The sequence below is a fragment of the Oncorhynchus nerka genome, linkage group LG21 (genome assembly GCF_034236695.1).
Source record: "Oncorhynchus nerka isolate Pitt River linkage group LG21, Oner_Uvic_2.0, whole genome shotgun sequence".
Lineage (NCBI taxonomy): Eukaryota > Metazoa > Chordata > Actinopteri > Salmoniformes > Salmonidae > Oncorhynchus > Oncorhynchus nerka.
The window spans coordinates 30122038-30194126 of NC_088416.1; the positions used below are offsets into that span (position 1 = coordinate 30122038).

At 42.6% G+C, this 72089-nt stretch overlaps 2 protein-coding genes and 1 pseudogene across 6 annotated transcripts; 1 reads left to right on the plus strand and 2 right to left on the minus strand.

Moving 5' to 3' along the window:
* The first annotated feature begins 1171 nt into the window (after positions 1–1171).
* LOC115104279 (RNA binding protein fox-1 homolog 2-like) lies at positions 1172–42274 on the plus strand. 5 transcript variants are annotated; one of them, XM_065006566.1, is made up of 13 exons: positions 1175–2130; positions 7615–7665; positions 22163–22360; positions 22475–22645; positions 23068–23121; positions 23663–23755; positions 35074–35161; positions 35295–35348; positions 35481–35625; positions 36918–36963; positions 38492–38583; positions 38868–38943; positions 39130–42274. In XM_065006566.1, the coding sequence occupies exons 1-13, from the start codon at positions 1885–1887 to the stop codon at positions 39172–39174; spliced, it is 1359 nt and encodes a 452-aa protein (XP_064862638.1). In that variant the 5' UTR covers positions 1175–1884; the 3' UTR covers positions 39175–42274. The 5 variants fall into 5 exon arrangements, with proteins under 5 accessions (XP_064862639.1, XP_064862638.1, XP_064862637.1 ...); XM_065006565.1 differs by having other exon boundaries at positions 1180–2130; positions 35292–35348; XM_065006564.1 differs by having other exon boundaries at positions 1180–2130; positions 38868–39006.
* On the minus strand, positions 41813–48146 carry LOC115104278 (G-protein coupled receptor family C group 5 member D-like). Its single transcript, XM_029625641.2, has 4 exons — positions 47814–48146; positions 45046–46334; positions 44704–44759; positions 41813–43789 (listed from the first exon to the last, which is right to left on the minus strand). The coding sequence occupies exons 2-4, from the start codon at positions 46262–46264 to the stop codon at positions 43691–43693; spliced, it is 1374 nt and encodes a 457-aa protein (XP_029481501.2). The 5' UTR covers positions 46265–46334; positions 47814–48146; the 3' UTR covers positions 41813–43690.
* A 3048-nt stretch (positions 48147–51194) lies between these two features.
* LOC115103637 (retinal cone rhodopsin-sensitive cGMP 3',5'-cyclic phosphodiesterase subunit gamma-like) lies at positions 51195–53967 on the minus strand (annotated as a pseudogene).
* Positions 53968–72089: the final 18122 nt, after the last annotated feature.

The following is a 72089-nucleotide window of genomic DNA, read 5'->3' on the forward strand; positions in this document are numbered from 1 at the left end:
ATGCCATTCCATTTGCACCATTCCAGACATTATTATGAGCTGTCCTCCCTTCAGCAGCTTCCACTGATTTGATTTATTTAACCAGGCAAGTCAGTTAATAACAAATTCCTATTTACAATGACAGCCTACCCAGGCCAAACTCTAACCCGGACAACACAGGGCCAATTGTGTGCCACCTTATGGGACTCCCAATCACGGCAGGTTGTGATACAGCCTGGCATTGAACCAGGATCTGTAGTGACACCTCTAGCACTGAGTGCCTTAGACCGCTGCGCCACTCGGTAGCCCAAAGATCGACCTCTATTACTCCAGTATGCCTGCACATTGTAAATATGGTACTGAAGCTGACTGACCCTGTATATATTATTCTTACTTACTTTCTCATGTTTTTCTTATTTCTCGTGTGTTTTTGTTCTACCTTATGTTATTTGTTATTACATTGTTATTCGTTTTTTATTGGGTTTAGAGCTTTGCAAGAAATGCATTTCCCTGGATTTGTGCATGTGACATTAAAAACTTGAAACGTGTCACTTGCATGTCCATTGATTAAGTTGTTTGATATCCACCAGGCGTCGCACTATCATAAAAAAACATGCTTTCATATCAGTCCTGTAAAATAATTCGCCTTTGAAGTTACCTAGGTTTGAATGGTTTATAATAGATAATATTTAACATGTGTGCAGCCAGACCCATACTACCCTGCGTCTTTTCTCACGCATACGTATTCTACATTGTTATATTGCTAGTTGTGTGTTATTTTAGGCCTACCCCATATATTCCCTCTTTATTTAGAACCCCCTCCCCTCCGCTTCATTAGCTGTATCACCGCCATCTGACTAGTGAAAGTAAATTAAAGCGTCGTGGGGAAACTCTTTCTAGTCTATTCCTTGATTTGAACACTCGCTCAAGCATGGACGCTGCATGCAGAGGGGTGGTGGGGTGTGCGCAGTCGTGAAAAAAAGAAGACAAATACCTCGCCATAAATCGTGGCAAACAATCCCCTAGACATAAACATACCAATTTACACGATAAATGTTTACGAAATTAAATGATTTAAATGTAATCTTTCGGTAATGACAAAAAATTAATTTGAGGTAGGCTACGCTAAATGAAATGCCACTGTGTATGTTATGGTGAAAAAAAGAGAAGGGGGGTGCAGGAGGGAATACGGCAGAGGAAAAGGAGGGGAATATAGAGAGGGCAGATCTAGGACCCGTCTAAATTGTTTACCCCTATCGTAATCTTAGCACATGGAGAAAAAACTGACACCAGATCAGTGCACTCTCTGCGGCCCGTTCCACACCACACCAATCGGGACGTACACGATAGAGAGGAAATCGTGTTCCTCTCCAGTCCGTACACGCCACTAGAATTCACTGAACATACTGCGAGAAAAAGAAGGGTGAGAAAAAAGGCTAGGAGAAAGAGAAGGTGAAAGCAAAGAAGGGCTTAAAAATATATTTGGTTGGGAGCGGAGGACGCATTGGCTTCGCAAGGAGAAGATTAGTGATTCAAATAATTTCCTAACATTTTCGATATTCGGCGAAGATAGAAGTATCGTTAGCTAGCTAGCGGAATGTGTAGCTAGCTAATTATCAAGGAATTAGTGTTTTGTATTTACTTGGTTTACGTGTTCTATTGTGACTATTTTTCTAACGCTAGTAATCGTGTGAAATGTGCACGAGCCACACATGGTCATGGTGTTATGTATTGATTAGACAATAACAATCTTGCTAGCGGTACAATACATTTGGCCAAGAAGACCAGCTACAATCAGCTATTTGCACATTCAAGGAATAGCATTACTTATCCCAGAATAGGGAAGAAGTAAAAGGTTTTTAAAAAAAATAGCTAGACTTGTAAGTGTAGACTATCTGCCGTCCAATGTTAATGTCGACCGACGTCGCATCCATAATGTTACCCGTTTCTCGGGGAATGATGGACCGGGAAAAGGACATTGATACAGCAACTGGACCCCACGGGAACACGACCGGGGGTCCAGCAGCAATCGTCCGGGGAATGAAACGAGGGGATCCTGAGCAAACAGTTGCAGCTTTGACCGAATTAGCAGGAGCAGAGTGCAAACGGCCAAGGATAGACGGGACGGTGGGTGTTGGTGACATTGGACAGGTAAGGAGTAGAACATCAACAAATGAAGCCACATTGCTGTTTGTTTCCGGTCAATGTGTTGTTTTCATTGAATGTGTGCAACATTGTAATCCCTGCATTAAACGATTTCATTTCAATAGCACGCTACGTCTATTGTTTCAAGAACATCAGTGGGTCATGATTCTGCTGACAGGCAGGCCCGCCTATCAATAGCATGCCTCGTCGCATCAACTGCAGTAACGAGCGTGCAGTAGAATTACAATCTAGGTACAAAACGTGTCTTGCACATTGTTCTGTGCTCGTGGCAGCTAGACTAACATGATTATGGCGGAGGCAAGGGTAATATGATAGCCCACAGCTTCTCGGCAATGACAGTTACGCTACAGCATATATCCGACGATACATAAAGGCCTTTCATGCATTTACGTGCACTGCAGATATGTACACACTGATATTCCCGCCTTTACCATTATGGTATGTCTTTGTCGTTGGACATCACATCAAAGCCTCCAACACAGGAGGGTACTCGCATTGGGAACAGTAATGTGTGCCAGTCCCCCTGGTCTGTGATTGGAGCTAGGTGCTAAAAAGAGGAGAGAGACAGGGGGTTGGGGGAGGGGTCACTATGGGAGAGACAAAGAACAGACCCCTATTCGTGAATAAGGGAGTAGGAAGGAAAGGGGCTTTAGGATATCTTGCCTCTAGCTATGGGCCTCTCCATGACTTGACTGCTGATACAGCATAGCAACAGTACTCTGCTCTTCGGCTAAACAGTGATATTACACGCACATACAGTATCTGTAAGCATAATTGAAAATAGCTGACATACTGTTTTTGTTTGAGGCAGCAGTCAAACATGGTTTAGGGTCAGCTGTGGATAATTGAATCCTGGGGATTGGGAAAATGTTTCAATTGGTACTGCTGCATACCTATTGCAATGACAAATGAGCAGGCCATTTACAGTATGAGAGAGAACATTTTAACACGAGAGAAGGAGAAAGTTGTAGAAAAATCCTCGATGCAGCTTAGGTTTGATGATAACTAAGGGTAAACATTAGGAAATTACAATGGTGGTGCTTAATGTAATTAGACTGGATTACATCATCCAGTCCTGTAGGTGATGACATGTTCAGTGCTGAGAAGATGAGTTCACTAAATATTTTTGGTGTGTCGATGGGTAGCTATTTGATGTTCATTGCTACCCAGAGGACGGGATGGGTAACAGCCTAAATCATGGCTGACATATTAAATGGGAGAGGAGTGTCCTCTCATCTCCATCCTCTTCTTTTGTTTCCGTCATCCTCCCCCTAAGGCATATTTCCAGATTGCTAATTAACTCCTGGTCCATAGAATTTGAGTGTGCACTGCCTGTGAGACAAACCTCCCCACCCCTGCTCACTGTCTCTACCGTCCAATCTCTCTCTCTGTTTCCCACTATGCAGTATTGATGTGCCCTAGCCTAGTCCAGCCTGATAGTGTACAGTGTGCTCTATATGCCTCCCTCCGGCTCCCCGGGAGCAGATTTATCCTATCGTTGGCAGTAAAGAGGCTTTGTGTCGCGCTAACGAGATCAAAGCTCATTTAGGAGAGAGCATTAACCAGACTGATCGCTTCAAGGAGAGGAGAGTAAAAGGGGGAGTGTTGAAGGGGAAACTACGATACAAACAAACCATTGAGATGATATAGTTTTGCACAAAGGTGCAATATTCTTTGAAACTATCAGGCTACCAGGGAATGTTGACTAGTAATAGCGGGAACATTGGCTGTCATTAAAACCCCAAAGAAAAAAGTAGGAGTTATAATGTGCAGCACACTAGTGGACACTCACTAATGGTTGTCACTGAACTTTGAGCGCAATGCAACGGTATCACCCTTGACCTTTCATCCCTTGAGATAAGCACACAATTCTCTTCAAGATGTTGCTCAACACAACAGTGCTCCCACCCCCCCCCCTTTTTTTTTTACAGTCCGCCACTCATTTAATCAGATGCAGGGCCTGCCACTTACACTTGCGTGTTAACCCTGGACACTGGTTGTTGTCACCTCCCCTTCTACCCCGCTGCCCCCAAACTGTCATATGTACTTTCATCTCCGCCTGCGAATGTCTCCCTGTCGGTAATGTTGATTCATCCTGTCTTTCTCCTTATTTTTGTCCCCTCTGCTCCTCAGCGTATCACCCTCTGTCCACCCCTCCATCCCTTCTTCCCCACCCCCTCCTCCCTCACCCTCTGTCCATCCCTTCTTCCCCATCCCCTCCTCCCTCACCCTCTGTCCACCCCTCCATCCCTTCTTCCCCATCTCCCTCCTCCTCACCCTCTGTCCACCCCTCCATCCCTTCTTCCCCATCCCCCTCCTCCCTCACCCTCTGTCCATCCCTTCTTCCCCATCCCCTCCTCCCTCACCCTCTGTCCACCCCTCCATCCCTTCTTCCCCATCTCCCTCCTCCCTCACCCTCTGTCCATCCCTTCTTCCCCATCCCCCTCCTCCCTCACCCTCTGTCCACCCCTCCATCCCTTCTTCCCCATCCCCCTCCTCCCTCACCCTCTGTCCACCCCTCCATCCCTTCTTCCCCATCCCCCTCCTCCCTCACCCTCTGTCCACCCCTCCATCCCTTCTTCCCCATCCCCCTCCTCCCTCACCCTCTGTCCACCCCTCCATCCCTTCTTCCCCATCACCATCTGTTGACCTCATGCCATTTTGCCCTCCTCCCTCCACTGCTCTCTTTTTCTGCCCATTTGCTCCAACTCTTAACTTCTTGACTTTTCCTCAAATAGAAAGTGGGGGAGAGAAAAACCCAGCAGAGCGACGCCCTTTACTTGAGCATACAGAGAGAAAGTCGCTGTATGAGGTGTGTCTGTACATTTCTGATCCGTAGAGTCTGGAGCCCTGGCCCTCAGAGCAGCCACACCTCATAACTACCCCTCTACTGTAAATGAGTGTAATTAATACCAAAGTAGTTGGTACCCTGTTAAGTTACTGTCTGTATCTTTATGGAAGAGGGACTGAGTTTCATTGAGCATAATAAAAGCTTGAAAAACTTTACAGACAAAGCAGCCCTGATATGCAGACCAAAGCGCCATATGCAAAAGAAAGTGTGTGTGTGTTTTAACAATGAGTATCAAGTTCAGACCCCCCCCTCCCCCACCCTTTAAGGAAATATAAGTCACATGACATTCTTGGGGTATGAGTCATTGTCTCCATTTCTTGGTCTCTTCTTTTTGCTGTATTTTCCACTTCTTGTCTTTGTCTTTCTTAATCCCCACATTCTTCCACCCCTGTCTTTCTCTCCTAATTTCCATCTCACTCTCTTGTTCTTTCTTTTCCCTCCATCCCCCATTCGTCTCCCTCCCCCTTTCCTCCAGACAGATTGATTCCAGATGTTACCAAATTCTTCTCCTCTCCCTCCCCCTCTTCTAACCTAAACTCCTCCCTCTTCATCCTGCCTTTCTACTGGAAAAAATCATTTTTTTTACTGCAACCTTGTTATGTATCATGTGGAGTAGTTCTGGTTTCCAAGTGATGCGCTACATATTTTTTTCCACTGATGGTGCCTTGTAAACACGAGTGTGTAACTCTGACATTGCCAGAGGCATTGGAGACCTGCCGTCCTTTCAAATGTTCAGTGTGTCGCATCTTCATCAGTCCTCCACGGTCCAGTCTTTGAAGACTACCCGTGTTTTTTACCTCGTGTGTTGCTGAATACAGCACTGTCCGTTCCGCGGCTCTCTCACTTTAATGAGGCGCACTGAGGAGTGTGTTCCCCCAGGGGACTAGGCACGAGGGGGGAATTGGTTCCAGATGAAACAGGAAGTGGAGAGAGGGAGACAAAGAGAGGGCTGTTTTATGTAGGAGAGGTAGACCGGACACTGCTGGACTGAGTAGCATACATCTCACTCCTCTGGCATGGGTCATGTATGCTATAGTCTGTACTGTCCAGACAGCATCAGTCTGTCACTCACTTCTGCTGCTCACGACTTAAACGCTCTCTGTGCCCCGTCAAGTGTTGTCCCTCTCTACTTGTTTGATTGACCTCATCATTCCCCTTTCCTTCCTCTTTCCCCTCCCTGTTTTTGCTCTGCCACTCCCTCCCTCTACCACCACCATGTCTCATTGTGGCGTGGCTGTGGAGCCCCATCCAGGGTTAGTGTAGTAAGCACAGCCAACACAGCTAGCTTTCTGAGAGGGCATCTCTCCCGTGCTGTCGCCATGGCATCCTGAGTCAGGCCTTTCCCATGATTGGTTGAAAAAATTATAGTAGGGAGGGACCAATTCCTCCAGGAAGCAGGTCAGGGCAGAAGCAGGAGGTTACCTCTGTCTGTTTACAATGAAGAGGCCACGACCACCTTTTTACTACATTACACCAGCACTGGCTGCTCACTGAATGGAAGCTAATGCAGATAGTGTATGAATTTAAAATTAGTTGCCGACTCTCGTCTTTTAGCACCAGCACAATGGAAACATATTCACCCTTTTTAACACGCGTAGGATGTTCCACCCTCCTTTCCCTGAGCATGATTGAAAAGGCCTGAGTCTTGTTAATCTGCCTATTTTCCCTGCACAGTGTACTGCTAGCATGTCAGACGGGATCGCTGTAATCCTCTCTCCTTACTGTTGTCAATATCATCGTTTGGTTTAACTTTTCCCCTATTGTTATATCCTGCCCCCTCTACCCCTTTCTTTTCCCTTCCATTGCATTGCAATGAACAATGGCTCTTCTGCCAGGGGGAGAGGGAGGGGTGACAGAAATAATCTAATTAGAAGTAATTCCAGATCAATTAACCACAACACTAGATTCTGGGGCATGGATGGATGGGGGAAGGGTGCTCTTTGTTGTTGTTGCGGAGTGCAATTTGTTTTGTCTGCTGAATAAGGACCTGGCCTGGCTGCAGAATGATTCACCAGCTGCTCTACATGGTTGAGGCAGCGCTCAGGGTCTAAACCAAAAGAGTCATCATGTTAACTTGTATAATCCTTTGTGAAATGTGCCACCTTAAGTTCCCTGCTTCTTTCCTGCACCATACATATTTTCATAAATGTATTGGGCTGTAGGGTATACCGTAACAGATCGGGCTGGGAACTGCCAGGGACCTCACCATACTTAGGTGCCGATATGATATGTATTGCGATTCTCACGATTCTCTATGTGTTGCGATTCCAAACATATTGCTCACCCTACGTGTGCTGCAGAGGGACTAGAGCGAGCCATGAGAAAACGAGTTTTAATGAAAGTGCTGAAAACAAGATGGAGAACAAGCTAAGAAGGAAAAATACTAAACATAATATTGCAATAATATCAAAATGACGGCAAAAATGATATCCTGATATCTTACTGTATACATTGTTCCCCCATCACAAGTAACAGCTAGGCTATTTCTCCTCTGGAGCATATTATGTCGTTAGGGTTGTGAAGATTAGAGCTGAAAAGTGACTTCAAGTGAATCACATCACATTTTCCAAACCCTTACCTCTCTCTCTTTCTTTCTTTCTTCTTTTTTTTATTTTTAGAACAACGACCCTTTAACCCCAGGTTTCCTTGGATACCCACCTCACAGCCAGGTAAGAGTAACATCTTACTGAAGTCTCCTTTAATTTAGGTATAATTGATGGATGTATCATGGAGTTTCATGAAACACGTTATAATACTAGTATAGTACTTCAGAAGGCCCAACACGAACATAGCCTACAGAAACTGACAACATTTTCCACTCGGAATCAATTTGATCTGCTTGGCTGCTGTGCACACTTTTCCACAATCCACATTCCCCTGCTCTCTTTCCCCTTCTCGCTCTAATTTCTTGTGGTCTCCCTCCATATCGAGTGGTGCAGCGGTCTAAGGCACTGCATCTCAGTGCAAGAGGCGTCACTACAGTCCCTGGTTCGAATCCAGGCTGCGTCACATCCGGCCGCGATTGGGAGTCCCGTAAGGCGGCGCACAATTGGCCCAGCGTCGTCCGGGTTTGGACGGGGTTTTAAATATCACTTCCAGTAATGAGTTCCTTATGTGCGCCAGACAGGGCTGTTTCTGAGAGTCTCTTATCTGCCTGGGAGCAGCAGCACTGAGTCTTCTGTCTGTTGTCATGGCTGAGATGTGAGTGCAGGTCTCTGGCAGAGCCACAGGAGGGGGGTGTTGGTCTGCCTGCCCTCCCTCTCCTCTCCTCTCAACATGATGGGTCTCCACAGCTTTATCTTCATTGTGTTTTTTCCTCCAACGTGCGTTCCTCTACCCCTGCCATCTCCTTTCTTGGGAATGCAGCTCGCTCGCTGCTTGTGCTGGAGAGAGGGGGAGGAGGAGGGGTGGATGGATGGAAAGCAGAAGAGGCAGGAGAGAGGGAAAGTGAGAGCATCGGAGGACAGAGACTGAAGCAAGTGAGCCACCATATTGAGGGGGAACTGCAGTCGGGTTGCCAATGTTTTTTTAAATCAAAATTAAGAGGGCATATTATTGTATAGGAAATATACAAATATTTTTAGGAAAGATAATTTAAAAAATACAATTTTATTGAGTAAATGTAATTGTTTTTCTTTTAATTTTGATAAGAGATGAAAATGTAATGAATTAAAGATTATTTGTTGATGTAAAAATCATTTTACCAATGTTAGATTTGGAGAGAAATCCCTGCGAAAAAAATGGGGATGCCAGAAATTCCTGCTGAGGCAATTGGGCTAGAAACGTCTGAAGTAACATGCATTTGGTAAGGTTGTTAAAATAGTTAGGTTCCCATGTGTTTGTTTGGATCATAACTTACTTATTTGATTCAAGACTAGTCAAACATACAACAAATGATTTAATGCTAGCTAGTTCTTAGTGATGTAATCGGGTACACATGGGTGTTGAGCCGGTTGTCATGCAAAGGGTTGGAGGAGTTAGTCTAGCCTACACTAGCTGGAGTTCCTAAGAGCTGTTTTTCGCTGGTTGATTTGCCTGTAGGTTTGGCGGTGTCAATGTTTATAATTTTTTTTAAACTAGGCAAGTCAGTTAAGAACAAATACTTATTTTCAATGACTGCCAAGGAACAGTGGGTTAACTGCCTTGTTCAGGGGCAGAACGGCAGATTTTTTTTTACCTTGTCAGCTCGGGGATTCGATCTTGCAACCTGTCAGTTTCAAGTCCAACGCTCTAACCACTAGACTACCTGCCGCCCCTGCATGGTGGCTTAGCCAAAACCCTACGTAGGTGGGTTTGTCTGGAGGGTTGGTAGGGTCCTGTAGTACGAGTCTAGTGCCTCTCCTCATCATGTTTAGGCTACAGAAGCCATGATGATTATGATGGTCCTAGTCAGTCAGTATATATTTTTTAATTTTTAATTTCACCTTTATTTAACCAGTTAGGCTAGTTGAGAACACGTTCTCATTTACAACTGCGACCTGGCCAAGATAAAGCAAAGCAGTGCGACACAAACCACAACACAGAGTTACACATGGAATAAACAAGTGTACAGTCAATAACACAATAGAAAAAAAAGTCTATATACAGTGTGTGCAAATGGCATGAGGAGGTAAGGCAATAAATAGGCCATAGTAGCAAGTAATTACAATTAACACTAGTGATAGATGTGCAGATGATGATGTGCAAGTAGAAAAACTGGTGTGCAAAAGAGCAGCAAAGTAAATGAAAAATATGGGGATGAGGTAGGTAGATTTGATGGGCTATTTACAGCTGCAGCGATCGGTTAGCTGATGTTTAAAGTTAGTGAGGGAAATTTAAGTCTCCAGCTTCAGCGATTTTTGCAGTTCGTTCCAGTCATTGGCAGCAGAGAACTGGAAGCAAAGGTTGCCAAAGAAGGTGTTGGCTTTGGGGAAGACCAGTGAGCTATACCTGCTGGAGCGCGTGCTACGGGTGGATGTTATCGTGACCAGTGAGCTGCGATAAAGTGGAGCTTTACCTAGCAAAGACTTATAGATGACCTGGAGCCAGTGGGTCTGGCGACTAATATGTAGCGAGGGCCAGCCGACGAGAGCATACAGGTCGCAGTGGTGGGTGGTATATGGGGCTTTGGTGACAAAATGGATGGCACTGTGATTGACTGCATCCAGTTTGCTGAGTAGAGTGTTGGAGGCTATTTTGTAGATGACATCGCCGAAGTGGAGGATCGGTAGGATAGTCAGTTTTACGAGGGTATGATTAGCGGCGTGAGTGAAGGAGGCTTTGTTGCGGAATAGGAAGCCGATTCTAGATTTCATTTTGGTTTCATTTAATGAGTCTGGAAGGAGAGTTTCCAGTCTAGCCAGACACCTAGGTATTTGTAGTTGTCCACATTCTAAGTCAGAACCGTCCAGAGTAGTGATGCTAGTCGGGCGGGTGCGGGCAGCGAAGGGTTGAAAAGCATGCATTTGGTTTTACTAGCGTTTAAGAGCAGTTGTAGGCAACGGAAGGAGTGTTGTATGTCATTGAAGCTCATTTGGAAGTTTAACACAGTGTCCAAAGAAGGGCCAAATGTATACAGAATGGTGTCGTCTTCGTAGAGGTGGATCAGGGAATCACCCGCAGCAAGAGCGACATCGTTGAAATATACAGAGAAAAGAGTCGGTCTGAGAATTGAACCTTGTGGTACCCTTATAGAGACTGCCAGAGGTCCAGACAACAGGCCCTCCGATTTGACACACTGAACTCTATCTGAGAAGTAGTTGGTGAACCAGGCAAGGCAGTCATTTGAGAAACCAAGGCTATTGAGTCTGCCGATAAGAATACAGTGATTGACAGAGTCGAAAGCCTTTGCCAGGTCGATGAAGACGGCTGCACTGTACTGTCTTTTATCGATGGTGGTTATGATATTGTTTAGTACCTTGAGCGTGGCTGAGGTGCACTTGTGACCAGCTCGGAAACCGGATTGCACAGCGGAGAAGGTACGGTGGGATTTGAAATGGTCAGTGATCTGTTTATTACCTTAGCTTTCGAAGACTTTAGTATACAGTGACCACACAGTGCTGTATCTGGCTCTGATTATATAGAAGAGATAACTTCTGACTGTGGGGTCAGTTGTGCAGTATTGTGTTGTGCATTTACTGCAGCAAAATCACATCCATACCTGAGGACCACAATGGAAATAAGCCTCCTGGCTTTGTGTTTTATCCTTTAATCTGTATGTATGTATTTTTGTTTCGTAAACAACAGGTGTGGACTCACAGTGAAATGCTTACTGAGGGGGCCCTTAATTTGTTTTAACATTTTTATTTGAAACTTTATTTAACTAGGCTAGTCAGTTAAGAACAAATTCTTATTTACAATGGGTTAACTGCCTTGTAGTTAGAATGACAGATTTTTACTAGGCTACCTGCCGCCCCAAGATAACATCAACGTTGGCACAGGTGGGATTCGAACCCACACCTCCATAGAGACTGGAGTCTAAATCCAGCGCCTTAGAAAACTCGGTCACGCTACCCAGTTTAATAACAATACAGAGAAAGACATTTTAGAAATAAAAGAAAAGTAAAACACGTAATAATAGATACATAATGAGTAACGATAACTTGGTTCTATACAACGGGTGCCATTACCTAGTCGATGTGCAGGGGTATGAGGTAATTGAGGTAGATATGTAAATATAACTAGGAATAAGGTGACAGTAAACAGTAGCAGCAGTGTATGTGATGAGTCAAAAAGGTTTGTGCAAAAATGGTCAATGCAGATAGTCCGGGTAGCTATTTGGTTAACTATTTAGCAGCCTTATGGCTTGGGAGTGGAAGCTGTTCAGCGTGCTGTTGGTTCCAGACTTGATGCATCGGTACTGCTTGCTGTGCTGTAGCAGAGAGAACAGTCTATGACTTGGGTGGCTGGAATCTTTGACCTTTTTTTAGGGCCTTCCTCTGACACTGCCTGGCATAGAGGTCCTGAATGGCAGGGAGCTTGGACTCGGTGATGCACTGGGCCATACGCACTACCCGCTGTAGCGCCTTGCGGTCGGAGGCCGAGCTGTTGCCATACCAGGCAAAGATGTAGGCAGTTAAGATGCTATCAGTGGTGCATCTGTATAACTTTTTGAGGATTTGAGGGCCCATTCAAAATCTTTTCAGCCTCATGAGAGTGAAGAGGCGTTGGTGTGCCCTCTTCACGACTGTGTTGGTGTGTTTGGACCATGATAGATACTTAGTGATGTGGACACCAAGGAACCGAAAGCTTTCGACCCGCTCCACTACAGCCCAGTCGATGTGAATGGGGGTGTGCTCGGCCCTCCGTTTCCTGTAGTCCACGATCAGCTTCTTTGTCTTACTGACGTTAAGGGAGAGGTTGTTGTCCTGGCATCACACTCATTATAGGCTGTTTCATCGTCGTCTGTGATCAGGCCTACCACCATCGTGTCGCCGTGAAACTTATATTGATTGTATTGGTGTCGGTCGCAGCCACGCAGTTGTGGGTGAATAGGGAATACAGGAGCGAACTAAGCATGCACCCCTGAGTGGCCCTCGTGTTAAAGGTCAGCATGGTGGATGTGTTGCCTACTCTCACCAACTGGGGGTGGTCCGTCAGGATATCCAGGGTCCTTAGCTTAGTGATGAGCTTGGAGGGTACTACGGTGTTGAACGCTGAGTTATAGTCAATAAACAGCATTCTCACGTAGATTTGTCTTTTTGTCCAAATGGAAAAGGGCAGTGTAGTGCAATAGAGATTGCGTCATTTGTGGATCCCATCAGGGTGGTATGTGAATTGGAGTGGGTTCAGGGTGCTTGGGATCATGGTGTTGATGTGAGCCACGACCAGCCTTTCAAACCATTTCATGGCTACAGATGTGAGTGCTACGAGTCATTTAGTAGGGGTTACCTTAGCGTTCTTGGACACAGGGACTATGGAGGTCTGCTTGAAACAAGTTGGTATTACAGACCAGGTCAGGGATAGTTTGAAAATGTCAGTGAAGACACATGCCAGGCACTTTCCTGGTAATCCGTCTAGCCTCGCAGCCTTGTGAATGTTAACCTGTTTAAAGTGCTTACTCACGCGGCTACTGAGAGCGTGATCACACAGTTGTCCGGATGAGCTGGCGCTCTCACGCATGGTTCAGTGCATAGAAGGCATTTAGCTCACCTGGTAGGCTCACTTCATTGAGCAGCTCGCGGCTGGGTTTCCCTTTGTAATCCGTGATAGTTTGCAAGCCCTGCCACATCCGAGCCAGTGTAGTAGGATTTGATCTTAGTCCTGTATTGACGCTTTTGCTTGTTTGATGGTTTGTCGGAGGGCGTAGTGGGATTTCTTATGTGTCTGGGTTAGTGTCACGCTCCTTGAAAGCGTCAGATGTAGCCTTTAGCTCAGTGCGGATGTTGCCTATAATCCATTGTTTCTGGTTGAGATATGTACGTACGGTCACTGTGGGGACGACGTCATCAATACATTTATTAATGAAGCCAGTGACTGATGTGGTATAGTCCTCAATGCATTCGGATGAGTCCAGGAACATATTCCAGTCTGACTTGTAAAACAGTCCTGTAGCTTAGCATCCGCTTCATTGGACTGCTTCCGTATTGAGGGTGTCACTGCTACTTCCTATTTGAGTTTTTGCTTGTAAGCAGGAATCAGGGGAATAGAGTTATGGTCAGATTTTCCAAATGAAGGGGGAGGGAGAGCTTTGTTATGCGTCTCTGTGTGTGGAGTAAAGGTGATATAGAGTTTTTGTTCGCCTCTAGTTGCACAGGTTAAATGCTGGCACAAATTGCGGGAGACTGATTTCAGTGTTCCTGCATTAAAATCACCGGCCGCTAGGAGTGCTGCCTCTGGATGATTATTTGCTTATGGCCTTATACAGTTTGTTGAGTGCAGTCTTAGTGCCAGAATCGGTTTGTGGTATTAAATAAACAGCTAAGAAAAAATAGATGAAATCTGTCTTGGTAAATAGTGTGGTCTACAGCTTATCATGAGGTATTATAACTCTCCGGCTGGACCAGCCTACTACTTTTAATAGTCTAATAAATTCAATCTACCTAATTAGTAGAGCTATGTATTGTTCGTTGGTATGTAGGGATACATTTATTGGCCTTCAAATTAATATTGACATATCAATATATAATCCACCATGGACAAGAAAATATTGATTAGGACTATTGCATCAGCCCAGAATGTCCATATCAGTGCATCCCTATATGCATGGCCTTATGATGATCTGTGTTTGTGGGGGAGGGGTATTGTTTGAATGTATGTGTGTGATGGAAATAGCCCTTTGTTTGAAAGCGTGTGTGTGTTTGTATTCCTGCCAGGGTGCACAATAAATATGGCTGTGCATCTGTGTGTTTATCAGTGTGTTCAGTCTGTGTAGTTAATCCTTAGATCATCCCCCATTCATCCTCTCATCCTCCTCACTTACACTCTAATCCCGTCATCCCTCGCTCTTTCCCCCATCCCTTTATCCTTTTATCTCTATCCCGTTATCTCTCGCTCGCATCCACTGCCTCTCTCAGCCTCTCGCTTACCCCTTTCCCATCACCTCTTTTGGTCCCTCCCGCCCTCCCTCTCTCCATCTCTCTCTCCCCTCTGTAGTAGCCAACCTCAGCAGATGTCTGCATACTGGCATAGACGTTTTGCAGGCAGGGCAGAAAATGGGAGAAAAAACAAGAAGTGCAGGGGAACTGCACTCCTCTCTCCCATCGAACCCCAACAGTACTGTAGATTAGGAAATGAAAAAGCGCAATGCAGATTAATAACTATACATGTTGTGAAGGTGTAGAATTGGGCCGTAGCAGTTTGAAGCTGTTTCCTCTCTGGGTAATGAACATGGGGAGGTGAGGGGGAGCTGCCTGCCTGCCAGCCTAACATGGGGTTGACAAGCTGCCATCCAATAAATAAATGATTTTAAAAAACTGCAATGCAGTGGGTAGCGTTACAGTGTGAAACGGAGCGTCTTCTTCTCAGGGCTGCCAAACAGCAGCTCCTTCCTTCCTAACCTGTCAGTACCTAGCCTGAGAGGGGAGGGGATGGAGAGACTGATGGATAGGAGGGACCCAGCCAGGCTCACAGAGAGGGAAAGTTTGAAGGGGGATGGAACATGCAGAAGCCATGACCGAGCAGAGCAGGAGCGGTAGTGTGAGTGAGAAGTGACACACGTCGGAGGAAGAAGAGACTTGCGCTGTCAGAGGAGAGAACTGACAAGGGGCAAACAGAGAAGAGGGGGAGAGTGACAAGGACACAAGGCTTGTGTGGTGCTAAGGCAAAGGGGAACACTGGCGGAGAGCGAGGGAGAATTTGAATCTGAGAGACGTGGACAGAAGGTGCTTCCCGGCGGATGGTAACAGACCACATTCAGAGCGGAATAGAGAGAGAGAGACTCTTCCTTCCTGTCCAGACAATGATGGGGCTGTACTATCCTGCGGTGTTGCCGGTGAGTTCATGTCATAGCTAGTTTTCTGTACGCTCCTATCCAGTATAGCAGGTTCAGACCTGGAACAACTAAAGAACAAAATATTTTGCTCTTTTCTACATGTTTTGGAAAAATATGCAGTTGATTCGACTGATGTTTACCTAGCTAGTTTTGATACGTTGCCTAAATTAAGGCCTCAGATTACTACGTGGAGTTATACTGTTGTTTCTCTTTTACCACAAACACATGCACATAGCCTACACATTGAGGAACGCTCCGTGTTTTGTGACTAGTATTGTGTAACGACTTATGTAACGTCACTTGGTTTTTTATCATTTAAATATGTAGATGTGTTACTGGCAGCAAGAGGGGTTAACTGTGTACATGTTCTAATGAGCCTGCTGCCCCAACATGTTCTGTGGTCCTGGCTGTGCTTCAGGGCCCTCAAGGAGGTCCAGGCTTTTGCAAATGTCTCTGTAAATTAGCAGTGTTGAGCTGTGTGTATGTCGCACGTTGCGGCCATGCTGACTGTACAGAACATCATGTTAGTCCAGGGTGAGCGGTGGGGGGCTGTTGGAATGAGAAGGGGGTGCTACAGCAATTCTTTGTTGTCTACCCAGCTGTCTTTGCTGTGTAACCCCCCTGAGTGAAAGAGACAGGTGCCAAGAAACAGTTGTGACTCCTTCCCCTCAATCCTTCTCTGTTGGTACGACCCAGCCTCCCCTTTCCTCCCGCCACAATACTGGATGGGGTGCTGTGAGGTTCTGTGCTCTGGGTGCTGATTGGACAGTTAGCAGCAGGAATCTCCCCAAAGTGCTTTTAACTCCAGCACATGCATTTCTAGGGCTGTGTGACCCCTCTCCCATTTCTCTGCCGTTTCTCTTCCCTCGGGCATCAGCAGCTGTTACCTAAACATGCTTTTCTTCTCAAACGGCATGGGGAGCCAAATGGGGGGGTTCAAGTGTGAATGGATTTTAAAGGTGTCACCAATCATCCACTGTCCCATGCGATCAGAGAGAAGTGAGGTTAAGAAAATGCCTTCTTTTAGTTGATATTTCTTCATTATAAACCAGATTTAAAGTGTATGCGTGTGAGTGTGTTTGGGTTATAAATTCTGTTTGCTCCCCCATCAATTTAACTTCCTAAGCAACCAAGCAAAGTGCAAACACCGCAACCAACCGTATGAATGCCAGGTTCTGAAAAATGGCATGATTGTGGTGTATTTTACTGCCTCACCTCCATTACTGCAGCCACCCTGCTTGGTTTAGAGAGGGAAGGCAGGGATTGTGGTGTATTTTACTGCCTCACCTCCATTACTGCAGCACCCTGCTTGGTTTAGAGAGGGAAGGCAGGGATTGTGGTGTATTTTACTGCCTCACCTCCATTACTGCAGCACCCTGCTTGGTTTAGAGAGGGAAGGCAGGGATTGTGGTGTATTTTACTGCCTCACCTCCATTACTGCAGCCGCCCTGCTTGGTTTAGAGAGGGAAGGCAGGGATTGTGGTGTATTTTACTGCCTCACCTCCATTACTGCAGCCACCCTGCTTGGTTTAGAGAGGGAAGGCAGGGATTGTGGTGTATTTTACTGCCTCACCTCCATTACTGCAGCACCCTGCTTGGTTTAGAGAGGGAAGGCAGGGATTGTGGTGTATTTTACTGCCTCACCTCCGTTACTGCAGCACCCTGCTTGGTTTAGAGAGGGAAGGCAGGGATTGTGGTGTATTTTACTGCCTCACCTCCATTACTGCAGCACCCTGCTTGGTTTAGAGAGGGAAGGCAGGGATTGTGGTGTATTTTACTGCCTCACCTCCATTACTGCAGCCACCCTGCTTGGTTTAGAGAGGGAAGGCAGGGATTGTGGTGTATTTTACTGCCTCACCTCCATTACTGCAGCACCCTGCTTGGTTTAGAGAGGGAAGGCAGGGATTGTGGTGTATTTTACTGCCTCACCTCCATTACTGCAGCCACCCTGCTTGGTTTAGAGAGGGAAGGCAGGGATTGTGGTGTATTTTACTGCCTCACCTCCATTACTGCAGCCACCCTGCTTGGTTTAGAGAGGGAAGGCAGGGATTGTGGTGTATTTTACTGCCTCACCTCCATTACTGCAGCACCCTGCTTGGTTTAGAGAGGGAAGGCAGGGATTGAAAGTATTTTGCGGAGCCCCACCCAAGTGTTCGCCCCCAGGGGTATGAGACTTACCTGCTGCTTCACATTTGCACCAACCAAATTGCTGCAGAACTGGCAGACAATATTACAGCACTAATGCACTCTGAGACATCTGTCTCCACTACAGGCTTACTGCTGCTCCTCACTCTGCCCATCTAAACCTGCAGTACTGACAATCCAGCTGGATCAAGGGACGTGCAGAAAAGTATTGAGCTTTGAATAGACCGCACAGCAAGTATGTTAATTTGCACACATGCACTATTGTGACTGACAGAAACCATGGCCAGTTCTGCTGCAGTGCAGTGTTGAGTCTCAGAGCCTCCTTAAGCCCCTTCCCCCACTATCGGCTGACGGAGCTGGTTCAGTTCAATGGACACATGGCGCAGCAACGTTTATTCTCTTGTCTTCTTCTCTGGGCTGAAAGAGAAGAAATCCTCACTAGTGTTGGTGGCTGACTCAACTAAATATTGTGAGGAAACTTTAACAGCGATTGGGCATGGATGTTAATCCTCCCAAATACACTGATTCGTCCCCCTACAGCAGGCTAGGTCTTAGGGTGCTGTTTCCCTCTGCAATTATCTGCATAGAGCAGCGTTTCATAGAGAGACCGAAGGATTAAGAGGGTCATGTCAGTGAACTTGGCAAAGGTTAAGTGTCAGGGAGGAGGTTAGCTCCTCCACCATACCAGACATCTTTCAGAGCTTTGGGACCGTGTATGGCCACCATGGTGTTGGTGCCGTAGTGGACGTGGCTCACGTTGGGCCGTCTGTAGGAGTATATAATGGGGAGGCTGCTGAGGGAAGTCTTTTTAAAGGTGTCCTGTGAGACGGGTCCAGCCAGGCTTTCAGAATCAGTGTGGTACGGCTGAACCTCCAACTGCCCTTGGATGGTTCCATCCTTCATGGCCAACAACAACCTCTGATCTCTTTGGTGTGTTTATGTCATATTGACTGAGTCAGTGAATACAATAGCCTGTACTACCACCGGACCTTTAGAAACTGACCAACTCTTTTATTAAGAGTCCAATGCTCTGTTACCCTTAAATGAATTGCCATGTGTTATTTAGCTTGTGGTGCCTGTAGGGTTTAAGCCAACTAGCTGTTAATGTACTGTGGAGGGATAGGCTGTATATTATGTGTTGTGATTTTCATTGGTTGACTCCCTGAAGGAGTGACAGCGTTTCAGTACTGCGGCGCCCTTACATGGAGATGGGAGGCGGCTATGCTCTATGCTTGACTGGCTCTTGGGATCTGTGGGTCACGTTTCATAGCGGCGGTGGCTTTGACTGACTTGGGGGAGGCGGGGCGGAGGTAGAAACCCTCGTCTGGATTTCATCAAGCGAGGAGGGAGAAAGAAGGAGAGGGAAAGCATATCTATTTCTTCAGCTGCAGAAAAAGGAAGAGGAGCGTACTACTGCATTGGAGAGAGAGGGGGGGGAAGAGGCGGCATATTTAATGCAAAGCAATGCGTCACAGTAGATTAGATTAATAGTGGTCATTCAGTTATTCATTCATGATACACGGATTGGGATTAGTGTAACTAGCAGGTTAAAGAGATTACTGCAGTCTACTAACACTCTTCACTGACTGTCTACTGTACTGTGCAACTGAATTCAAATTATTTCGTTACGCTGCAGTCACTGCACACATTTTAACACATGCACTCTCGCAACGTTCGCTGAATATTTTGACCCACATTGCAAGCCCTCTCTCTCCCCCCCGGTCCTCCTGGTGTATGGAAAAACCTATGGTGTCTCAGGTAACACTTCTGTACTATACTGCCGTGGTGTGTGAAGAGATAGAGGGATGCAGAGTTTATCGTAATTCAGATGGTGCATTTAATATTGTGTTATACGTTCATGCAGAACAGTACATCTGAAGTTATTTTGAAAGGGTACCTTGTGGTCAAATGAGATTTGTTATGCTTAGACTATTTTATATTCATTCCTGCATTGCCTTTGAACATCACCTAGTGGCTTACTAGTGAGTTATGATATATATGATATCGTATACAATTATACATATTTGTGAAATATTATACAATTTGACTGTACACCCCCCGTCTTTTGAAATATGTAAACAATTAGATCATTCAGTTTCCGTTTTTAATACGTTTTTCCCAAATGATTTCATTCTTTCCTTTTTGCAATACAGCATGACTCCCTTTTATAATAGCCTCTCTCTCCCTCCTCTCTCTCTCCCTCCTCTCTCTCTCGCTCTTCTCTCTCCCTCCTCTCTTTCCCTCTTCTCTCTCTCTCCCTCCTCTCTCTCTTTCCCTCTTCTCTCTCTCCCTCCTCTCTCTCTCTCTCTCTCCCTCCTCTCTCTCCCTCCTCTCTCTCTCTCTCCCTCTTCTCTCTCTCCCTCTCTCTCTTTTCCTCTTCTCTCTCCCCCTCTCTCTCTCCCTCCTCTCTCTCTCCCCCTCTCTCTCTCTTTCCCTCTTCTCTCTCCCTCCTCTCTTTCCCTCTTCTCTCTCTCTCCCCCTCTCTCTCCCCTCTTCTCTCTCTCTCTCTCTCTCTCTCTCTCTTTCCCTCTTCTCTCTCCCTCTTCTCTCTCTCTTTCCCTCTTCTCTCTCCCTCTTCTCTCTCTCCCTCCTCTCTCTCTCCCTCCTCTCTCTCCCTCTTCTCTCTCTCCCTCCTCTCTCTCTCTCTCTCTCTCTCTCCCTCTTCTCTCTCTCCCTCCTCTCTCTCTTTCCCTCTTCTCTCTCCCCCTCTCTCTCCCTCCTCTCTCTCTCCCTCCTCTCTCCCCCTCTCTCTCCCTCCTCTCTCTCTCCCTCCTCTCTCCCCCTCTCTCTCTCTTTCCCTCCTCTCTCCCTCCTCTCTTTCCCTCTTCTCTCCCCCTCTTCTCTCTCCCCTCTCTCTCTCTCTCTCTCTCTCTCTCTCTTTCCCTCTTCTCTCTCCCTCTTCTCTCTCTCTTTCCCTCTTCTCTCTCCCTCTTCTCTCTCTCTTTCCCTCTTCTCTCTCTCCTCTTCTCTCTCTCTTTCCCTCTCTCTCTCCCCCTCTCTCTCTCCCCCTCTCTCTCTCCCTCCTCTCTCTCTCCCTCCTCTCCTGCTCTGTGTGTGAGATACTGCCATTTAGGGCAGTGTTACTGTTACCTCTCAGTGAGTGTGGCAGGAATGTCCAGTTGGCCAATGGGTTGAGTGCTACCAGCCCTCAGCCATTACCTTCTCTCTACTATTTAGCTTTGTCCATCCTTCAGTGGATACCAGTGAGTAGCCTAAATATCCATTCCAGTACTCACATGATGGAGATACTGTACTGTTAGAAACACCCACCTCGCTTCCACCCCACCCCCATCCTCTGAGCCTCCAACACAGATTTGGATTTGGTCACTGTGACTCAGATGATGAGAAGCACCCTTTACTTCCTGGTTCCAGGCTTCTACATGTTTATGGATGACATGTCTTTACAGGAGGGAGTCCATTTAACCTATTTGGAATCCTCCTTCATTTAATCGTCCTCCTTCATTTAATCGTCCTCCCTGTTTTATGCAGGACTTATGTGCTATTGGTATTATTAAGTTAATGACATTGCAATGAATGCAGTTTGCAGTCAGCCTCATAAGCGATTCATCTGGACCAGAATACATAAGGAGAGGCTGGTGGAATATAGCAGTAGAACAGTTTTCCACCCTGTTCTGAATTAAACCTACTTTTGTTGCACTCGTTATCTTGGAGGCACAGAACCGAGAGCTCAGTCCTCCTTATCAAGTAGTGGGGATTTAACAGTAGCCGGGACGGTTCTTTCCACTGTCGTTTCAAGATGAGAAGTCTGCAGTCTCTGGGATTAGTGAATCCTCATTTGCTTTACTGCCCTGCAATTTAGTTTCCCTGGTAATTAAAAAGGCTGTCTGGAGCCTGGGTGTTGCCTCGCCCAGGCCTGGCTGGCCGGCTGACTGACTGGCCCGTTTTAATGGTATTGGATGCTGTCATCACGCCTGGAAGGCCACGAAGCAGTTTCATGGCCTGAAACAAAATGGCGCCCCACCCCATTCCTCCCTCCCCCTACAGGCTTTGCTCTTTCTGAACACAGTTGGGGTGTTTTTGAAGTTATTACAGGATGTCCTTGAGTGTGTGACTGAGGAGTGCTATATCACAGCGTCACCATACCACAACACATAACTGACACCTTTTTTAAATCGTGACCGGCCGGCACTACAGTCCATTACCGGGCTTATCATGAAGACAGTATAGTAACAGTGCTGTGGCAATGGCCTGGAGCCGTCTCCCAACTCAACTGGTTCTGATATCAATTCATATCAAGTGTAACTAAAAAGGATAACAGTATCTGTTCACGGGGTATAACAGGTACTCATTGTTGTAAATATTCTCTGGATATGTGTGTACATGGATAGTGAGCAGGCTTGTGTAGCAATGTGTGTATCAGATTTTGTGACTGTCAATAATAGATGTGGTTGCAGTGAATATTTCATGGTAGGCTGACTGAAACGCTCTGCTGTCAGAGATATGGAGAGAGAGAGAGGGAGAGAGAGTAGGAGGGAGGGTGAAATTGAAGCTGTGTTTTTAACCCTCGTTCTAGTCTCTCCCTGCCCTCCATCTGCACGGTACAGTACAGTAATGCCTACTAGTATTAACCCCGTCTTCTCCTCTGTCAGGGTTCTCAAGATTCAACGGGGGGCCAGGAGGGGCTGGTGCCCCCGCCCTTCTCCGTGTTCCCTCCACCACCCCCTCCGCAGAATGGCCTGGGGACAGAGTTTGTCGGTGCTTTGTTTGGTGCTGGTGGACAGGGGCCTTCGGATTCAGGGGCTGGAACAAATGGCTCAGCCACCACTTCCAACATCTTACCCACCCCGGTGAGTGTTGTGGTTGGTTTTGTTGCTCACTCTGCATTTGTCCCAAAAATGCTCATAACTACTACGTTTATTCCATTTATCAGCCTCTCCCTTTCCCTCCACTCTCTCCCCCAGCAGACAGAAGTGTCCCCAGGTCAGGTAGATGGAGTGGGGCAGTGCGTGGCAGTAGAATTAGCAGGAGTATCTGGGGCTGACTCCGCAGAGGCCAAAGGAACCCCAAAACGACTTCACGTCTCCAACATCCCCTTCCGCTTCCGAGACCCTGACCTCAGGCAGATGTTTGGGGTAAGAATCTGGGAACTTCCTTGCTGCACTTTGAGATGAGGAGTAAATCAGTTTAACCCTCCTGTTGTTTAATTGATGGTTGGTGTCAGACTGGGTGTTGAGAAGAACAAAGGGCCAGACAGTCACAAAGGGAGGAACACTCATGTCCTTTGATGTACTCTATCACAGGGCCATGAGAGCCACAGAGAGGTAGTCAGTAGTTAGTGAACGAGTGAGGAAAGGAAGGCGTGTACTTACAAAGGGATAGAAAAATAGACAATAGAAGGTAAGTGCAATTTGATTGAATTTATTTTGGTACAATACTGCCTCCTAGTGAGCTGCAGGTGTAGTTCACCCCTGATTGTAATTTAATTACACTGAGTACATAATGCAAGTAAAGTTTTTGTTTGTATCCTAATTTCTTGTGTTTTGTTTATTTTCAGCAATTTGGGAAGATTATTGATGTTGAGATCATTTTCAATGAGAGGGGCTCAAAGGTGAGTGAGATGGTAAACATGTCCTCAGTCCCACCACTGTGGACACTATGATGAAAAAGTTCACTGTGTCTCAATGCTACATTTTCCACACACACTGTGTCCTACTGACCTGCACTGATAGTATAAACAACAGGGTAGTATTGTGGTTAAAAACCACTCCAGGCCACTATTGAACGTCTGAAACTAGATTGAAAGTAAGTCAAAATTATAATGGACCTATATATTTTCTAATAACTGCAAATTGATTTTGAAAAGCAAACCGGTCCCAAGAAAATCTGTGCAGTCCTCTGTTGAATTTCGACATTCCGTTTGCCCAACCCTTCACTAATCAGTAACCACCGTATATCAGTTCTAGAACAAACAACAGTATTAACCAGTGATTATAACTGTGTACCTGTTCAGTAAATGTGTAATGAAATTAGTAAAACTAGCTAAATCAAAGTGTTTTGATTTTCTAGAGAACAACTGATATGTTTCTTCCAGCCCTCTCCTTACGCTGTCTTTGTGGTGCGCCTCGTTCCCCTCTGTCTGTCTACCCCAGGGCTTTGGCTTTGTCACGTTTGAGACCAGCGCCGACGCAGAGAAAGCCCGGGAAAGGCTTCACGGCACGCTAGTGGAAGGTCGCAAGATAGAGGTAATTTGACCCATCCCCTCCTTCTACCATCGTTCCTCTGCCTGTACACTGATTCCGCTAGCTGCCATCCTTTTCCACTGACCTGCTCTGATGTGGTCTCTGCTGGTACCCCCCAGATGGTTTCAGAGCGTTTGTCTTGTTTCCTGGTTCATTTGGGGCGGGGGGGGAGTTGAAACCTCAAGGCATGCTGGGAAGTTTTCGCTCTCTAAATGGTTTAGGTCTCGGTCCTGTCTTGCACCATTTCTTATTATAGCTTCCACTGCTTTGATTTCAAAATACAATCTAAAACATCTTTCTCTGTTGCTGGAACCGCGGGACATTAGGAGAGCGTGATGAGACGATGATGCATGGCCGATTGTAGCCAGGTTGATCATATCTTAGTTCCTAGTCTAGAATGTTCCTTTTTTCCCCCCGTGCTGCAAAGTGCTAGTGACAAGCTTATGGCTCCTGGCCTCCAGCATGCAGCACAGTGCTCTCCTCTCCATCTGTAAAATAACTACGCCATATATTTCATATTTAGCTCCCTCCTTTCACTATCATTTTTTAAAATGAAGCTTTGGCTCGTATGTGACTGTTTCAGGGTTGGGGAGAAGCTGAGAAGATGCATGTTTTTCTTAGAAATATTGTCCGTTTGCGTGCCAGTGATATCCTGCCCATCTCTGGAGAAGATCTATTTTAAGCCAGGTTCTTAGCCAATCACGATTCTGCATGGGCTCCTGCCTCCTTGCTGTGGTTAACTGTGGTAGTTGTGTCCTGCATGATGGTGATGGCTGGACCCGCTTGGGTTTCATCTGTCAGCTCTCAAACATCTGGTTCTGAATGACACCTGCATCCAATGGTCTATAAACCCTACATTTCACCTTCAGTCAATCAGCAAGTTGAATGGATACTGATGGAGCCCAATGAAAACCCACATCAGTTAAACTTCTATAAATCAACAACCTATTTGTTTGGCCCTGGTGGTTCTGTAACCTCTGTGTCTGTAGCCTTTGGAGTATCTTCTTATTTCATGCATGAACTTTATCACTTTAATTGTAAGGAAGTTTGTCTCTCTCTCTCTCTCTCCCCTTCACCTTTTATCATTGCTGCATGTGTGACAGTAGTTGATCTCTCTGAAGCTGTGGCCAGGCCTTTGTAATCTGCATGGGGTCAACAGGAGTGTCTGTCATCAGGTTTGTCTGTGTTTGACTAGTGCATGGGATAGAACAGCCGTACAGACTAAGGGCAAATAAAGGTTGTTCTGTATTTATATACTCATTCAACAGCGAAGGAAAAGCCCAGTATTCCTTTGAGGCACTGCTATGTGACGATTCTTCTCTCTCCTAGAAGTTGTTTGCAACCCTAGCTTTGTCCTTGGTAATATAATTTCAGTTATATATTATTCATTTCTTTTTTTTACTGGCTGTTATTCTAACATGTGAAGACGCTAATTTAAAACTGGCTAAGCTTAGAGGCAATGTTCTGACATGAGGAATGTTTAGATGTTTTAATGGTCCCGTACTAGGCTTAGATTACACATAGTTTTGCTTAAAATACTACCGTAGTATGTCTTTCAGTTTCCTAACACATTGTTTTGCTTAAAATACTACCGTAGTATGTCTTTCAGTTTCCTAACACATTGTTTTGCTTAAAATACTACCGTAGTATGTCTTTCAGTTTCCTAACACATTGTTTTGCTTAGGAAACTCTGAAAGATATACCATGGTAGTATTTTACCAGATTGTTTTTGAAATCAGGAGTGTGAATATTCTGTTTGCTGTCCTTTTGCATGGGATTTCTTGGAAGTATGTGTGCATGATAATACTATGGTGTTGTAACATGGCTGTCACTGCAGCGCTGGTGCGGACAGTCTGGGATTTCTTGCATGTCTTTTATATCGGCTATTTTGTTAAGACTAGATGATTTTGGTGATAGTGATGTGGACTTTTGGTTGTTTAGCATGACATCTTCTCAAAGTTAAAAATGCCTTACTACTTTTATGAAGGTCTGTTTATCCATAAAACAAAAAAAGGCAATCGCTGTTGATTGGATTCAATAATTTATTTCATGTTGTTGACTAAAGTCTGTCAGTGCATGGGAATTTGTAGCGATTGTTCTCCTAGCTAGTCCGTTTGGAACCCTAAGTGTGCATGGCTGTTGGTTCTACACAGAGTGTAGTATTGATCTCTGCGGTGGCCTATTCTATTACATCGAAGTGTACTTCTTTTTGTCTGGAATAAAACTCTGCGCTTTGAAGAAGTCAGTTTCCCGTGCGCGTCCAATGTACCCATGTAAGTGGTCCGATTCACTTGTCTTCCTGCTGTTTGTGTCTTCACTCCACACTACTGTGTGTGTCTATGTCTGCACACACACCATGCATCTCCTCCATCAGTCTGTGTGTGTCCTCCTCATATCAAAGGGTATTCCACAAAAAGCACTCTAACTAAAGACATTGACATCACACCCCATAGACCAGGACTCTCCAACCCTGTTCTTGGAGAGCTACCCTCCTGTAGGTTTTCACTCCAACCCTGTTCCTGGAGAGCTACCCTCCTGTAGGTTTTCACTCCAACCCTGTTCCCGGGGGGGCTACCCTCCTGTAGGTTTTCACTCCAACCCTGTTCCCGGAGAGCTACCCTCCTGTAGGTTTTCGCTCCAACCCCATTTGCAACTTACCTGATTTGGCTTTTCAACCATTATTAGAATCGAGTGTGCTAGATAACCTACAGGACGGTAGCTCTCCAGGAACAGGGTTGGAGTGAAAACCTACAGGACGGTAGCTCTCCAGGAACAGGGTTGGAGTGAAAACCTATAGGACGGTAGCTCTCCAGGAACAGGTTTGGAGTGAGAACCTATAGGACGGTAGCTCTCCAGGAACAGGTTTGGAGTGAAAACCTACAGGAGGGTCGCTCTCCAGGAACAGGATTGGAGTGAAAACCTATAGGACGGTAGCTCTCCAGGAACAGGGTTGGAGTGAAAACCTACAGGACGGTAGCTCTCCAGGAACAGGGTTGGAGTGAAAACCTATAGGACGGTAGCTCTCCAGGAACAGGGTTGGAGTGAAAACCTATGGGACGGTAGCTCTCCAGGAACAGCGTTGGAGTGAAAACCTACGGGACGGTAGCTCTCCAGGAACAGGGTTGGAGTGAAAACCTACAGGAGGGTCGCTCTCCAGGAACAGGGTTGGAGTGAAAACCTACAGGAGGGTCGCTCTCCAGGAACAGGGTTGGAGTGAAAACCTACAGGAGGGTCGCTCTCCAGGAACAGGGTTGGAGTGAAAACCTACAGTAGCTCACCGGGAACAGGGTTGGAGAGTCCTGCCATAGACGCTTAATCAATTTCCAGGCAGTAACAATTATATCCATCAAAGCAACTCATCACATTGATGTATTGAAAGTGACATTTAAGACATTTGACTGTGGGATACCCCGACATTTGACGGATACAGCCCTGTAAGTCTTGTCACTGTGCTGTCACACCACAGTTCCCACCCTGAAGTACTGTAGTAGTAACAGCGTATTGAACGTGTAGGTGTGTCTCTCTCACCGCATGCCGCTCTTGTTGATGTGTTGGTGTGATGGGAAGTGATTGCTCCGTGGCGCAGAGTTTTAGGCAGACATTAAATGCAGTAGAATATGAAGGTGCAGTCTATCACCTCAGTAGTGGTGGTAATGAGAACGAGCGACGTCTCGTCTCCTGGTGCTCTTGAGTCTGCATGCATCTCATCAGACACAGGGTCGCAGAGAGGAGAGCTCCTCACTCAGAGACCAACCATGTCACCACTGCATGAGCCTGAGTCTCTGACTAAAGAGAGAGCTGGGTGTGATAAGGACTAACTTACTGTAACTGTTCACCTGATCCTGCATGGCTGATCCGTTCTCATTCAGTGATAGATGTACGCTACACTACTGCAGGTGGCAAACCACTCACAGCCTCCATTTGAAACAGTTCTGTCTGTCTTTTAAAGAAAAGGGTCATGTTCTCCAAGAAAACCAATCAGACTGGATGTTTAATCCTGACATTCCACCTCGGTGTCAACCTCATTGAAAAGGCATTGATTTGGATCCTTTTTCAACACCAGCTCTTTTACTTGAGCTTTAGATGTGAATTGGCTCAAATCAAAAGAAGGCTGTGATCACTCTGCTCCCCAGAACTGTATTACTGCTCTAAATGGGCTGTTTGTGAAAAACTGGGCTTAGCTTTGGATTTAGTCATGGTTGTTGCTTGTTTCAGATACTTTGCATGATTGACAGAGAAAAAGAGGTGAACTTGTGAATGGATTGGTATGGTTGTGTGTGTTTATGTGAGAGGAGGGCAAAAGAAAAGGGGACAGGGAGTATGAACTGTTCCCTTTCCACTCCTCCCTCTTTCTCCAAAACCACAGGCTGCTCCATCTCTCTCTCCTTCTCTTTCTCTCTCTCTCTCTCTCTCTCTCTCCTTCTCTTTCTCTCTCTCTGTCCTTCACTCTCCCATTCTCTCCAAGCCAGTCATGTTTGTCTTCCTTTGTTTCTCTACTGTTATGTCTTTCCCTGTGTGACACTCCCCAGTCCTCTGTCCCTGTGTGACACTCCCCAGTCCTCGGTCCCTGTGTGACACTCCCCAGTCCTCTGTCCCTGTGTGACACTCCCCAGTCCTCTGTCCCTGTGTGACACTCCCCAGTCCTTTGTCCCTGTGTGACACTCCCCAGTCCTCTGTCCCTGTGTGACACTCCCCAGTCCTCTGTCCCTGTGTGACACTCCCCAGTCCTCACCCTCTTGTATATGTGCACCTGTGTGTGTAATACCTCTCATTGTATGTCCTTTCACATGTTATATTTTCGTCTTTAGTCCCTTACCCCATCCTTCTCTCTTTTTATCTTTATTTTTTTAATTCTAATGTTATTTTGTTGTGATTCATGGTGGAACTAAATGTTCCAAAGTAATTTCTTTATACAATTACCCCCCTCTGCAGATCAAAATATGAATCCTGCCCACGTCGCCTTTGACTAAGAATCATTTTATGCTACATTTCACTTAAGTATTTTTACTGCCACTCTTGACTGTGGGAGACATATTTTTAGACGCAATTAAGCCAATCTCTTAATATAAAAGTGGTCGACCTGGTTTTTGTGTCCCTTAATCTTATGACCACTATAATTTGCATACGTTGAAAGAAGCACCCCTCCAGTCCGTGTGTCTCTAGAAATGGAAAGATGCTCATGCATTGAGCAGAAACTCATTTTGGATGATTTTTCTCTCTCAAAAACTGTATCACTGCTTTCAACTATTATCCCCATTTTATTTCACATTGGGGGGATTTTAATTTTAATTTATTGGGTTGTTTGTTGGTTTATTTATTTGTTATTATATTTTTTCTGTTTCCCTGATGACTTCTGTGTGTTGTCAGTCTCCACGGTAACCACTCGCGTGTCCTCACGCTGTTTCTTCGGCAACGGTAAGTTGTGTATAAATGACATATTCGCTGATCTGACCCCCACCCCTCCCTTGAAAAAGGCAGTAGATGAAAAATCACACATTGTTTTGAATATTTCTAAAGGAACCGTTAATTTGGTAGTTCCAATCTTTCAATTAGCTCAGTGGCAGTAGATGCTGGGAGCAAGACGTACAGTAGTTGCATGCTTTAGTTATGTCCACAGCATCTTTGTATATTACCAATACATTTGAAGTATGGTAGCCTAGCATTGTTCTGATCTCCCAGCTATCCAGAGTATAAGTCCCTGTTATGATGGGGCCTGCATTGATAGGGAAGGTAGCAGTGACGAGGCACACACACAGACACACAGCCCATTGACAGCCTGGTCTAACTAGTAATAATAATGGATCCACCCCCCTCCCCTCCTCTCATTAACACCTCCCCGGAATGTCCAAGTTTAATCATCCTCCTCTCTGCAATGACATGGCTTACCAGAACCCATTTGATTAATACTTCATTGTATGTATATTTTTCCTAATGAATTGTTATCCCCAGTAATGATGATAACCCATGGCTCTCTGGGAAGCTCCTGTTCAATTGTGTTATCATCCTTTCAGCTGCTTCAGTCAGTGTTAAGGGGGAAATAAATCTGTCATTATAACTTTTCTTTGTCTCTAGTGTTGGGCGGGTTTCAGATTCATGGAAGGGCCTGTGTAAAGGTGCAATATGCAGAAATCGCTTTGCCATTTCCTGGTTGCTAAAATTCGAATAGTTATAGCCTAATTCTCTGTTTATTTGACAGACCTGTAGTGTAGAGAGTCATTGTACCATTTAAACCGCTGAGAAATATATTTTCAATAACGTAAAAATATTGTATTTTCAGATGTTTGAAGTAGAGGTCAACCGATTATGAATTTTCAACGCTGATACTGATACCAAAAAAAGCCGATACAGATTAATCGGCTGATTTATTATTATTTTGTCATTTTGTATACCTTTTTTAAAATTATATATATATATATAGATAGATGTAATAGTGACAATTACAACAATACTGAATTAACACTTATTTTAACTTAATATAATACATAAAATCTATTTAGTCTCAAATAAATAATGAAACATGTTCAATTTGGTTTAAATCATGCAAAAACACAGTGTTGGAGAAGAAAGTAAAAGTGCAATATGTGCCATGTAAAAAAGCTAACGTTTAAGTTCCTTGCCCAGAACATGAGAACATATGAAAGCTGGTGGTTATTATAGGAATTGTGACGCGTTGACTATTTCTCTCTATACCATTTGTATTTCATATACAGGGGGGTTGAACAAGTATTTGACACTGCCGATTTTGCAGGCTTTCCTACTTACAAAGCATGTAGAGGTCTGTAATTTTTATCACAGGTACACTTCAACTGTGAGAGACGGAATCTAAAACAAAAATCCAGAAAATCACATTGTATGATTTTTAAGTAATTCATTTGCATTTTATTGCATGACATAAGTATTTGATACATCAGAAAAGCAGAACTTAATACTTGGTACAGAAACCTTTGTTTGCAATTACAGAGTCAGGGTATATGGCCCTCGTGGGGCATATACCCTGACTCTGCTTGCACTGAACGCAAGAGAATTGACACAATTTCCCTAGTTAATATTGCCTGCGAACATGAATTTGGTCAGGTCGCCCAAATAGTTACATATTGCAGTTTTAAATCCTAATGCACAAATGTGGCTCGTCTGCTTTCAGGCACACAGAAAGTAGTACAGAAATTACAGTTACCATTTTCAAACACGTCCCATCAGTTATGCTGATTTAGATGGTACAATAATGAATCAACTCAATCAAGTTGAACTTGCACTTGCACATATAATGGTAATTCTATGGACATGCTTAGAACACAGTATTGCTTCCTACAACATGGTGTGTTTTTCCATAGAGATCCTATTCAATTACTAGAGGGGCAATTTCATAAGCCCTCAAAGTTCTAGAATGGGGTTAAAATGGCTGCCATATTGGTCAGGGAGAAATCCAGTCTAATTGGAATTAATAGCTGAGGCGTAATCCAGAATTTACATATGATGGAAAATTAAAGTAATGCATGTGATATATCAGAAATTGTGTAATCAATTATTGTTAACCTAAAATATTGTGATATAATTATAAATACAGTTTAAAGGTTTATACCAATTTTCTGTATAAATATCATCTAAAATATATGTATGTAAACCATACATGTTAAAAATGTTTGTTTTCATGGGCAGTTGAGTGCTCTTTTATGATATAATATCAGTACTTGTTGTATTTCCAACTTGTCTAAGTCCTATCAACTGATTTCAGCCAGTGAATGGCTGTGGATTGACTGCATTGATCAAATGGAATGTTGGCATATTGGCAGTTCATAAAAATACAAAAATCTATGGGAACATTCCTCTAAAACTGGCTGGATTGCTAGCTAACAAACATACAGGGCATATAAATTCATTATTTTATGTCAGGGATGGGCACCATGGGGTAGAGATAAAATGTTGCTCTTTTAGAGCTAGTTTACTGCATTCAACAACAAAAAAAGATTACGTGCAATGGGGTGGGGAGAAGATTTTCAAATTTTAGAACAAATTTCATGCCATCCTTTTTAGTGTTCGAGTTAATTATGTGCAATTCTACACATTTTGCCATAAGGTAGAGAGCGATTTTTACAGTTTTTAATATAATACCTGTGAGACTGACTAGCAAAATCAATGGGGACCCTGGGCTCTAATTCGACCTTGATTACTATAAGTTTGGATAACTGGCTGCTAGAATAATTTACCAATATAGAAAATGTTAGCTGACATGGGCTAATTTGACTGACAGAAGATGAAAACAGTTGATGCACAACATTTTGAAATTGCATCTTGTGTATTCTGCTTCGCAATAGTAAGTTGTGACCCCGACTGAGTTGCCCCCCCAATTAAAAAAAAAAGTATATCCGAGGGCCTTCAAAAAGGGGGGCTGCGGCCACCAGTTTCCCAGCCCTGTTTTACATCATCTTATCACAGCATTGGCAAACCACAATTGACCAACTCCCTGACCAAAATGGCTCACCTTTATCCTATCATAAAAATATCAATGTAAATTCTAGTATTCTAAACCCTAATTCTATGTGTTTTTCTGTGTTCTAAATGTGAACGTATTCTGCACTAAAGTGTATATGCTTATGTATTTCACATTTTGAAACTTCAGGGAGAATCACTCATGGAAACCGATAGATTAACACAGGGGCACAGGCATTTGTGGGGTGGACACGGGCCCACCCACTGGGGAGTAAGTATATCTGTTACAGGAGTAGGTGAAATTGCAATTGTTTAGAAAAGATAGCTCATCCATCTGTCCATATTTTCTCTTCACAATGATAAGCAGCGTTAATCGTGTTGCTCTTGAAGCTTGAGGATTTTGAAGTTCAAATTGTGAGCAGTAGCAGGGCATCTTATGGAATGCACTTTAAGAGAATACTCAATCAATAAAGTTTCTAACAGCAATAACTCACCTCTCTGTAGTGAGTGTAGTAATGGGATTAACAACCAGGAGTTAAAGCACACAGAACAGAATGTATGAATTCCTTTATAGAGTAGCCTAATTTCTGAAAGATAACTATATATAAACACATTGGGATTAACTGGTTGATCCTTTGGTCTGTCTTTTGCTGTCCTTTTTTAACTTCTCTTTGGTTTGGTTTTCCTTTATTGAATGGTGTGTGTGTGTGTGTGTGTGTATTAGTTTGTGTAATGGTCTTAGTTCGTGACACACAGTAATAATGCCTGGCAGTGTCTCGTATGATTTGATTTCTCTCTTTTTTTGGGGTATGAGGATTGCTCTTCTCTCTCTTCCCTCCATCCTTTGGTACTCTGTCTCTCTATTCCTTCCACATATAACTTAGTGAGATTTTTGGGAGAATGGTCACAGAATCTAATTGCTTTTTTTGAATGACGCACCTTGGTATTTGTTATTTTTGTTTTTGAAAAATAATTGTTGATTTTTGTTGTTGCTTATGTAGACGATGTCTCTCTCTTCCTTACACCATTTTTGTGTTTCCCTGTTTCTGTATGTGGACTGGCTCTGTATCTATCTCTCTCTTTCTCACCTGCATCCCTCTCCTGAACTCCTTACCTGTTCCATCTGTCTCTGTATGCGTTTGATATGGGAGTGCTGCGATTGTTTTGATTGGTCTCTATGCTGCATCCGACGCTTGCTGATTGGCTGAATTACATTTTTTGGTTCTTTATTCTCACTCTTGGTCATGTGATGCGCCCATATTTGGCTGCGTATAATTTTTGTCTTATAAAATTATTAATTTTGTCCAACAAATGTTTTTTTGCACCCCTCTTTCTCTCCCCCTTTTTATGTATTGATGTTGATTTCTTTTTAGGTTAACCCCAACAAGTTTGGTTTCATTTGGGGGCGGTTTGGGTTTCTTTGGTCCAGTTCTATTGGTACTGCTGTGGGCTTGTGTCCTAAGTTGGGATGGGGTTGAATGTTTATTATTAACCCATGCAGATGTGTTTCTCACTGGTCTCTGTTTGATTTGCATGTTTACCTCTCGGTGAGATTGATCAAATTGCATTACCTCCCCTGGTATTGACACACCACTAACTATACATAAGGAAATGAACCATTGCCCAGTTATCACACTCAAAATCGAGGTTTATAAATGACCCTGATATGAATGCTGTGATGTAAAAAGATTATCAGCATTAATCTGATTCATTAGGCTGATTTATTCGTTTTATTTTAGTGTCTTCACTCACAGGGACAATTATGTCAGCTAATTGAATCACTCAAGGCTGACCATCTCATTTGCAATGAAGGAAAATGAGGTAATTGTCATTTCCATTTGAATGAGGGCTGCAGTGATAGAGTATGACTAGTGGGGTGTTGAAGGTGGCTGAATCCATAATGGCCTTCTAAGTGGAACTTCGTCACATAGAAGTCTCAAAGCTCTCCAATTGGCCAATAGCTCATTAGTAGCTCACAACAAAGTTTGACATGGCGCGACGGCACACTCAAACTGTGAAATTGCACGACACAACAGTCATTCTCATAAACCCCATCAAAGGCGATGGATAACGATTAAGGGAGCCTAATATGGCCCTTTGAAGTTCAGTGGGGGGATTAGCCTAGCTAGCAGCCATCTTGATTCAACAGCCGGGCGCAGCACTAGACAGAAATACCCGTCTTTGTTCACACACCTGCATACTGCAAACACATATTATTATTCTCCTGCAGTGCCACGTATCCCAGCTCTTCTCCTCCACCTTATCTCTTCCTTTCTTCTCTTACCTATAAATCTCTCTTCCTCTCACCGCTGGGCTCAACCACTGGCCCTCAGTGTAGCTAGTTGTCTCCACAATGAGTCATCGATTACACTCCTCTTGGGCAGAACACTTTAATTGCATGACTAAGATTCCCCCCTAACAATCCTCCACCCACTCATGTACACACGCGCACACAAACACCGCCAGGGAGAGCAGAGACTACTTCATCATAAGCGATGTTGTCAGCTGTCGTATAACTGGCTGAGGAGGAGGCAGCCTGGCAGGGAGGAGTTAACGATGTGATGCATCAAACCCACCACCGTATTGATGTGAATGATCCAGCGATGGTGAATGGGGAGCAGACTGTAACTGTGGCCTCCCTGTATGTGTACACACAATCACCATCTTCTTGGCAAATGGTCTGTTGACCTTAGACAGCAGGAGTGTTATTACCATTGTATTATTCACACATTCAGAGTTAGATATGCTTTATTTTAAGCAATTGCTATCACGTGTAAATGTCTAATATTGGTCCACTTGTGTGATTGTCTTTTGTGTCAGTGTTTGTGTGTGTTTCCTCAATTGAATAGAACGGGCCAAACGTTGTGCTCACTGTCCCTCCTCCCACTCCCCAGGTTAACAATGCCACGGCCAGGGTGATGACCAATAAGAAGATGGTCAGCCCCTACCCCAACGGAGAGGCCCTTAGCACCCTGCCATATGGTAACCAGATGCAAACTACTCCATTAGCCTCATTATGATCCCTAACTAACTGTTAGTCAGCTGCCCATCTCACTGTGTATCCCCTATCTATATGAAACCCTCCTGTTTCTGCCTTCTCTCTGCTTCTCAGCAGGGTGGAAGCTAAGCCCAATGGTGCAGGCCATGTACGGACCAGAGCTCTATGCAGGTAAACCTCGTCTTCCTCTTAGATTTCATGCCCTTCATTTCACCCAAATCTGACTTAATTTAAGCATCCCTAATTCATAGTGCCCCCAGGCATTGGATGTTCATACCCTCTCTCTCCTTCCCTCTCCCTCAGTTCCGGGGTTCCCCTACCCGTCTGCGGCAGCGGCAGCCTCCACGGCAGCTGCGTTCCGTGGTGCTCACCTTAGGGGCCGGGGAAGGCCAGTGTACGGCGCTGTGCGTGCGGCGGTGCCGCAGCCTGCCCTCCCTGCCTACCCTGGGTAAGGGATTCAACTACAGAATCCATCCTCTGAACGGACACACTTAACATGATGTTTATATACGTTCCTTCAGTAAATTCAGGACTTTACTATAAATACCAATAAGTGTAATGTCATTAGTTTGTAGTATAGACAGACACAAACTCTCTCTGAGCAGAACAATCATTTGATCCTCTGCGTCACACTGCACACAAACACCAGACACATTTTCTTCCTATTTTTCTATGTTCCAATAATTCCACTAGATTGACTCACAGAGAAACTGTACTGTGTTGCATGTTGCTGGGCTGTGCCAATTGGTTAATGGGGATGCAACTGCTGTGGACTGCAATATTCTGGAAATGCAACTGCAATATTCTGGATTTTTTTTTTTTTTTAACTAGTGCTGCAGGAAATGGCTCTTCCATATTTAATCCACTACTGCCTGACTTCAAACAAACGACTGGCTGATTTGTCCTCTGTCTGTCCAGGACCTTGTCAATGTAAATGGGCCTCTGTTCCCTCTCCCTGGGGGATGCTGATAGAGGATGGTACCCTATAATACATTCATGTTGATAATATCACTTGGTTCAGCAGTAATGGAAGAAATAAATGGAAGTGTATTTCCTCTGCATGCTGCATGTGTGTGAAATAACTGTTCTATCTCTCTCCTTGTCCGTTCACTTTTCCCCTCAATCATCGCCCTGTTTACTTTCCTCCACACTGGCTTTCATTCCTGCCACTTTGGTCTTGGACCATCTCACTGTACACACTGACCCTTTCATCTCCACTGTCTGCCATCTCCTCTGCTCCTCCCTCCTTTGTCCCTTCCTATTTCCTCCCTCCACCCCTCTCTTCACCTGCCATCTCCTCTGCTTCTATTCCTCCCTCCTTTGTCCCTCCCTATCTCCTCCCTCCACCCCTCTCTTCACCTGCCATCTCCTCTGTCTGCCATCTCCACTGTCTGCCATCTCCTATGCTCCTCCCTCCTTTGTCCCTCCCTATCTCCTCCCTCCACCCCTCTCTTCACCTGCCTTCTCCTCTGTCTGCCATCTCCACTGTCTGCCATCTCCTCTGCTCCTCCCTCCTTTGTCCCTCCCTATCTCCTCCCTCCACCCCCCTATTCACCTGCCATCTCCTCTGTCTGCCATCTCCACTGTCTGCCATCTCCTCTGCTCCTGTTCCTCCCTCCTTTGTCCCTCCCTATCTCCTCCCTCCACCCCCCTCTTCACCTGCCATCTCCTCTGTCTGCCATCTCCTCTGTCTGCCATCTCCACTGTCTGCCATCTCCTCTGTCTGCCTTTCTCTCGTAGCGTGGTGTATCAGGATGGTGGGTTTTATGGAGCTGCAGACTTATACGTAAGTAAATTCACACTCCCTCACGACTCTCTCTCCTTTCTCTCTGTGCGTTTCTGCATGTGCATAATTAATTGCGCTGCACAGAGCTGCCCAAATGTGACTGGGAAAAAAACGACCGTTTCATGCACACAGCTCCTATGTTGAATTATGCTAATAGTTACACTCTGTACTTTACCATTCCACCGCTGCCTGGGATCACACCTGTGGGTCTGAGTTTTCCCAGAAGACAGACTGTAACAGAGGGTGTTGTAGTCTGGTGTTGTAACACGGGGTTCCAACATGAGTAGCCAGGCCGCTCTGTGTGCGCTTGTGTCAGGGCGCGTGTCTGTCAGTGTGTGTGTGTGCGTGTGTCCAGGTTGACAATGGCTGTTTCTGTTCTCTCTATAGAATAGTGTTTCAGGACTCTGTCATTAGTAGCAGATTGCCTCAGGTAGGGTCATTACCAAACACAGTGTGTATTTTTATTATCCCTCTGGTGATTATGATCTTTTGATGTTGTTTTGAAACGGTAACTTGCTTTTCATTTTCCTACTAACTCACTGACATCTGCACAGGTGGATTGTGGGGAAGGGGTTTGTTACTAAGCTACTAAACAGCGTGTGTTTTTGCCAGTTTGTTCAAAGATAACCTGGTCCCTGAAAGGTAGACTGCTGGCAGTGATGACATGAAAGGTGGCAGTTGTATTTGTCTTGAAGTCACTGGCAGAGAGCCTCTTATTTCATACAAACACCAATGTTCCCAGCACCATTTCTTATGATTGGAAGTTACCACATCCATTATGCTGAGTAACATCCATAGCTGGAACAGGTACAGAGATGAGCTGGAAGATACTCTATCTGTGTAGCAGCAGTGCCCTGTGGGGCTGAAAATAAAGACGAGGAGAACACGGTTTCTTATTACTAAAGCCTGTCCCCAACCCCTTCCCGGTCTGGACTCTTCTCCGAAGCATGCTGATCCACGTCTGCATGCTCTACAGGCATAGGTCTACCTTTTCTCTCTCCCCCTTACCTTCTCTCACAGCCCCCCTCCCTCTGTCCTGTCACTAGTTGTACTGCAGGTTTCCAGGGGAATGCTCGGGGTTGTGTTCTGTATGATTAGGTCCAAATGCAGTGGTGTGTTCAAATAGATTTGCATTGAATCGGGGCAAGCATGCTGTCTCAATGCCAGGAGGTGACACTGTGAGTGTGTGTGAGTGTGGCATCTCTATTTTCCCCCTCTCTCTCTGTCTTATATGCATATGAGAGATCACAACGATAATATGGATGGTTCGTGTAAATGTTACTTATCTTTCTCTATAATTCTGAATCGTTGATATGCTGCATTATTGACGATTGTCAACAACCTCCAGTGTAATTATTATGATTTTGTTTTTACATTTGTTAATACTTCAATCTTTAACCACAAATGTTCTAAACTTGTTATACTGTGATTCTTTAACTCTGCACTTACACAACTCTGCCTCGGTAATGATCCTGTCTACCTCAGCTGTACCATGGTAATAACCTCCATTTGTCCCTCTGTCTCCCAGGGAGGCTATCCTGCCGCTGCCTATCGCTTTGCTCAGCCTACTGCTGTAACCGGGGCAACTGCTGCCGCGGCAGCTGCTGCTTACAGTGACAGGTAAGAATAAGGAGGATCGTCTGAGGACTCAGAAAGCAGCAGCCTCGAAATGCAATAATGTGGCCAGACTTTTACACAATAACATGCAGGGCTATGACTCATAGTAGAAATGATTTTAGTTGTGTTTATTTTGGTGGGTATTTATGATACATGTGATCTTACAGATCTTTTATGTGATTTGTAATATCTCAGCCTATTTATGAGTCAGTGCAAGGTGTGTGTTATATTCTCACTGTAACTATGTGCAGCTGAAATACATATGTGTTGGTATTCCTCTGGGACAGTTATGGGCGAGTGTACACTACAGATCCCTACCACGCTCTAGGTCCTGCTGCAGCTGCCTATGGAGTCGGTGCCATGGTAAGAGCCCCCCAGCCGCAACACTACAACAACAGGCTGGAAACTGAGTTATCTTCACTTTATGTAAATGTAGTTATTTACTCCTCGCTCATCTTTTTCACTGCTGTCTGTTGTTTAAAAACAGATACATCCTCCTTTCCTTATTTCTAATTTCTCTTTATCTCTCTCCCTTTCTCTCTCCTCCAGGCTAGTTTATATCGGGCTGGATACAGTAGGTTTGCGCCGTACTAAACAGCACTCGCACCACGGAATTCCACATTTCTGAACCTCTTCATTTGGAAAGAGCTCCCCTCCATTTTCTACGGGTGGTAGTATTAACCCATGTGTTTTGGAAAAAGGTCATCCACTCAAGATAAACTCAACTGTAACTCGGCTTGCTTCAACGGTCACACTCAGTGACATAGTAATGGATGAATGAAAACTGCCTATGAATTTCAAGACTGGCATCAATAATTGAAGACAACTGTGGGAAGAACAAGAATGGTTCCATAAAAAACACTATTGGACATGAATGGAGAAATTGCTGCCCACCAGTAACTTTTTACACTACATCACTACAAACCTTTGCTCCTGATAGTCTGGTAATAATACCCAAATGTAAAATGCACACATATGTACACAGCTCAATGTGTTAGTATGACCTAAAAGTAGGCCATCACTAGCGTGAAATCTTAGGTCCTTTATATGAAACACTACATTGACAACCTGCCCAGTGTTGGACTCCCATCAGTTAAACAATGAACACATCCAAGTTGTTTTTTTAAAGAACCTGTTCAACAAAAAGGTGAATGGCACGAAGAAACGCAAAAGTAGCAAAAAGTCCATAATCTGAACTACAAAAGCTGAGCGACGACGCAGTTAAATCTAGGTAACAGCTGTTGCTCGGAAAATGATTAGAGAAATCCAAACAGTCTACCATTACATTACATTACACCACCAACCCAACTGTAAAGGACAAAAAAACGATAAATGGTGTGAAAATGACAAGGAAAAATAAACAAAATTACTTGTTTTTGTTCTGCATTACCTCAGTTTTTCTTTTCTATAATTATCTATGAAAAAGCATTGCTTAAAGTTATTATATAATGTGGATGCAATGAAATTACATCCACTATCATCATAATTTTCCCATTTTCCAGTTGATTAATACTGTTATTGCTGGTCTAAGTATTATGATTATGATTCTTACTGTAGTTGAAACTATAATGACACACGTCTTTTGATCTGTATCATGTATCCTTACTATTATATACCTACATTGTCTTCATTTTTCCTTTTGAGAATATTGTACAACTCATGCCTGCTCAACACAACTCCGTGTACATGTTCTCCTTACTAGACTATATGACATTCCAGGTGTAGCATCAGAATGGTGACTGAACGGGGTAAAACCATTGAAAGTGTCTGGGCATAGCTAACATGCTGTAGAAACCAGTCATGCAAGCTGGACCCAGCCATTCACAGATAAGAATGGAATTCTTAGGGGTTTGAGGGAACACACCAGATGGTAGAAAACATGAGAGTTACAAACACTGCAAGTTGATGTTACTTTTGGTTTCACCATTTTTAATATATATTTTTTTGTCAAGTTGACACAAATACAGACACGCGGGAAGTGAAACAATGTAATGTTCACCCAATGCAATCTTCCTCCTATGTCTTCGGGAATGTTCTAGTCCAGTATGTATTAAAGTCACTGCCTCAATGCTACTTTAAGGTACAGGAAGTGACCAACAAAAATATATAAATAGTCTTTGACCTATTATGTATCTCCATATACTCTGAATATGTTATTGCTATTGTTTGTCTTTTGGTTCCAAAGATTCTCTAAAAGCACATTTGTTGGTCAAGTGTACACATTTATTATACTTTTTCTGATTGTTCTTGCTGTTATTTTAGCTCTTTTTCTATTTTATGGTGGGTTCAAAGTGCTCCCTTTCAGTTTGCTGATGGTGGTGTTTTAAAAGCACCGTGTCCTAGAACATGTTATCTGAGAAGTGGAGAGGGAAGATGGGGGCAAACATGAATTTATTTACATAATTTTATAGCAACAGATTAACAGACTTAAAATCCCCAAAATAAATTTGGGAACTGTCACAGTTGGTCTTTTAAAACGGGGCTGCTGAATGTGCCAAGGGGTTTGGATGAAGTGGTCCCAGGCAGATAAATCAGTGGAAAATGTTGGGTTCAATATAACATTTAGGAGTCCACAGTAGACTTGAGAGGAGAATTTGGCATTTTGATAGAGAATAAATGTCAGACTAGAGTGAGTGTGATGGTGAAACAAAGTGTTCTATTCCACACCATTTTAAAGAGCCCCACATGCCTCCTTTTTCCAGTTGGGAGTCAGTGTGTAGTTCAGGAACAGTTGTAGGGTGGAGGACCCAGGTAAAGAGCTGAGCCATAAACCACCTGTTGACATGATGATTACCATGTTACTAGCTGTTTTATCAGGCCGGCAGGGATGCATACAGCCGCATTAGTTATTCTGTGGAGTATTTATGCCATGATATCGTGAGAATAAGAATTTTGAACTTCTCTTAAAAAGTATTAAAAGTATCAGTATGCATGTTTTTGTGAGAAGGACAGGGTCAAAAGTCATTTCATTTGTTGCATGAATCAAAACAATTTCTATGGAAAGGAGGTTATGTGAAATATGAAGGCAGGATTGAGAGGGGTTTCAACATAGTCCATTTGAGTTGGTTTCTAGTTGGGGGGGAATAATATGTCAAATACTGCTTGTTTTGTTAAGTTTATGCCTGGGTTATCTATGTTCTTCTGTGGTCATGGTATCATTTGAATTACCAGTTATATCCCTTAGTTCAATTTTAATTTGGAATGTTGAACCCCTGCAGTGTTTCTTTTGAAGTATGTTTAGTAAACCAATGATGTTGTCCCACCATGCACACAGCAGTCCAGCACAGACTGAACTGTTGTTTCCAATGCCTTGCATTGTAGCACAAGACTGCTCTATGGCACAGCAACTGACCATCCCTCCATAACCTTCCACTTGTTACCCAGCAGTGGAGACTCCCATGTGCCCTCTCACGGCTGCTGTGATCACCTTAGACCCAGCGGTGTGTCTCTTACCCCTGCACTGTGCTGAAGTCAACCTAGTGGGAGTTGTTGGACCGGGATTTCATATGAGTTGGAATTGCATGTGACCTTTTTGTTTTCACATGTGCATTGCTAAGCTCATTGATCCAAGTGATATTGTTTTTATTTTCTTCAAGTGACTTGTGTATTTCTCTTCATTTTTTTCCATCTTCATGTTTGCCTTCTATTTCCTGTCATTGTTATTGAATGTACATAATAAACGGTTTGGTTTTTATACTCTTCTTTTCTCAACTACTTATTTGGGTAAAATGTTTGATAGATTTAGTTGCCATTGATTATTTTTATGTAATCATAGGGTATGGCTTGGTCACACAGGCCATACCTATTGTTCACTAGTAGTAGAGCTGGAGGAAACTGCCAACTTGAACTCTAAAGTAGCCAATTTTCCCGAACCAATCATTGTGTCTAATCATTGTGTCTAACTAACCATTGTGTCTAAAGTTAATGAATGTGAATGTCTGGGTTGAGTTTGGAGGAAATCTCATATCCCTGTTAATTGCTCTAATGCACAAGAGGCTAATTGCCAATTTGATGACATGCACTTCCAGGTGATTGAAGTAGGACTAAGTGAAATGATTACATTGAGGGCTGTTTGATCAGTGAAACAATAAAGCACATGGATCCACTGAATTATTGAGGTATTGACCCGACAGACTCGCCCATTATGAGATGACCATGATGGCTATAGGCAGGCAGAGTAGAACGTTATAATGCTCTCATTCCTAGAGCGCTACAGATCTATCATTAATATCAGTAAACTGCTATTTGCATGGGGAAATGACATGATGGAATGCAGTTTGTTTACATTTGGTGGCTCAATAATGGTATGAACATTGAGGTAAATTGAATCCCACCAACAATAATTCACATCTTGTACAGTGTCACCTAGTGGTGAAAACCGTAGTACCACTCAGTCTAGCTTGTGCTTCTTTTTGTGAGAATGAATCAGCCCTCTGCTGTTAGATATGACTAACAAAAATACCTTTTAACATTCCATTTGAATAACACTTTTTCAAACGGCACAATATGCATAGCATGTATTTATATGCATAAACGTGTTTATAAAGTGGGATGTAATCTTTTTTTGAAATGGCATCCACCTTTACGTAAGATGTTAAGACATGGTGACAAGGGTCTATTTTATCGCTGCCAGGTCCTGTCTCTCCTTCACACATGCCTGGCGCTGCCCCTGCCCATCCCTGCAGTTTGGCACCCTGATACAGACACATTCACGCCTCCTCCTGCCTGAGACTATTAGACACTGTCTCTGGTGTTTTCAAGTAGCATGTTGCAAAAAGACTCTTGTCACATTAGCTCAGATTCAGTAAGCTCATTCTATCTGGATCCAGCCTGAGTAAAGAAAAATGCCATTAATCAATTGAGCCTTAGTCACGGAATTATGGAAATCATGTTGCAATGCAGGTTCTATACAAGACATATACATTTGTAGCTGAACTTCCAAAACATTTCTGGGCCATGTGAGAGTGCATGTATAAATGTATAAATGAAATTGTATTAGTCACATACACATATATAGCAGATGCTATTGCGGTTGTAACGTTTTTTATATATGTTAAACTGTTAGGTTGTCTTTGTCTGTGGGTGTGTGTACATGAAAAGCAAAGCGATCTTAATCAGAAAGGCTGTGTCCATAGTATACATCATAGGGCTCGCTGATGTTGGTGGTCTGAGGACGAGGGATGGAGTAATCTTTGTCAGGATCTATTTCCTGAAACACAAACGTAGTGAAACATTAAAACATTTGTGCAGTAAAGAATGTCAATTAGTTGTTCAGCATTACATATACATGGCTTGTAATGGCAAGGGTCATATTCTTTTGTAAGCTGTTATTTATCTTTTATGAACAACACAAGACATAAACATTCAAATGACAACATCATACAAACATCAACCACATCACACCTGCCCAGATCCACTAGCACCCCCCACTACTTTCCTCCACATGGCCTGAAACTGCACCATTTTGTAAGTCTCCGTAGCCCACGCTCTTTCAATATTGAAATAATAAATCATTAGATTTTCCCATTGTGTTAACGATGGCGAATTGATTGATTTCCACGTTTTTAGTATACGTCTTTTCAAGATGAGTGATGAGAAGAGAATTGTCCATGGAAAACAGAAAGGAAAATGCCGCACACTGCTGCTCACGCTCCCAGGTGATATTTATTTATAACAACGTTACAACCCTTAAGTTTTCATCAGGCATCCATGTAAAGTACCTGGATGTGCGTATGTTGTTCAGTTTTTGTTAGAGAATCATCCAAACCACCGGGTATCTCACTACACCCCCATGTGCCATGTCTTGAAATATGCAGACAGACGGATTAAAAGTACATTTACATTGTAATACTTCAGACCGCCAACTTTCTAGCTCCACCCACAACTTCTGGACTTAATAGCATTCCCAGAAGGCATGGATTATTGAGTCTGTTAGTTTTACACTTAAAACATGACTCTACACTTGTGCTCTAGAATTTGTGAATTGTGTCTCTTGTAAAATACTATACATTATCTTATACTGGATTAAGTATGTATTTTTGTTAGTTATTATTTGTTACAACATGCTGATTCTCGTTCCTATAATCACCCAGTAAGCCCAGAGCCATTTTGACGCCTACTCACTGTCATTGAGAATCCAGACTCATATGGTGATTGGAAAACGGGGTCTTGTTTTCTGCCTGAGGAAGAGAACACGATACAGTGACTCAATTATCTGCAGATTCCATACAGTGAGTATTAAAGTGACAGATTGTGTAATTAACCTCATATGTCATATTTTATTCATTGGAGCGAGTCCATATATAATGTAGCTTCCATGCTAACTTATTAGTACTGTACCACCAGTCCATTTTCTGTGTTTCTAATGTTATGTTGCTGATTAACTAAACGTAGACATGCAGTACAGTACATTTCCCTGCTTTACTCCTTTCCAGTGTTACTGTTTCTCACTGCTCCGTTACTCACCGTCGTTCTCAAAGCTTCTGTTCTCCCTCCCTTCTTTCGGGCTCCCCAGCCCTGGCAGGTTGGCGTTGGGACTGGTCCATCCACCAAAGTCTAGGGGGCCCTCCTTGGAGCTGGCCTCCCACCTGCAGAGGAGAACCACTTGGGCTAGTCCGTGGCCCAGCAGCAGGACCCAGCCGTTGGCCACCAGGGCTATACTCAGCACCGGGTCATCCCACTGCGGCCGCCGGCCCATCTCCATGTTACCCCGGGTCAGCAGGGCGATCCACACCACCCAGATGGCAGCAGACAGCAGCAGGGTGAGGCAGAGCAGCGTGGCCTGGACCTGGCTCTGTCGGTGGCTGCCCCCGCTGTAGCTGTAGGTGAGACAGGAGCGGCAGAGGCAGCACAGGGAGAGGACCAGGCCGGCGGCCAGCAGAACCAGCACGTAGATAAGCAACATGACAAACTCCCCCTGGGAGTACTGGCAGGGCTGGCCGTCCCGCAGCAGCACGATGATCAGCCACTCTGTAGCGATGACCACCTGGAGGGTGGAGAGGGCCAGAGCCACCCCAGCCTCCCCCCAGCCCCGGGCTACAGAGAAGCCCAGCAGGGCCAGGCAGCGAGCCAGCAGGCAGGAGAAAGCCAGGGAGAACAGCACCCCGAACAGGAAGAGGCGCGTGGGGCATGTCTGGGTGGTGAGGCGGATGACGAAGGCAAAGGTCAGGGCGAAGACCCCCGCCGTGCTGAGCAGGAACAGAGCCATAGAAGCTATGCTCCCCCCGATGCCCCTGCGCTGGCGGGACGACACACACATCCATAGGGTCCAGAACAGCAGCCCCACCAGCAGCCCTGAACTGACCACAAAACCCAGTGAGGCCAGGCTCTCCACTACGATACCCCACGCCGCCTGACGGTCACACAGGTAGGAGTACACAGGGTCCAGATCCGCCCCACACCCCAGGATTGCATCCTGGGAAGTGGAGTTTGAGGAAGAGTTGCGTTGGAGGAAGGAAGTGGTGCCTCGGTTGATAGTGGATTTTACAGTGGGATTGTTAGTGGTGGTATTGGGAATAGCATTAGAGCTAGTGGCAGCACTGGGAGGGATGGTTTGGTTGAGGTTGCTGGCATTCAGTGTGGTCTGACATGTGCTGGGAAGTGGGACATTGAATAGTAGGATGAGAAAAATAGATTTGTGTATCTGGAATGGAAAGACCATCCTTTTGTTTTGTTTTGTCTGCATGTTGTTGTGTCCTTCCTCTCTGGTTTTCTGTTTTGATGGTATACTCCCTGCTCAGATGGGCCTTTGCTACCTGGAAAAAGTAGCATACATGAGAGCATGTATTTTTAACTCTGAATATCTTTATTTATAGAGCATAGCGGTATTTAGGACAATCAAATCAATTAAGGTGCTTTTGAATAAAGACTGGGGAGTGTCACACAGGGAAAGACATAACAGTGGAGAAACAAAGGAAGACAAACATGACTGGCTTGGAGAGAATGGGAGAGTGAAGGACAGAGAGAGAGAGAGAGAGAGAGAGAGAGAGAGAGAGAGAGAGAGAGCAGCCAGAGGGAAGGGAGCAGTCAGACCACAGACATGCCAGGACAGGGAAATAACTTTGTGTACAAGGTAAGAATAGAGGAATTAGGAGTGATTTAATTAGGAACAGGTTCTAGATACTCTACATCAGGGATGGACAACTTGGAGGGAGTCGGGGCCACAGAAAATCTGAACTCATCATGAGGGGTCGCAGTTGCTCGCGGGTCTGCGTACCCACATTGTTTTACAGATCATTTCCTGCAATTCTACACATTTTGCCACAGGGTGGAGAGAAATTTTTAGATAGCTGGCCGCAAAACTAACTTGGGGATCTAAAAAATGTTAGCTGGCATGGGCTAATTGACAGACTATCAGTGCTTTATATGACAAGAGAATAACTGCTGATGCACAACCACCTTTCGAAATTGCACCTTGTATATTCCACTATTTTAACTCGCAGCAGTAAGTTGAAACCCCAACTGATTTCGTAATAAATCGTAAATAAATGGTGACGTCCCGTTGCCCATCCCTGCTCTCCCACAGAGGAAAAATATAGACTACATTAACTCATAATGTCGTGTGAAACCAGGAAAGACGGCAATAGGGAGTGAGCGTGACAGTGATGAAATACAAATGCAAGGGGGGTTGACCCACTGAGATTGAAGTGAGAGGGAGTGAGAGAAAGAAGCCAGAGATAGACTCCCCTGATAGTTGATTGTCACTTCCTCTAGTTCATAACAGAGCCCTTGTTTCAGTGTCAGAGATTCAAATATGACATTTAATATGCTTATCGCTGGATAAATATGGCCCTGGCCACTTTATATAACCCTTAAGGATAACTCCGTTTTGCACAGAGGGCAGGAGATAAAACCTCTAAAAGTCACTAAAACATCTCTATCAAGTCTATCTTCACTGATTATTTAAGGAACATGTTTATGTGGCTGGTAATTTGTTACATAACATAAACAAATATTGAATAAAACAATTGTTTTGAATGTTTTTCCATTGATTGGGTCGTTGAATTGGTTGACAGTAACAACAGTCGAAACGATAATGATTTAATTGTCACCCAACAACAGGAGACATGAAGGCATCGCTGCCTCAACTGTTTACTTTTAATCTTGTGGGCAACATTTTTACTGTAAAACAACAAACTCTTCCTGTGGCAAAACAGGTGGCAAACAAATTGGTAGATATACCTCCATTCAAGCTACTTTCAAACTAACAAAGAATAGTAACATGAATTACTTACCCTTTATCCCGAGGCTTCAGTGCATCCACCTCTGTGGTCGGTGGTTATTTCTGATCCTACTTGTAGTTCCACTTGAGATTTGCAATAAACTCTCAGCTGATGCATCAGTAGACAGTCATCTATGTATGAACGTGCCTCCTAACTCAAATATGTTCCCATATCTTTCACAGGCAGTGCTCGAGGGAGGGAGGGAAAGCAGGAAGAGAGGAATGAGAGATGGAGTAAATTATTTTGGAAACGAAAGATGATGGGTTTTTTTTTCACCTCACCCACATTTACATCTAGTGGTGAAGCGATAGGAGAGAAGTTTGGACTGACCCACCCCTGACTTCCCCTCCTCTCACTCTCTTTTTCTTAGTCTATCTCACAAAACAGCAAAGTATAGGTGGGGCTCGAATCCCTGGAGGCTATGGAACAGGCACTAACACACACGCACGCACGCACGCACGCACGCACGCACGCACGCACGCACGCACACACACACACACACACACACACACACACACACACACACACACACACACACACACACACACACACAGTATTAAAGAAATGCTAAGGTTGAACATCTATCTATGAGAGTTGACCACATGATTGGAAATGATATGCATACGCAAGGATCTGAATGCCATGTCATCATAAATAATCACACTGCTGGTTGCTATGTTAAAAAGAGAGAGGTTACAGGTGAGAGGGAGGGTTTCCACTAGTTACTACAACCACAAACTCAAAATGGGCTATTCATTCAAACAAAAATGTGCTTTTTGGTTTTAATTTAAGGTTAGGTTTAGACACAAGTGTGGTTAGGATTAAGGTTAGGTTTAAAGTCTAATTTTTGTAGAAATGGACATGGTTTATTACTTTGTGGCTGTAGTAACTAGTGACAACCGAGGAGGAGGAAGGAGGAGGCTGAATAACACAACTGACTCATCTAACTGTCCCTGAGACTAACAGTAACCACTTAGACATAACCTCACAACACTGATACCCCTCAGGGAGGGAGAATGCCTTCCAATGGGTCTCTGTATGAACAAGCCCGTGCTGAGCTCCTGGGATCAAGTTTGTACAGGCAAGGACGTTCTGTAAGGTGTGTGTAAATGGAGCAGAGTGGATCAACACTGAAGCTTTCATAGAGACAGACACACAGGCCGGGATAGTTTGTCTGTTCACAGTATAGGATTTCCATAAGCTTCAGGGACCTAGGAGAAGAATATACAGTATCAGCAGACTATCAAGAGTTACTAAATACATATTAAAGCACAGACACAGACTGACCTATGAACACAGGGCATCAACCAATACAACGTAGCAACACAAATGGCAAAGACGTTTTGAGAAAGATTTTTGGGGGACTGTGAAATAAAGGAGTTGATTTCGCCATCCTTTCGTGTGCTAAGGGATTGTAACACCCAGGACATTGTCTGGGATATTCCAAGAGTGGCATACTGTATTATTCTTACTCAATATTTGTGGTTGGTATGTCATGGAAATGAGACATTGTTGTCTCAACTGGTGACAGTTGGATGTGTTTCTGAGATAAGGACATGTACAGTATGTTTGGGAAAAACCTAACATAGTAACCGGTTGTGAGAAATATATACAGTACCAGTCAAAAGTTTGGACACACCTACTCATTCAAGGGTTTTTCTTTATTTTTACTATGTTCTACATTGTAGAATAATAGTGAAGACATCAAAACTATGAACTAACACATGGAATCATGTAGTAACAAAAAAGTGTTAAATAAATCCAAATCTATTTTAGATTCTTCAAAGTAACCACTTTTTGCCTTGATGACAGCTTTGCACACTCTTGGCATTCTCTCAACCAGCTTCATGAGGAATGCTTTTCCAACAGTCTTGAAGGAGTTCCCACATATACTGAGCACTTGTTGGCTGCTTTTCCTTCACTCTGCGGTCCAACTCATCCAAAGCCATCTCAAATTGGGTTGAGGTCGTGTGATTGTGGAGGCCAGGTCATCTGATGCAGCACTCCATCCATCTCCTTGGTCAAATAGCCCTTACACAGCCTGGAGGTGTGTTTGGGGTCATTGTCCTGTTGAAAAACAAATGATAGCCCCACTAAGCGCAAACCAGATGGGATGGCGTTTCACTGCAGAATACTGTGGTAGCCATGCTGGTTAAGTGTGCCTTGAATTCTAAATAAATCAGAGACAGTGTCATCAGCAAAGCACCACCACACCTCCTCCTCCATGCTTCACGGTGGGAACCACATACATGGAAATCATCTGTTCACATACTCTGCGTCTCACAAAGACACGGCGGTTAGAACCAAAAAATCTCAAATTTGGACTCACCTGACCAAAGGACAGATTTCCACCTGTCTAATATCCATTACTCGTGTTTCTTGGCCCAAGCAAGTCTCTTCTTCTTATTGGTGTCCTTTAGTAGTGGTTTCTTTGCAGCAATTTGACCATGAAGGCCTGATTCATGCAGTCTCCTCTGAACAGTTGATGTTGAGATGTGTCTGTTACTTGAACTCCGTGAAGCATTTATTTGGGCTGCAATCTGAGGTGCAGTTAACTGTACTGAATTTATCCACTGCAGCAGAGGGAACTCTGGGTCTTCCTTTCCTGTGGCGGTCCTCATGAGAGCCAGTTTCATCATAGCGCTTGATGTTTTTTGCAACTGCACTTGAAGAAACTTTCAAAGTTCTTGACATTTTCCATATTGACTGACCTTCATGTCTTAAAGTAATGATGGACTGTCGTTTCTCTTTGCTTATTTGAGCTGTTCTTGCCATAATATGGACTTGGTATTTTACCAAATAGGGCTATCTTCTGTATACCACCCCTACCTTGTCAAAACACAACTGATTGGCTCAAACGCATTAAGAATGAAAGCAATTCCACAAATTAGGCACACCAGTTAATTGAAATGCATTCCAGGTGACAACAACATGAAGTTGGTTGAGAGAATGCCAAGAGTGTGCAAAGCTGTCATCAAGGCAAAGGGAGGTTACTTTGAGAATCTCAAATATAAAATAGATTTTGATTTGTTTAACACTTTTTTAGTTACTACATGATTCCATATGTGTTATTTCATCGTACTGATGTCTTCACAATTTTTCTACAATGTAAAACATAGTAAAAATAAAGGAAAATCCTTGAACGAGTCGGTGTGTCCAAACAATTGATTGGTACTGTACATTTGTTAAAGTTTCAAACTACAGTCTGCTATGGTGGAGCAATGTAGAACAAAATATGGTTGAATTATATGCTTATGAATGTTCATGAAAAGAATGTCAGTTATTAATTAAAAGTATAACATACTCAGATTTTCATTTGATACCCCATCATGGAAGGGGTTGTATTTTCTCATATTTTCTCAGAGATGACAGAAGAGCAAAGGACAACATGAGTATTGAAAATAAAAACTTTAATGTATCTATCAGGACATACAATCACACATACACATTCCGTCATATAAATGTGTTTGTAACACATCAACATATTTATATTATGTTTTGGTGGCATACCGTACACTAAGAAGGGGGCGGTGTTGTAACACCACAGGGATAACAGGGAATGCCTTCACCATAATGATCTATGACAAAGCATCACACACCCTCCTCCCTGCTCTCATCCCTTTCGTTTCCTGTGTGTTCACAGTAGCACACCTTATCAACAGCAAGTAAAAAACACAATGCAAAAAAGAGATTGGGGTAGAAAAAAAGGGAGGGTAACGAAGATAGAGGTTCCATTGGAAGCAGAGACATATTTACAGTTCTGTGGTAGACTATAAGCAAGTACAAGCTAGTCATAGCTAGTCTTTTGCTTGCGTCCAATTCTGTGGTTGATGGTTCACAGAGGAATTGGGGGACTAACGGGATCTGAGTGGTTACAAAAGGATAGAGGGAAGGGGGAACCGAGGTAGGCTAATGTAGAGAGGGGTGGGGGTGGTCTTGTCTTATCACATCAAGTATCACTTATGTCCTGTATAAAATACAGTATAATAATATTATATGATAATACTAAAAATAAACAGTTCAGTGTTCCGTCTGCCCACCGTATGTGGTCTTTCAGGCCGCAGTGCCTGACCACAACAGACTTAAGAACAGCGTGGAGTGACGAGACGACTTTAGGGGGATGGCCAGTCGCCTTATGGTGGCGCGCCAGACTAACACAGAAGGAAAGGGTCAAGAGCGTAGAGGTTAAGGGAAGGCAGGAGGCAGTAGTCTTAGATGATTCCATATTTGGCCAGATCACTGAGCTCCATGTCGCCGTAGGCCTCCCATGGGCAGACCACTGCTATGTCTAGAGAGAATGAGAGAGGGAGAAATAATTACTAATGATTGTCCAGTTGATGAAAAAACACTTGTTGGTTGTCTTGGTTGTCGATATACAGTGTCTTCAGAAGTAATTCCACATTTTGTTGTGTTACAGCCTGAATTGAACATGGATTAAAACACACAATACCCCATAATGTCAAAGTGGAATTATGTTTTGCACATTTTTTACAAATTAATAAAAAATTCAAATTTGAATGTCTTGAGTCAACACATTTTCTTGGATGGACCCACTCTGTGTGCAATAATAGTGTTTAACATAATTTTTAAATGACTACCTCATTTCTGTACCCCACACATCAAATTATCTGTATGGTCCCTCAGTCGAACAGTGAATTTCAAACTCAGATTCAACTTCAAAGACCAGGGAGGTTTTCCGATTCCTCATCACAAAGGGCACCTATAAAATAATAAAAGCAGACATTGAGTATCCCTTTGAGCATGGTGAAGTTATTAATTTAACTTTGGATGGTGTATCAATACACCCAGTCTTTACAAATATACAGGCGTCCTTCCTAACTCAGTTGCCGGAGAGGAAGGAAACCGCTCAGGGATTTCACCATGAGGCCAATTGTGACTTTACAATGGTTATAGAGTTTAATGGCTGTGATAGGAGGATGGATCAACAACATTGTAGTTACTCAACAATACTAACCTAATTCACAGAGTGAAAAGAAGGACCTCTGTACAGAATAAAAATATTACAAAACATGCATCGTCTGCAACAAGGCACTAAAGTAAAACTGTAAAAATGTGGCAAAGCTGTTCACTTTTTGTCCTGATTACAAAATGTTATGTCCAATACAACACATTACTGAGTACCACTCTCCATATTTTCAAGTACAGTGGTGGCTGCATCATGTTATGGGTATGCTTGTAATCTTTAAGGACTGGGGAATTTACAGGGTAAAAAGAAAACGTAATGGAGCTAAGCACAGGAAAAATCCTAGAGGAAAACCTTCCACCAGACACTGGAAGATGAATTTACATTTCAGCAGGACAATAACTTAAAACACAAGGCCAAATCTACACTGGAGTTGCTTACCAAGAATACAGTGAATGTTCTTAAGTGTCCGAGTTATAGTTTTGACTTAAATCTGCTTGAAAATGGTTGTCTAGCAATGAGCAGAGCTAAAATGTTTAAATAATAATGGGAAAATATTGTGCAAAACTCTGAGACTTACCAAGTGATTTGAACATGTATAGACTCAAGGGAGTGAAAACTTATGTACGTATACTTATTTTCATTACATTTTGCAAAAATGTCTCGAAAGATGTTTTGTCTTTGTCTTTGTGGGGTATTGCGTGTAGATGTGTGATCATTTTTATTTATTTAATCCATTTTGAATTCAGGCTGTAACAACTAAATGTGGGATAATTCAAGGGGTAAGAAGACTTTCTGAAGGTGCTGTATACTGAAAGTAGAAATATACAAATATATAGATGAACAAACATGACTACTGATGATTGTAGATGGAATATCAAAGTTACCTGTGCCAAGACCCTCCATGCCTGGGATGTCATCACCAAATCTGCAATTGACAAGGAAACATGTTTGTATCTTACAGATGATAGAATTTGTCTGTCTGTATACATGTTTGAGAATGTGAGAAAACTAAGTGTTAGTGTGAATATGTGGAACGGTTGTGTGTGGTTCTTGTGTGTATCTGTGTGAATGTGTTGACAGAGAAAGATTCTCACCCTTTCTGGCCAGGCTTGGGGGCCTTGCTCTTGAATGTACGGGTTTGCCTCTGCTTGAACTTGGGGGGTCCCTTCTTGGGGTGGTGGGGCCAGCTGTCCCAGCGGGCGTTGCCAAGGCACTTCCTGCAGGGGGAGCTGTGTTCATTTCTGCAGAGGTCTGACACAGAGAGAGACAGAGATTGTTACAAAACTGTACAGAAAATAACATTTGAAATGTCTGTATTGTTTTACATGTTTTGTGAGTGTAATGATTACTCTTAATTTCTGATTGTTTATTTAATTTTTGTTTATTTCACTTTCTTTGGTAATGTCAACATGTTTCCCAAGCCAATGAATCCCATTAGAAAGAGAGATGGTGAGCTGTTATAGTGTTGGCCAGAAAGTCTATAATTTCCCTCTATCTTGTATTATCCTCACTCCCATTTTCTACGTCTATCTTAGCTAGTTTAACTTCACCTCCTCTCTTCTTCTCTACTGCTGTCTTTCTGCTAATCTCTTGCTCTCTGCCAGGCTCCCTCCAGCCACTTTACTGGTAATCAGAAAAGATCAGGGGGATTTAGCTAAACAGCCAGATTATCTCTGATTCCATATAAAACCCAATTTGATGAATTACCCTTCTTAAATCCCAGGAATGTCCTCTGTGTCACATGCAATTGCTTAGAACACGAAGGGAGGGGGAAAATCACCTCCTTCATTTCTCAGTCCCCATAATATATTTTTCAAAACATCTTTCCCATTTGGGTTGGTACATTGTCTTGACACTGGCCACTCTCCTTTCTTAGCATGGACATCTTCTTTTTGGATGTCTGATTTTACATGATCAATTATTTTGACCTGACTAAAGTATTGAATTGACTTGCCCCCACTGAATTTATATACATGCATATAGAAGTGTAACACTATTGTAAATGATATCTTCACTACTGTGCATCTGATTTTAGATCCCATTGGCCTTTGATGTCATCAGTGAGAAAAAGTTTGAGAAGTTGGGACGGGCGTTAATTAATGATGGTATTGAGACCGGCAGTGGCTGGCCTGCCAATCTCTTTAGTGGCTCAGACACTATACTGGACAACAGGTGAGGCCACACTCTGTCCTTGTTCCTGTTCCTCTTCATCCGTTTAAGCAGTATCCTCCTAATCTGTCTCCTGAGTACCCCCCGAACCTGGGAGCTCCTTAATCCTGTTAACATAATGATGTGGATGGAGCTCACTTTACCAGGACACGGTATGTAACTCAACAGATGCTGCACCTGCATGAGTTTACAGATCTGGCTCTCCCTATGTGGCTGCCTAATGCCCATCCAGAGTGGATAGAGATCTGTAAAGCTGTGCAAAAGCATCTGTTGTTGTGATTTCAGTCTCTGCTTCTAACAGGTAAGTCTAGCCTCTCTCTCTAGGAATGTGGTGTCTGCTCTCTCTCAGATATCTGCCTTCCACTGGACGTCTTAATGGTATTCTAGTATGGACATTGGAACTTGCTAGCAATGATTTTAGAGTTAAGATACACACGTTTGTAGCTACGTGGACTTCTGTCTACCACACAAATGGATTCCTCCATGCACTGTGTCCATAATCCATTGTTTCACTTCCCAATCTGAATGCACACTCATTGCTATCATGCTAGAATTCTCAATGAGCAGTTGAGCTACAATTACAAATGCATGTACATTCTGCATCATGGCTACAGGTGTTAGATTTGCACGAGTCAATCAATCACAATCTTAGATGTTCCTGCTTGATACTCTTAGAACTTTTCCTTTATACTTCCTTTACAAGTTATGTGTACTTATACTGTAGCACTAATGTTTTCATCTATATTAGCGATACGTAATTAAGTAGTTGTAATGTATTATTTCTAAGGAATAATAAAGAAAAGTAGCAATAAGGAGCCCCCCCCCCCCCCCCCCCCCACCCGTAACTATTGCCCAGGTCGTTGTGGTAAATGAGAATGTGTTCTCAGTCAACTTACCTGGAAAATAAGGGTTAAATAAATAAATACATAAAAAGTCTCTGCCTCACCTAATTTCACAAATGTTCCAAGGAGCTTCTGTCTCGAAATGAGAGCTACTGCTGCATGTCAGTCCAAGAGCAAAATGAACACAAGGAAACGGCCTTCATTTAAATACCCCTGATTCTTAATCCTGGAGTTTCCTGGTTTCCAGTCACATGGTCTCTAAAAAAGTCAGCCAGCTCCTTCACCACCCTCCCCCACCCCACCTCCATTCCTGGACATCAGAGGAGGTGGGGACGTCAGTGAGGAAGGTCAATACGGTCGTTTTTAACTAACTTATCCAATTAAGCCTTGGCACAACTGTGTCAAGCTTGTCAAATGAGTCGACATTGTCTGTCTGTGGTTGCGTTCCTGGTCCGTGTGATGGGTCTTTAAAGAGTCTGCGTTGTCACTGTGATTGGTCTTTAAAGACTGTGTTGTCACTCCTTGTGATCAGGTGGTATGGTTAGACCACTATCTTCTCCTGACAACTATTTTGTTGCCTGAGTGGGATATTTGACCTAAGATGGCTCTAGTGAAATAAAAAAATAACACACACACAAACACACCTGAAAAATAAAGAACATTTCCTGACTTGTCATGTAGGTTAGGGGTCAATTTACTAAAGTTATTTTACTTGGTGATAATCAGTGTGTCTGTATTTAGTGTATTTTTACAGGTGGCATTCTTTAACAGTCCTGTTACAGCTGGTATATAGGCCTACCTGAAATTTACCATCAGAAATAACACAAACCAACATTGAAGCCAATAGCAAAAAATAGCAACATTTTTCAGAATGGATTTTTTTGGTGGATAAAATTAATAATGGATCAATCCCATTACTCATAATTGGCTAGACAATTTTTTCCAAGTTAACTGAAAACCAAGTTAGTCATCATGTCCGTCTTGCTGTATTCGGTATACGTCAGAGCATTGAGGAAGTACTGAGAATCTGCATTGCGTAAGATCATCCTTTTCTAGTATGTGACTACATACTGTGTCTAATACTTTTAGCTATATATCCAATCACCACGCAGCATCTTACTGTATCAAGGACATTCAAACAATAAGTGATTTTTATGAATGTTTCAGAGCTAACTGTAAGCACATAGTTCTGAAATGTGTTTTAGAGCAAATACAACAAACTGTAACTGTAGATAATTCCCAAATCACTATAGTTTATACTCTAGACAGTACAGTTTAAGTGTAGCGCTACTTAAGATCATTACACAACATCAAACTCTTTTTACCACATTCATTTCTTCAGTGCTATTTGTATTAGTAATGAAGTGCAGCATGAATCAAAACCTCTGTTTGGGGGGGAGGGTGTAAGTGTTGTATTTGACTTTTCCTTGTTGAATATGTGGTAAAAATGTTCATGTCCATGGGGAATAATTAGATGGGAAGGTGCCCATTTAATGGGGAAATGTACTTACTACGACTGTGATATGTGGTTCTCAACTAGCTATCTTAAGATGAATGTGCTAACTGTAAGTCACTCTGGATAAGAGCATCTGCTAAATGACTAAAATGTCAATGTAAATGAACCGTGCTAGCAAAAATCACATCGTCACAGGAGGCAACAGTCTAACCACAGAGCTCTGACGTGCAAGGACATTGACCTTGAGGTCGGGCATGGTGAAGTGGCCAAATATGGACCTACAGTTAATGGGGACATTCTGGATTAGAGATTTAGGACCCTTTGGTACAGGACAGACCAAGCAGTGCAGACCAAGGGCCTTTAAAGGAAGCTGACGCTATTTCATATACAGTACTTCATCACGTACCTGATAATGGAGGTCTGCACTGCTTGGTCTTAGCAAAGTTGACAACATGCCCTTAGCGGTCCTGTGTCTCATAAGAGATATTTCATATAATTTCAATCTTTTTTTTTATATGAATGATTTGAATGAGAAACAGGTAGCCATACATATTGCTCCTCAAGTTGAGTCTTGGATATGTTGACCCAGACCCCTGGTCTGGTCTGGTTTTGAGGGCTTTGGATAAACAGAATATTGCATTTTCTGTTGATACATTGTGAAGACGCCACTTGGTCTTTCACTTTGTTGTCGAATAAACATCTAGAATAGAGGTCAGGAAGCTATAGCTCAAGATGTTATTACAGTTGATGTGATTAGGGATCTCTTAGTGATGACCTGTCTGACAGACAGTTAAAAGACAATTAACTGTTGACAACCATTTTTCCATAAACAACACTGACATTTAACTTTAAATGCAACAGGAAGTCAAAGCATGGTGTTAGTATTAGTAGGTCAATATATAAATCTTTTAAGACCACAGGCCCAGCCTTTTCTTTATGTGCGCTAACAGTAATACTTGGATAATTGGATTACACAGGGGTTAAGAAATTAGCACTATTTACCTGGATGGGGTTTGACTTTACTATAGGCAGTACATAGACAGACAAATACACAGTATGCATTCTACATGAACTGTCTTGGTGTTTACAGTCGGAAATGTACATACACCTCAGTCAAATATATTTAAACTCAGTTTTTCACAATTCCTGACATTTAATCCTAGTAAGAATTCCCTGTCTTTGTTCAGTTAGGATCACCACTTTATTTTAAGAATGTGAAAGGTCAGAATAAAAATAGAGACTTTTATTTCTTTCATCACATTTCCAGTGGGTCAGAAGTTTACATACACTCAATTAGTATTTGGTAGCATTGCCTTTAAATTGTTTAACTTGGGTCAAATGATTCAGATAGCCTTCCACAAGCTTCCCACATTAAGTTGGGTGAATTTTGGCCCATTCCTCCTGACAGAGCTGGTGTAACTGAGTCAGGTCTGTAGGCCTCCTTGCTCACACACGCTTTTTCAGTTCTGCCCACAAATTTTCTATAGGAGTGAGGTCAGGGCTTTGTGATGGCCACTCCAATACCTTGACTTTGTTGTCCTTAAGCCATTTTGCCACAACTTTGGAATTATGTTTGGGGTCATTGTCCATTTGGAAGACCCATTTGCGACCAAGCTTTAACTTCCTGACTGATGTCTTGAGATGTTGCTTCAATATATCCACATAATTTTCCTACCTCATGATTCCATCTATTTTGTGAACTGCACCAGTCCCTCCTGCAGCAAAGCACCCCCACAACATGACGCTGCCACCCTCGTGCTTCACGATTGGGATGGTGTTCTTCGGCTTGCAAGCCTCCCCCTTTTTCCTCCAAACATAATGATGGTCATTATGGCCAAACAGTTCTATTTTTGTTTCATCAGACCAGAGGACATTTCTCCAAAAAGTACAATATTTGTCCCCATGTGCAGTTGCAAACCGTAGTCTGTCTTATTTATGGCGGTTTTAGAGCAGTGGCTTCTTCCTTGCTGAGCGGCCTTTCAGGTTATGTCGATATAGGACTCATTTTACTGTGGATATAGATACTTTTGTACCTGTTTCCTCCAGCATCTTCACAAGGTCCTTTGCTGTTGTTCTGGGATTGATTTGCACTTTTCGCACCAAAGTGCATTCATTTCTAGGAGACAGAACGCGTCTCCTTCCTGAGCAGTATGACGGCTGCGTGGTCCCATGGTGTTTATACTTGTGTGCTATTGTTTGTACAGATGAACGTGGTACCTTCAGGCGTTTGGGAATTGTTACCAAGGATGAACCAGACTTGTGGAGGTCTACAATTTGTTTTCTGATGTCTTGGCTGATTTCTTTTGATTTTCCCATGATGTCAAGCAAAGAGGCACTGAGTTTGAAGGTAGGCCTTGAAATACATCCACAGGTACACTTCCAATTGACTCAAATGATGTATATTAGCCTATCAGAAGCTTCTAAAGCCATGACATCATTTTCTGGAATTTTCCAACCTGTTTATGGTCCAGACTGGGAGGACCTGACCTACGGCTGGGCGATATATTGAATGAATTAGATTCATTTGAATGTATGTTTTTGCGCGATATTCCAAATGGCTGTATCGCAGAATCAAGTTTTTTTTTGTATTTTTCGTTTTTATTAGCGTTTGTGTCCGATTGTTCTCGTGTTGTCTTTTTGGTCTCGTTCGGTTCGCTCCTTCTGTGTTGAGCACCTTCCCATTTATACCAGAGATCTGTATATAATGACGAGATGCTAATGTATCCACCCTAACAATGGGAGTCATTGTCCCAAAGGAGGGAAAGCAGGTGACAAGCTCGGTTAATTAAAAAATTAGCGCATATAAACGCCTTGGAGTTATTTTGGACAGATTTTCAACAACGAAGATAAGAGATCACTTCTTACTCTCTGACAAATAGTTTCAACTCGCTATTTGCATTTGAGGTTGAAACACATGGATTCATTATTTTACTGTAATAAAGGAGAAGTTAACCTTTCGAACCATACAATGTTTATGTTTAAACTCCTCAAATCTCGAGCAGAGCACGGATGTAACCAGTGGACATTTTTTCTGGGAAAGTAATACTCAGTTTGTCGCGCGCGCATTACGGTACCACGTATCGCTAGCAGCTTTTTAGTCAAATAAAGATTGTTATACAAGTTGTTTAGTCTGTGTTTTATAAATGTACAATAATCCTTAGGAATTGGCAACTCGTTCCCATTCCGAGAAATAAGGTAGACCACTTGATTTCAACATCTGAATTAACTGGACAGGTAAGCATGCTGTTCAAACAGTTGGAGACGGACAGAAGGTTGTGTTCATAACAATTAACAATTTATTGCCAGCAGCATACCACCCTGCATACCACTACTGGCTTGCTTCTGAAGCTAAGCAGGGTTGGTCCTGGATGGGAGACCAGATGCTGCTGGAAGTGGTGTTGGAGGGCCAGTAGGAGGCATTCTTTCCTCTGGTCTAAAAAAAAAACATCCCAATGCCCCAGGGCAGTGATTGGGGACACTGCCCGGTGTAGGGTGCTGTCTTTCCGATGGGATGTTAAACGGGTGTCTTGACTCTCTGAGGTCGTTAAAGATCCCATGGCACTTATAGTAAGAATAGGGGTGTTAACCCTGGTGTTCTGGCTAAATTCCCAATCTGGCCCTCAAACCATCATGGTCACCTAATAATTCCCAGTTTACAATTGGCTCATTAATTCCCCTGTAACTATTCCCCAGGTTGTTGCTGCAAATGAGAATATGTTCTCAGTCAATTTACCTGGTAAAATAACAGATAAATAAAAATGAAACTGTTTTGCCTTGTTAGCTGAATTCAAAGCTTGGGATTATACCTAGATCCAATTTGGCTAAACTTGAAATAAAAATATTAGCTGGCTACACACTGGCGTGTGGGCTTTTGCTTGAGAGATTGTTTATGAGACCGGTGTACATTTTCTATAATGCCTGCTGCATTATTAGTGAATGTGCATTATGCATGGTTCTGGTTACATTTTTAACAAAAAGGCACTTTTTATAGACAGACCTGAAAACCAGATCAGTGATTATTGCACAAAAAAGCAGGTACAACTATTTTGATTAAATTATTAAATTATTAGTGGGTCTTATTGTTGTGGAAGGCATATATTCAGTTTATGTGTAATTTCACAAGCTCTGAATTTAGCTTATTTAGAGAAAATACATTTTTATAATGTAGATATACAGTACCAGTCAAACGTTTGGACACACCTTCTCATTCTTGGGTTTTTCTTTTATTTTCACTATTTTCTACATTCTAGAATAATAGTGAAGACATCCAACTATGAAATAACACATATGGAATCATGTAGTAACCAAAAAAGTGTTAGACAAATCAAAATATGTTTTATATTTTAGATTCTTTAACGTAGCCACCCTTTGCCTTGATGACAGATTTTCTACCCTCTTGGCATTCTCTCAACCAACTTCACCTGGAATGCTTTTCCAACCGTCTTGAAGGAGTTCCCACATATAGTGAACACTTGTTGCCTGCTTTTCCTTCACTCTGCAGTCCATCTAATCCCAAACCACCTCAATTGGGTGAGGTCACGTGATTGTGGAGGCCACGTAATTTGATGCAGCACTCCATCACTCTCCTCCTTGGTCAAATAGCCCTTACACAGCCTGGAGGTGTGTTGGGTCATTGTCCTGTCAAAAAAAAAAATGATAGCCCCACTAAGCGCAAACCAGATGGGATGGCGTATCGCTGCAGAATATTGTGGTAGCCATGCTGGTTAAGTGTGCCTTGAATTCTAAATAAATCACAGACAGTGTCACCAGCAAAGCACCATCACACCTCCTCCTTCATGCTTCAAGGTGGGAACCACACATGCGGAGATGATCCATTCACCTACTCTGTTTCTCACAAAGACACAGCGGTTGGAACCAAAAATCTCAAATTTGGACTCATCAGACTAAAGGACAGATTTCCATCGGTCTAATGTCCATTGCTTGTGTTTCTTGGCCCAAGCCAGTCTCTTCTTATTGTTGCTGTCCATTAGTAGTGGTTTCTTTGCAGCAATTCGACCATGAAGGCCTAATTCACACAGTCTCATCTGAACAGTTAATGTTGAAATATGTCTGTTACTTGAACTCTGTGAAGCATTTTTTGGTCTGCAATCTGAGGTGCAGTTAACTCTAATGAACTTATCCTCTGCAGCAGAGGTAACTCTGGGTCTTCCTTTCCTGTGGCGGTCCTCATGAGAGCCAGTTTCATCATAGAGCTTGATGGTTTTTGTGACTGCACTTGAAGAAACTTTCAAAGTTCTTGACATTTTCCATATTGACTAACCTTCATGTCTTAAAGTAATGATGGACTGTCGTTTCTCTTTGCTTATTTGAGCTGTTCTTGCCATAATATGGACTTGGTCTTTAACTAAATAGTGCTACGTTCTTCTGTACCACCCCTACCTTGTCATAACAAAACTGATTGGCTCAAATGCATTAAGAAGGAAAGAAATTCCATAAATGTACTTTTAAGTCACACCTGTTAACTGAAATGCATTCCAGGTGACAACCTCATGAATCTGGTTGAGAGAATGCCAAGAGTGTGCAAAGCTGTCATCAAGGCAAAGGGTGGCTACTTTGAAGAATCTTCAAATAAAATATATTTAGATTTGTTTGACACTTTTTTGGTTACTACATGATTCCATATGTGTTATCTTCACTATTATTCTACAATGTAGAAAATGGTAAAAATAAAGAAAAACCCTTGAATGAGTTGGCATGTCCAAACCTTTGACTGGTATTGTATATCGTTAATCGCCCATACGTTTGAAAAAAACAAGATATGAGTTTTTAAGCGATATTGCCCAGCCCTAATCTCACCACAAGCTAACATTTAAAAGCAGTCACAGGTGTCTCTAACTCATCTGCTGACATAGGTCTAGCGTAGTCAACCAATTTATACTCTTGATGTCCTTTATCCTATACACCAATTTAAATGGCACTAGTCTATTATAAGGCTGGAATCTTATGCCACTGTGCCTCTTTGCACAAAACAAATGAAGAAGAGGAACTGGGGGCACTGGTTTGTTTTTATTTAGTCTCAGGTTCATTATGTGTGTAGTTTATAACATTGCCAAATGGGACAGAGAACCTTCATGGATTATGCCTTTTAAGTAAAACCTGTATCATACAGTATATCCTTTTCAATAGGCATCAACCAATATCAACATATGGGACTGTCTGGAAGGGAGGAGCTTTGTTTCAGCTCACCCAGTTCTAGACTAAAGGTGTCTGGACAGATAGACCATGGGAGATGTGTGGCACTGCATATAATCCTTCGTATCCCCCATTAATCACCATCGCCAAGCAACCTTGAAATAGAATACCAACACTGACCTGTCACTTTATTGACACATTTCTTAACTGGCACACTTCCTAGAAAGAGAAAGAGAGAATTGCCTTTAATAATTCTGACATTTTTTCTCATATAAAAATGAATTTAATACAGTGCCTTCAGAAAGTATTCAAACACATTGACTTATTCCACATTTTGTTATGCTACAGCCTAAATTTAAAATGGATTCAATCATTTTTCCCTCTCTCACCCATCTACACAACATAATGACAAAGTAAAAAACATGTTTTTAGAAATGTTAGTAAATAATGAAATATAGAAATATATCATTTACATAAGTATTCACACCCCTGAGTCAATACTTTGTAGAAGCAAATTAGGATGCAATTACAGTTGTGAGTCTTTCTGGATAAGTCTCGAAGAGCTTTCCACACCTGGATTGTGCAACATTTGCCCACTATTCTTTTCAAATTCTTCAAGCTCTGTCAAATTGGTTGTTGATCATTGTTAGACCATAATTTTCAGGTCTTGTCATAGATTTCTAAGTAGATTTAAGTCAAAACTGTAACTCGGACATTCACTGTCTTCTTAGTAAGCAACCCCATATAGATTTGGTCTTGTGTTTATGGTTATTGTCCTGCTGAAAGGGGAATTCATGAAAATAGGGAGAGGGGTACTCAGTAATGTGATGCATTTGATTTTTCACAAACATAACACTTTGTATTCAGGACAAAAAGTGAATTGCTTTGCCACATTTTTAGGAGTATTGCTTAAGTGCATTGTTGCAAACAGGATGCGTGTTTTGGAATATTTTCTATTTTTTACAGGCTTCCTTCTGTTCACTCTGTCAATTATTTTAGTATTGTGGAGTAAGTACAATGTTGTTGATCCATCCTCAGTTTTCCCCTAACTCTGTAACTGTTTTAAAGTCACCATTGGCCTCATTGTGAAATCCCTGAGCGGTTTACTTCCTCTCCGGTGAATGAGTTAGGAACCGACAACTGTATCTTTGTAGTGACTGGGTCTATTGATACACCATCCAAAGTGTAATTGTCACCGGAAGTCGGGTCCTCTCCTTGTTCGGTGGAGCTCGGCGGTCAGCGTTGCCGGTCTTCTAGCAATCTTCGATCCACTTTTCATTTTCCATTGGTTTTGTCTTGTTTTTCCTCACACCTGGTTTCAATTCCCTAATTTACTTGTTGTGTATTTAACCCTCTGTTCCCCCCATGTCTTTGTGTGGGATTGTTTATTGTAGTGCTTGTGCACGTTCCCCGGGAGCGCACAACAGGTTATTTTGTGCCCATTTATCCTTGTTGTTCTGGATGCCGTTGGTTTTGCTTAAAAAAAGGGCACCTATTGGTAGATGGTTAATACCAAGTTCTGCTCTCCTGCGCCTGACTTCTCTGCCGTCCATTACGCACCCCGCTACAGTAATTAATAACTTCACCATCTACCAATAGGTGCCCTTTTTTGCGAGGCATTGGAAAACTACTCGACTGAGGGACCTTATAGATAATCGTATGTGTGGGGAACAGAGATGAGGTTGTCAATCAAAGATCATGTTAAACACATATTACACATAGTGTGAGTCCATGCAATGTATTATGTGACTTGTTAAGCAAATGTGTACTCCTGAACTTATTAAGGCTTGCCATAACAAAGGAGTTGAATAATTATTGACTCAAGACATTTCAGCTTTTCATTTTTGATTAATTTATAAACATTTCCAAAAACATAATTATGGGTTAATGTGTGTAGATCAGTGACACAACATCTCAATTTAATCCATTTAAAATTCAGGCTGTAACACAACAAATGTGGAAAAAGGGGTGTGAATACTTTCTGGCCCTTTATGTTTGAAGCTTTTAGGCTATTTTCATGTACATTTATCCCAATAAATATACAAAAGAAAATAACTAGCAATTTGTCATTTCCAGTTCCGCGCAGCCCAGTCAAAACTGTTCGCTGCTCTGGCCCCCCAATGGTGGAACAAACTCCCTCACGACGCCAGGACAGCGGAGTCAATCACCACCTTCCGGAGACACCTGAAACCCCACCTCTTTCAGGAATACCTAGGATAGGATAAAGTAATCCTTCTCACCCCCCCCCCCCCCTTAAAAGATTTAGATGCACTATTGTAAAGTGGCTGTTCCACTGGATGTCTTAAGGTGAACGCACCAATTTGTAAGTCGCTCTGGATAAGAGCGTCTGCTAAATGACTTAAATGTAAATGTAAATGTCATTCAAAAACTAGATTTAAAAAATGTTTTATTAAATCAATGAAGCTCATTTTTGCTTTGTAGTGTGGAATCCCAAAATCCTCACCCCCAGTTCTGGACAAAATCTCTTGCTACCATGGCAACAACCACATTAACAGGATTTGCTGTTTTATTCCTTGAAGGTATATGTCCCTAGAGTTGGAACATGTGCAGCAATGTGAGCTTGTTCTTTCATTCCTCCATCCCATACATTTTTTTCCAATAGGGATTTGAACCTATGACAAACTATGTCAGTATACAACAAGTTATTGCTCACATAAACCCTTAAATCATATGTAATTTGAAAGAATTCCATGTAATGAGGCAGATCTAAGCTAAGGTTTCAACATCCTAATGTCAATGGCACAAAACAATGTGTCTGATGGATATCTGTGGATCTAAACTTTCCAATGATACATGATTAAAGGCCATACGTGAGCAAGAACTTGTTGTATACTGACATTGTCATAGGTTCAAATCCCTATGGGAGAAATGAATGGGATGGAGGGATGAAAGAAAGAGGGATAACACAGAGAAAGATCCCATTGCTGCACTGCTATCACACATTTTACAACTCAAAGGACATTTCAAGAAAATCACTCTGAGATATCGTCGACCCAAGTGAGCCCGACCGACCCCCCTGGCTCATGGATTATTTGTCATTTGTTTGCATTAGAATTTTAAGCACTGCAGTGCACCACAGCTCCAGAATGATACACTTTGTTAAAAAAAGATACAAGTCACAAATGCTTTATCCCCCATTAGGCTGTATTTAAAAAAATATATATATAACTGAAAAATTAAAGATGCACTTTGCAGAAATCGCTCCGCCATTTCCTGGTTGCTAAAGTTCTAATAGTCCACCTAATTGTGACAAAACAAGCAAGTATAGTGTAGAGAATCATTGTACCATCTAAACCGCTATAAAATATATTTTCCATAACCAAAAATATTGTCTTTTCAGCTGTTTGAAGCTGGTGTACAAACCCGAAAGTAAAAGAAGTGAAATCAAAATTTAAGACTGGGAAGCAAAGAAATAGTGCACATAGAACAGATCTACCGCTTCTTAGACTTGCTTTCAAAGAGAATGACAGCTCTATAACTTACAGTTCCATATGAATTTGGTCGGGTTGCCCAAAAAGTGACATATTGCAGCTTTAAAAGTCACTGTTAGAGTTATCATTTAGCTTACGTTGATTATGAAGCTGTAGTATCAATATAAGTTATCACTATAGTGTCAATAATCCTTCCAAATGTATGTGTCTTGTCGTTACGGAATTCTTCATTGTGTCATTGAACCCGTTCAGACACCAGTGTAACAAGTTGACTCTATGGGAGAATCACAATAATTAATCATTAATTAATTCATGACATAGTCACAAATTATTTACAGAATGGTCATTCAAAATTTTAAAATTAGACTAAAACTGTATTTGGCACTTAAGTTGTTAAGTGCCAGTTGTGTTAATGTCCATATTAGGCTGTGTGAATGATAACTGCAATATTGAATTCATTCATTTGTCAGGGAGCATGTGACAGTTTTCACAAAAGTGGACAAATTTCATACATTACACCGGATTTAGCGCAAGCTCATTTTGATCTATAGCCCAGGTTGCTCAAATTACAGAATGACAAAGACATAGATCTACTGTGAATGATACAAGATACCCTGGAACAATATAAATAGGCCTGCAGTGAATGATACAAGACACACTGGAACAATAGAAATAGCCCTACTGTGAATGATACAAGATACACTGGAACAATAGAAATAGTCCTGCTGTGAATGATACAAGATACCCTGGAACAATAGAAATAGCCCTACTGTGAATGATACAAGATACACTGGAACAATAGAAATAGCCCTACTGTGAATGATACAAGACACACTGGAACAATAGAAATAGCCCTACTGTGAATGATACAAGATACACTGGAACAATAGAAATAGTCCTGCTGTGAATGATACAAGATACCCTGGAACAATAGAAATAGCCCTACTGTGAATGATACAAGATACACTGGAACAATAGAAATAGCCCTACTGTGAATGATACAAGACACACTGGAACAATAGAAATACCTCAACACAACCTTTAAAAAGGAATATATGCAAATAGATCGTTTCACATACAATGTTTTTATATCATCAATTTAGATTGAAATTGGAAACGGTTTCTGTCTGTGATTTTAAGGTACTGTATAGCCTTGCAGCTGCCATTGTGATTCACATTGTGCCTTCAGATCCTACTTTGTCTCCTTCTTACCACATTGAAGGCCTGGCAGAAGAGATTCAGTTGATGTATAAATACCACATTTCACTGACCAATTATTGCTACTAGGTACTTGGAGTCACAGAATCCTGTTGGGTTTTTAACTCTCCAGTGAGAGTGGACGTGTTTGACATGTTCATTTGTGTGCAGTAATGTGAGGGTTGGCAAATAGCTGTGCTGCTACCAACATTTTGAATTACAAACAGGGAAATCTACATTGAGATTCAGGATGTCATACACTGCGAGATTTCATGAACGTGACCTTGGCTTTGAAGTTAGAAATCAACCACAAATTGTTAAAAAATGAGAGAGGGAAGAAGTGGGAGATTAAAGATACAGAGGGAGAAGATGAGAAATAGATAGGAGTGAGTCACTGCAGTATGCCGTTTGGATCAGCTTGAGATCTGATAGCATGCTTGTTTTAAAGGGCACTTCACAAGGGGACTGTCTTATCATTCAACGCCCAATCCATCTCCCACACTCCCAAAATAACAAGAACCACTTCTTAGCATCAACATAGTAACCATGACTGGTTGAACAGAAGAGGTGCACAATACTTAGGAAATCAGTGCGACCCTAATCTCAAGGGAAGTCACACAGTGTATGGATGAGGCAGCACAGAAAGGCGTTGATTCTAGAATCATGGAGAAGGGTAGAGAAAGGAAGAGAATTGAAGAGAAAGCATGATGGACGGGTGAAGTTGAAAAAGGTCAAGTTGAAGAGATGAGATAGAGAGCCAAATAGATAGAGAGCAGTAGTTGTAATCTGGGCTTTAAGGCTTTCTATGGGTATTAAAGCCAGGACACTCATTAGATTGGACTGAGTGTTTCCCCTCAGCGCAGGCACTAATTGGATATGACAAAATCAGGGCCCTGACGTCAGATCAGTGGTGGGAAAAGTACCCAATTGTCATACTTGAGTAAAAGTAAAGATATCTTAATAAAAAAAGACTCAAGTAAAAGTGAGTCACCAGGTAAAATACTACTTGAGTAAAAGTCTAAAAGTATTTTGTTTGAAATATACTTAAGTATCAAAAGTAAAAGTATAAATAATTACAAATTCTTTATATTAATTCTTTATCTTATATATATTTTTAATTTACAGATGGCCAAGGGCACACTCAGACATAATTGACAAACAAAGGATTTGTGTCTAGTCAGTCCACCAGATCAGATGCAATAGGATGACCAGGGATTTTCTCTTTAAGTGCATAAATTAGACAATTGTCCTGTCCTGCTAAGCATTAAACATTTAACAAGAACTTTTGCATGTCAGGGAAAATGTATGGAGTAAAAAATACTTTAGGAATGTAGTGAAGTAAAAGTTGTCAAAAATATAAAGTAAAGTACAGTTACCCCCAAAAACGACTTAAGTAGTACATTCAAGTATTTTTACATAAGTACTCTACACCACTGTGTCTGAGAGCCTGGACCTGTGACAGAGGGATGGCGTGCACACCGTATGGCAACGATGCTAAGCCAAGCCATGTATACACGGTGAGCTAATGATGCTTTCTAGACACAAATAGGCTCTGAATCTAAGCTTTGAGAAGGATATGAGGGAAAAGGTCTGTCTGTCTGTCTGTCTGTCTGTCTGTCTGTCTGTCTGTCTGTCTGTCTGTCTGTCTGTCTGTCTGTCTGTCTGTCTGTCTGTCTGTCTGTCTGTCTGTCTGTCTGTCTGTCTGTCTGTCTGTCTGTGTGTGTGTGCATGGGTGAAGGTATGCATTCATGTTAATTCAATTATAAAGAACATTCAAGGTGAACAACACTAACACTGCATGTGCCTTGTAAATTGGTTCATTGGTTGTAACAAATATAGTAGGTATTTATGAGAGAGGAGAAAGAGAGAATAGAGAGAGAAATAATGAAACAGAGAGAGAGAGAGAGACAGAGAGAGACAGAGAGAGACAGAGAGAGAGAGAGAGAGAGAGAGAGAAAGTATAAAAGGGGGTAACTTGAGATGAGAACCAGAGAAATAAACAGCATGAAAGACGTTATTCAGTGTGGCCAAAGTTCAAAGTCAGCGCTCACAGTAACATACCCCAACATGAAGAAGCAGAACACTGAGGGGGAAATTATGCCTTTGATTTGATCTGATGTGAGTTCTCATATTGCAGTCTCATTTAATGTTATACACTTGAGGTTCCCCATCGTCCCCTTACATTCTGCTTTTACATCGCCGAGGTTTTCTCATGGAGTCGAAGACTTTGGTTATCCTTTAAATGTGGTCAAAATGCATTCATTTGGATTGAAATGAGAGATTTCAGAGCCATATTCAGTTTAAACAGACCAACCTAACCCACCAATAAAATATAACTTTAATGAGAAATAACAGTTAATTTTGGTAACATTTCTGATCATTGAACATTACAGCAAATAGTCAATGTATATACTTGCCATATGTAGACTTTTACTACTCAATCTAATTGGTTACAGATTTGGTTATTTTCATTGTACACATCCTCGGATGTTGGGTTCAAAACATCATGACTGGAACTGAATTGAACCCGATATAATATAAACACTGGGTATACAAAACATGTTTTCCCATGACATAGACTGACCAAGTGAAAACTAGGATCCCTTATTGATGATATTACCAATCTGTGTCAGACAATACCTTTAGTGCAACAGTAAACAAATCAGGAGAAAACAAACTCCGCGAACCTACAGCAGAGGTTTTCTAAAGAACTTTGTAGGCACAGTAAGTCTTGCGTAATGTTTGCGAAGTCTGCCCACGAGAGATTATAGACACAGTCACAGCTAAGCATACCCTTAGCATACCCTTATTACACATGTATCTCTTACTGAATAGAACACACCAATGAACTAATCATATATCCAGATAATATTATGCTATTCTAATTACGCTCTCGTTGGCTGGCCCTCGCTTCATACTCGTCGCCAAACCCACTGGCTCCATGTCATCTACAAGACCCTGCTAGGTAAAGTCCCCCCTTATCTCAGCTCGCTGGTCACCATAGCATCTCCCACCTGTAGCACACGCTCCAGCAGGTATATCTCTCTAGTCACCCCCAAAACCAATTCTTTCTTTGGCCGCCTCTCCTTCCAGTTCTCTGCTGCCAATGACTGGAACGAACTACAAAAATCTCTTAAATTGGAAACACTTATCTCCCTCACTAGCTTTAAGCACCAACTGTCAGAGCATCTTACAGATTACTGCACCTGTACATAGCCCACCTATAATTTAGCCCAAACAACTACCTCTTTCCCAACTGTATTTAATTTATTTATTTATTTTGCTCCTTTGCACCCCATTATTTTTATTTCTACTTTGCACATTCTTCCATTGCAAAACTACCATTCCAGTGTTTTACTTGCTATATTGTATTTACTTTGCCACCATGGCCTTTTTTGCCTTTACCTCCCTTCTCACCTAATTTGCTCACATCGTATATAGACTTGTTTTTTTTGTGTTTTTTTTACTGTATTATTGACTGTATGTTTGTTTTACTCCATGTGTAACTCTGTGTTGTTGTATGTGTCGAACTGCTTTGCTTTATCTTGGCCAGGTCGCAATTGTAAATGAGAACTTGTTCTCAACTTGCTTACCTGGTTAAATAAAGGTGAAATAAAAATAAATAAATAAATAAGCATGTCAGACAACACTGGGTATATTTATACCCCTGTCATTCATGCTATTTGTGTGTTAAGTGCAGGGTTGGGTAGGTTACTTTCTAAATGTAATCTGTTACATTTACTAGTTACCTGTCCAAAATTGTAATCGGTAACTTTTGGATTACCCAAACTCAGTAATGTAATCGGATTACATTCAGTTACTTTTAAATTACTTTCCCCTTAAGAGGCATTAGAATAAGACAAAAAAAATGTATGTTACCAATTGAACCACATCTATTGCAGGATAAATCAATGTAAAGTTTACATAGCTGGCCATATATGGATGTTAAATTTTACTTTATGGGTTGGTTATGTAGGCTTCTTCTAACCCATCACTTTCTACTAGATATAATAATACGATTAAATTATATCCTTACATTAAAAACCAAGGTCTGTCCGAATTCCAGTTATTGTAATAAATGTTATACCCCTT

Bases quoted from the DNA above. Each gene is read 5' to 3' on its own strand.
- LOC115104279 (XM_065006563.1), top strand. From the start codon at position 1,885: ATGTTAATGTCGACCGACGTCGCATCCATAATGTTACCCGTTTCTCGG. The intron at 38,584-38,867 runs GTAAGAATAAGG...CCTCTGGGACAG, and splicing joins GCTGCTGCTTACAGTGACAG to TTATGGGCGAGTGTACACTA. The intron at 39,007-39,129 runs GTAAATGTAGTT...TCTCTCCTCCAG, and splicing joins CTGAGTTATCTTCACTTTAT to GCTAGTTTATATCGGGCTGG.
- LOC115104278 (XM_029625641.2), bottom strand. From the start codon at position 46,264: ATGCAGACAAAACAAAACAAAAGGATGGTCTTTCCATTCCAGATACAC. The intron at 44,760-45,045 runs GTGAGTAACGGA...TCTCTTCCTCAG, and splicing joins CAGAAGCTTTGAGAACGACG to GCAGAAAACAAGACCCCGTT. The intron at 43,790-44,703 runs GTGAGTAGGCGT...TTTGTGTTTCAG, and splicing joins AGTCTGGATTCTCAATGACA to GAAATAGATCCTGACAAAGA.